The sequence below is a fragment of the Strix aluco genome, chromosome 10, assembly GCF_031877795.1.
Source record: "Strix aluco isolate bStrAlu1 chromosome 10, bStrAlu1.hap1, whole genome shotgun sequence".
In the NCBI taxonomy this organism is placed as follows: domain Eukaryota; kingdom Metazoa; phylum Chordata; class Aves; order Strigiformes; family Strigidae; genus Strix; species Strix aluco.
The window spans coordinates 15,932,076-16,004,164 of record NC_133940.1 but is presented as its reverse complement, the minus strand read 5'-3'; the positions used below and the strand labels follow the sequence as shown (position 1 = coordinate 16,004,164).

Below are 72,089 nucleotides of genomic sequence, written 5' to 3'. Positions count from 1 at the left end.
TAAAGGGATTTTAAACGTCAAAAATGTATCTAAGATAAACAATTCTGCATTCCTAGGCACAAATCCACTACCTCTTTCCACAACCTTGGAAGAGGCAGAAATTAACCCAGAAACTAACGAGGGGCTCAGCTCACACCTTCTTCCATCCTGTAAAGCAGACCTGGGTCTGACATCCCCTCTCCACTCAACTCCCCTCTCCATCACCCCACAGCTCCAGGGCTCAGCCACACAACGGCAGCTTCACCTCCCCAGGGCTACCTCTCTGCTAACACAGTGGGTCATTCATGAAGTTCAGCAAGACCAAGTGCAAGGTCCTGCACATGGGTCGGGGCAATCCCAAGCACAAATCCAGGCTGGGCGAGGAGTGGATTGAGACCAGCCTTGCAGAGAAGGACCTGGGGGTATTAATGGATGGAAAACTGACTGTGAGCCAGCAATGTGCGCTCACAGCCCAGAAAGCCAACCGTGTCCTGGGCTGCATCAAGAGAAGTGTGGCCAGCAGGTCAAGGGAGGGGATTCTCCCCCTCTACTCAGCTCTCATAAGACCCCCCCTGCAGTGCTGTGTCCAGCTCTGGGGGCCCCAACATAAGAAGGACATGGACCTGCTTGAGTGAGTCCAGAGAAGGGCCACAAAAATTATCAAAGGGATGGAACACCTCTCCTATGATGAAAGGCTGAGAGAGTTGGGGATGTTCAGCCTGGAGAAGAGAAGGCTCTGGGGAGACCTTAGAGTGGCCTTCCAGTACTTAAAGGGGGCCTACAGGAAAGACAGGGAGGGACTTTTTATCAGGGAGTGTTGTTATAGGACAAAGGCTAATGGTTTTAAACCAAACAAGGGTAGAATTAGATTAGATGTAGGGAACAAGTTCTTTCCTGTAAGGGTGGTGAGGTACTGGAACAGGTTGCCCAGAGAAGTGGTGGCTCCCCTCTCCTTGGAATTGTTCAAGGCCAGGTTGGATGAGGCTTTAAGCAACCTAGATTTAGAATACCCTTGCAAAATGTGCCACCTCATATTTTAAAAAGTGCAAGTGATCACTATCTTGATTGCCAGCATTATCTGAGCAACACAGTTCCTCCCACTACAGACATAAGACTGGAATAAAGGTTGCTACCAAGTCTATCATCACCAGTGCTGCTCCTTCAAGTCAACACTCAATGGTCTGGTACGAACTGGGTATGACCCAGTCTGTTTTTCTAAACTAGTCATAAATATTGTACTACCTGTAATGTTGTGGCAGCGATCCTCTCTTTCTCTGGCCATTGTCCTATACAGTTCTGTTCTTGCCTGTTGGATTATCTGAAAAGCCCAGCCAAACTGGATGAACTTTTATATCTTAAATTTGGCTCCTGGATAAAATGCTGTTTGACACTTGACAGCCTTAGATCTTGCAACTTCTAGAGTAAAAGTATGTGAGCATAAGTCTCCTGGTAGAACAAAAACCGAGCCTGACACTAAAGGGCTTTCTTGGGGGATAAACAACTCCCCAACTGCTCAGCTGCTGCACCTCATGTCAGTTGACTGTAATAAATGCATGACATACATAGAATAGGGAGGAGAAGGCTGGCTGATTTCTTCAGTCTAGTCCACAAACAGATACAGATGCAATCACACCAAAAATAGGAAGTATACTCAAAGAAATATGAGAAATTAAAAACACAGAGGTATATACAGTGTTCAGGAATAGTGAAGGGTATGCAGGTAATGATATAGCCATACATAAAGCCACCCCACATTATGGCACACCACAAGATTAAAAAAACAAATGGGTAGGTGACATTTCATGCACTGTATTTGAACCCCACCTCTGCACTGTCATCAAACCAATAGCTGGAGGTTTTTTAAAGCCAGAAAGCCTCTATTAAACCCAAGCAGCAGGCAAACAAGTGACTAACAGCATGCCCATTGCCAGTGACAGCCAATATTGGAGGGGGTCTGTGGGAATAAGAGATGAGTGCTCTTTTTCCATTCTAAATACTCCTGAAAGCTCAATAAATTCGTAACGTTATCCATGGCAGCAGCAAGGTGTCACACGTTCGTGGTGACCGGTATAGGCAGGTAAAAGTGTGTCCAGTGGCTGGTCTGACAGAGCACACGAGGAGAGATGACTGCTACTGCCTTTGCTGTTTCAGCTGATGCCCCACCTTCTTCTGCCTTACCCTTGGCTTTTGCTCTTTCTGAATATATTTCTGCATTGTTGCTGCTTCTGGCTCACCGTCTGCCTTCTGCTAATGCTGCTACTTCGGTGATTACACAGCCTTCGTATCTACACCTGTGGCTCCACGGTCTCCCCACCTGTCCCTGGCTCTACACGAGCAGCCACCCACAACGCTGCAAGTGAGGAATGTGTGTCTTGGCGTGACAAGTCCTACAAGGTGGGCGAAGTGCAAGAGGAGGCAAAACTTTCAGGGGATCTGTCCCTGGAGGGTTTGATTTGTGCAAGACAGAACATGAAAAAGAGCATGTAAATCTAGCATGTTTTGCATTTGGTTTGAAAATGCTAAAACCTGTCATGGCCCCCACACTTGCTTACCCACAAGCTGCTTAGCTCATAGGCCCAGCAGGCTATGGCTGCCTGCATAGTTACAAGGCAGGCTGAGCCTAAGGAGCTCCTTTTCTCCTCAATCCACTGTTGTGCCCCTCCCAAAAGACTCAAACCCTTGGGCCCAGCCTGGGCTATGTGGAAATGCCACGAGGGCAGGCGCAACCCATCACGCTCACCCAAGTGCTCAGCCTGGCCCATCCGCACTGGGAGGAGGTCCCAGCTTTAAACATGTCAGTCAACAGAACGCACTCAAAGGCTCTGCACTCCCCAAAGTTTACCAAAAGCTGTGGTTGAGTGTAGGTTTGAGTGCAAACACTGTGGTACAAGGGGACTTTGGACTCAAGCAGTGATGCAAGCTCACACCCAAAATATCACATAGATTTACCTGTTGTCTCTGATGTGAACCCAAGCCTAAATATGTGAAAATATTATTTTTCCTTTATGGTGAATATACATAAATCTGTGTCTTCCTGTGCAAAAAGTCACATCATGGACATGTAATCATGAAAAATACCATATAACTTTACTGTAGACCTACAGAAATCTCACATGATGAATCAGTTTTTCTGAAATTTATGTAGCACATATTGAAGAAACCTGACAGACGTCTCATTTGAGTTACCAGCTGGCACTGTCCTGTATACCTGCTGCACTGCTGAGCCAATGTCAGGTTCATAATATGCATCCTACTTCTATTTCTATTTCTATTCAATGGGAGTTACAGATTATTATTTCAAGGAAGGTTCATGGTTCTTCCTGAATATATTGTATTTTTACTGGTGCACAAGCAAAAGTGCACCTCATAGGAATGAGGCTGTGAAAAGAAAATATCATGAAAGGCTCCATTAGGGAATGCAGGAGCCATTCAAGGTCTTCTCAAGATTAACAGCATTTTTATGGAGATTTAGTTGCCCGCCTTTCTGCTGATGCTTTCAGCACGAAGCTGCAGTAACTTGACTTAAAATTAAATGAAGCTACTTATACGCATAAAGTTAACCAACCACTTAATTAGTTTCCTAGTCAGTCTCTTTTTGTAAAATGAAAGAGGGGGAGGAACTCGTGTTCATTTGTCTCACAAAAACCTTTTTTTTTTTTAAAGGAAGGATTGATACTTTGCTGTCTATTCACAGGGAAGAGATCTGGTGTCTCTGTATGGAAGCATGCTGTCCTCTAAAAGAAATTTAATGTTCATCAAAATCACACCGTATTTTAAAATGCCTCTGTGAGCATCTCATTTCTTAGCTAACAGCTGCTTGCACTGTGGGTAGACAGAGTATAATCTTGCACCTCAGCACATTCCTTCCAGTGATGAAGTGACAAAATAACAGGAAGACAGACATCAAGGGGAAAATGGAGGAAGACAACCCCTGTGCAGGGTCTTGCTCAAATGAAAATGAGTTGTCTCATATGCTTTGTTAAGAGATGGCATCCCTACCATTTTACACCTTTTCGTTTCCTGAGTTACCTTGTCCCTTATCACACTTCACAGCTAAAACCAGTACTTCCCCTTTCCCAAGCACACCATCCCAAGGCTGGTCACCCAGGGCATTGATACACGCTTACATTCCTCAGACTTGTAAAGTCTCTCAGGCTGGCTTTGCTCTTTGCTGATTTACTAGACTGTATCATCTTGAGAAATAATGATACCTGGGAGTTGTTGTCTGGGCATGGTTTTGGCTTTTGAAGGAGGGCGGGCAAAGTCCTGAAAAGCAAGGTTTGCCAAGTAGCCTTCCATTGGAGCACAACTAGATTTGGGTTGCTTAAAGGCTGGTTCAGACCCGTTATAGCTTTGTGCAATGCTTTCTGTATCAGATTACAAGCATTCTGCTAATCATGCCACAATCTTCTCTCATGAAATATCATGTTACCGGACAGTCTTGGCTGGGCAGATGAGTGAACGCCAGCCCTGTGATTGTTCAAGGATGAAGCACCTCATTGTAGGGACCTGTCCTAATGCTTTGTCGGGGTTCATCGGCTATTGAGAAGCAAATATCTCAAGGGGCTGAAAGGCTGCAGTAGTGATTCTCGACAAGGAGAAGACGACAAACGTGAGGCACTGCTTTGAGCTCATTTCTCTCCTGAGGTCTCAGCTGTAGCTCTGGCAGGATGACAGTGGAGAGACACGTGCAGTGTGTGCAGACATTTCAATAGCTATGTCTGCTGCCTTAGATCAGGATGGTATGTTGAGGTATGGTTATGTTATTTCTGTTCTCAGAGGTAGAAGAATCAGGGTTTTTTAGAACCTCTGTAACTGTTCATCTTCAATGCTTTCATTATACATTTTAGGGCAAAGTGAAAAACCACTGATTTTCTTTGCTTTTTTCCCCCTAGAAATATCCATAGTCATATCAGGGAACTGCATGAAAATCAATTGTTTTTCCACGGACTATAAGGACAGTGTGAACCAGGCTTCCTTGCTTCATAAGAAAGTACCAGCAATTCATTACATGCTTTACAAGCCCCACTCTGCACAAATTCTGACTTTACTATTTTTATCTGCCTTCTGATTAAACTTTATCTTTAAGCTATTCATGATTATCATTAATTACCAGATTCCCCTGCAAATATCTGGGAATGTACCTCAGGTCTGAGAGATTGCCCTAATATGAGCAGACGGAAACATTCTTTTAAGATTTTTAAAGAGAAGCCTGGGGCAGCCTGGGAGCATGGAAGTCTCCCATAATGTTCCACTAAGCAGGAAGAGGAATGAGCAATCTAAGAGGTCCTTGCCCACACATTCTTAACCTTTCTTCTTATATCTTTATCTTCGTTCATCATCCTGCTGCATTCTTGTATTGCCACTGGATCATGAAGACTTCCAAACCCATGGATGGGAGGTAAGAAGCAAGAGACATCTCATCTTGTAGGCAAAGTGATGGGTAACCGGACTCTTACACCCAGATCCTAATGCTGAAAGCTTTTACCACATCAAAATTAAGATCAGTGGTCTTAGATCAGTTTGAAGAGAAGCAGATTTTTTAAAAAAGCACAGAAGCAGAGGCTTAGGCTTAGAGCCCATTACTTGCCTCAACTGGACAAGCCTGATCCTTCCGCTGAGCTTAATGGAAGTACCCCTTACAGTGTAGCAAGAAGAGAATAATCAGACACTAGTTAGGTTGAAATCTGGGTTACAGGTATGGCTATATGGTGAAATGAGGATAAGACTAGATAGTAACATTTACTCTGTAATTAAGATAAATGCTAACAGCGTTCTCATGTGCATTGTGACTGCAGACAAGCAGTACTCAGTCCATGTCAGGCTATAGCAGACTGCAATGGAGCAGCAGGTGCACTTTACATCAATGGCTGCCTGAAAGAGGAAACCTTTAATTGCAAATAAAATCAAAAGTCGCCTCTCCTCTTTCTACTATTTTAGAGCACTGTGTAAATTCTGAAAGAAGTATGTATGGGAAAAGTTTAACACATCTTTTGTGTCATGACTTGTGCTAGCTAAAGATAATAGAGAGATGCCACATCCTTCTGTTCCCATGTTTCCGTGTGGTGGCAGACGTGGTCAGGCAGAGGGCTGATGCAGACATCTGTGTCGCTTTTCTGATAAGATCTGACAATATTAACGAGATTCAGGAATCACTCGTCATGGTGAAAGGTCAGTAATGGCTTCATTTTACTCTTGAATCCTGACAGGAAAAACTGTAAGTAGTGAGAGTGGTATCTCAGAATGGGAAGAGAAAAGAGGGGGAAAAAAAGGCAGTGGGAAAAGCTAATTACAATCTGCAGCCAATTTGAAACACTTCTCTTGCATGGACTCATTATCAACACTGCGATCAGGCATTTCACCTATCATGTAGTGCCTGATAAACACCGATATTCTGTTATTAACATATTGCCATCTATTATCTATTAATGCTCATTAACACTCCTATAGAGGCTAGAAGAACCCTCCCCGTGGTAGTATTTCCTCCTCTGCATGTTCTTTTCTTCCTTTTCTTTGCTTCTGTGGTCAGACAGGAATCAAACAGTGAGAGTTTCTGGCTAACTCCTTTCGACATCTCTGATAAGGTTATCTGGGATCCTAATGGTACATCCTAAACTTAGATTCAAAAGCAGAAAATCACTAATGGGCTCCTGTGAGCAGTAGAGATTCTGCTCTTTTTCAGGCTTTAAAGCTCCCTGCCGTGGATTGAGCCAGTTTGGTCTTCTGACATGGAAAAGCTGTCAGTCATCTCAGTCAGTGCCCTCACTAAGCAAGGCATTTCACAAGCCACATGACCCAACCAGCCAAGAAACTGAGCAGGGGAAGGCAACAAGTGTCTTAGATCTGTACGGCATTATTAGGGATAGAGATGGGAGCCTACGTGCTCTCAGACATCGGCTGGTTTTTTTCCCCTACTCTTCACCTTTGCCTGAAAGGGAATGTATCGACAAAGGGAAGCTTCAGCAAGAGTTTAATCAAAGCTTCAGACAAAAAGGCTGGAAGTCTGTCCGTGTCTGTTAAAAGGCTGAGAAAACTTTAAGGTCTGTTGTCTGACAGTGGTAAAACTCATTATACTATATTCCAGACTCATCATTAGGCTAAAATGAAGGGCCCATTTCTACAAAGTGCAGAGCTGAGAAGAGAAGAGAATGAGTCTCAGTGACTCTTCCATAAATCAGATGTCCTTGCTTGCCACTTGCTTTGTTACTCCACACATAGCCTTTCCTAGCACATACACATGTTGCTCTATTTGTGTTTGGCTCTTTGCACAGCAAGGACACAATCCCTTTCTCTTTTTTGTCTGCAGAGATGATTGTCAAATGAAAGGCAAAGTTGCTTCTGACAGAGTATCTGTAACGATCAGAGGGAGATGGTTGTTTTTCTCAAGCTGGTGTTGAAGCGCAGAAAAAGAAGACAGTCCTCAGAAGCAAAGTTACTTTGACTTCTATTCCTATCCTTCAGCTGGGAGCAGTACTGGCCAAGAGCACCGAAGGGTGAGATGAGGCTTCTGTTGCCGTGAGGGCTACTGCCCTGAACAGTGGCTGTTTTCTACTTCGACTTCGGACGAGTATATATGGTATAAGAAGTACCACAGAATTGCAGCTATTTTGAAGGACTTACTGGACCTAATAGTGGCAAAAGGAAGTATGTGACCAGTCTCAGACCAGCGTGTAGTGAACAAAGTTCTCAACCACATCTCATGCTGTGTGGGTACTGTCCAGGACTGCCCTGCTCACATACTCATCAGAGTAGCATGAGCGATTTCTGACAAGGAGGATTTTTATAAAGGGTATTTTTAAAAGCCTGTTGTTCTTGTTAGTTCTGATGGGGAGGGATGCAAGAGAGGAAAGTGGAAAATGAAGAGGCAGCTAACTTGAGAAATACTAAAATTGCAAGCAAATAACTGTGAGGAAATAAAAGCTGTAAAAAAAAATGTATCTTTCGGGGTTTGATGAATTCATGCCTGTCAATCTGATTTAATTTGATTTAAAGGATCAAATTTCATCCTCGTATATGGATTTCTAAAGTTTGTTGGAGCTACTTCAGCTTACACCATTTGTAAATACAACTCTCTGTGTCTGAAAGACTGGAAATGCCCAGCACAGAAGCAATTGCACAGCAACTTTCCTTATTATAAGCAAAGCTGGTTAACTGAGGAGACCAATATCTCTGACCTCACCCACATGATGCAACCTTGCTAGGAAGTAAAAGAAAGTCATACCTCTTCTGCTAGACTTGTGGAAATCTGTAAGAAAGGTTGCCTTCTATGTTATGCACTGCAATATCCCCTGCAGCTGCCTTCTGTAAGAGCAGTTCACCGTAACAGAAAAAAAGAGTGGAAAGCGATTGCCACATTCAGTTTGCGTGCTCTATTAAAAAAGTAAACTAATGATACATAAATCTGGCAACAATAACTAACCTCAAGACAGCAGTCCTCTGGAAAAAGATGTGATCATGTAATTAAGGAGTATATCATAATGTAAATGGGCAAAGGGGCTAATTAAATTAATAAAATCAACCACCATTCTGCTATTTTCTGATTGCAGAGTTCTTCCATTCGCAGCCTTTATAAAATTAGTTTAATATAACTTTTTGGGTACAATAAAGAGCTTTCTTATTAGCTGTGGCTTGTCTATTTTCTCACTTGCATGTCTGCCTGGATTGAGTCACAGCACAATGAGTCTCTTGCCTCCTGAAGTCATGTAATTATCTCACGATCTTAAATTAAAAAATGGGACTCTCGCAAACCTCTGTTCTGAAGAAAAGTGTGAGTAGGCGAATCCAGTGCAACCAGTGTGTTTATGTCTGTGGAGAGCCTGAAACAATAGTTTTGAGAGATATCAAATGTTGTGTGTATCCTAATAGAAAACTAATTATTCTGGCAACTCTTTCAACACCATCCCATTAGGGAACTCTGTCACCCCAGTGGATATTTATGGGAGTAAGTGTTGGAGGAATCTTGCTGATGACTCTAGCTGTTATTACTTCTGTTTGTTCTAAAGATAAATCTCCTTGATCTTTCTGGAAGAATAAATGAACCCAATGCTCCGAAGCACTGAGGTCCCTGCCTTAATCCCCAGGCTTGCTCTTCTGAGTCCGGATTTCCAGATGCCATCTGCCGATCTATGCCCTGTCTCTTTTGTCTTTGCCTCATGCTCTGGTTATACGAAGGGGCTGAGAAACTACTTGAACTCCTGCATTTGAAGGATGCGTATTTGCAAACAAGGACACAACTAATCACAGTGTGCTTTGGTAACTCCTACCTCCAGGATAGCCCCTGGGAATATCAGAGTATACAGCAGCACCAAGAGCAAAGAACCACAGAGAGACAGGCTGCAGTTATTTTTAAGACATCTCTCACATACAGGCAGTTCATGTTTATGGAATATGGCGCAGGAGATATCTTAAAACCAAAGCATCTCCCCAGCTATGCATATCGAGGGCAAATCCGAGGTGAACGATACCCTCTAACTTCCTTCCAGAACCATTTTAGTGGCAATCAGAGGAAATATTTCCTAGAGAAAGAGTTCATATCAAATTTATAAGCCTTCCCTTGGGGAAGAAACATCCATTTCCCCTTCTACCTGTCATTCTTCTTCGTTTATTGAATCAATATGGCATGAAATTCGGCAGGCTTTAAGTAAAAAATGACCTGTTCATATCAAAGAGAGCCTGGATGGATTAAAAAAATCAAACTGTTAGAATTGAGATTCAGTTAATAAGAATAAAAATAAATAGAAACAGAATCTAAATGTAAATGAACATTACATCACCACTGGCATTCAAGCTCATTTTCAAATACAGAATTAGAAACAGATTTAACTTGCTGAAACTTGTTGTGTTCATACAGATATAGCTGCTTTTGGGGACACAGGGCTGAACGTTTTCTCTGTAGCTTCTGCTCCCCAAACAAGCCACAGCTGGAGATTCTTACAGGACCAGAAAGGAGCAAGAGGGATCATGCAGAGGGCGAAAATCCCTACTTTCTAGTCAGAAGGATAACTAAGAGGTTAGGAGGAATATGACTATGTTCCTGCTTCCCTGTTCTTTGCAAACTGTTGCAATACAACAGCCAGTATGCCTGAGTTACCTTCACCTTTCTGGATGGTGTCTGAATTTACCTACAGGGTTGCAGATCCTACGCTTCCAGTCTTCAACACAGGTCTTCCATCAGCTCAGATGAGAGACCCATTACTGCTACGCATTTAAATCATGAAGTCCCATCTGTCCACAGATCTGTCAAGTGTAATTTCCCCAAAACTGTTATTGGGAGGGCACTGCTCTGCCTATGAGACAATCCTTGTTTGATCAAAGGCAGCCACAAGGCTGAGTGAAAAAATTCCAAATAGGTGCTGAGATACTCTTCTGTCTGAGGATGCAGCTGAGTATCACACCACTGTGCCCTGCCTTCAGGGCTCACAACCCATTTCTTGCTTGGTCTGCCTCTCTACAGCCTGAAAGTTCTTCCTCTCTCACCTCTGGAGATCATTGTTCACATACCTACGTTTTCCTCTTCACCTAAGGGAAGAAATTGCTGGCAGTTAGTCTAAGCTAATATTATCGGTAGGTCACAGCAGCTTTTCTGGGTGGATTCAAGCTTCAAGGGCATTTTTCAAAGCTACCTGTCCCTATTCTGTGCTCTACCTTCCAACCTGATGAGTATAATTTTCCTCTAATCAAAGGTGAGCTATTCTGCTCAACTACAAGCATGAGGTACATCATTTAGATAAAGATGCAGTGATTATACTTGAGTCTGGTTCTTTTGAGCGTCACTGTGTCCCACACTGCCTATTAAAGAGCAAAGTTTAACGCTACTCGCACTCCCACTAATCCTTTTGTGTAATGTCACATTACGCATTCGCTTCTACATCTATTTTCATAGCTCAGGGTCTTAACTTGCATCTTCCAGCTTCAACTGCCTTTGAAACTGCATTACATTCAACAGTGAAGCTTTGGTCTTCTTTCCTAACTGACACACACACATATGCACAGAATTAATTTTTTATCTCACTGAAATTACAGCACTTACACATTTCTTTTCTTGGGGACACAATGTTGCTTGAGGATTTTTCAAGTTTAGGCAGACATGGCATGAGAAGGGGAAGAATTTCTCCCTCCAGTCACCGCTACTGTAATAAGCCTGGAGACCAGCCCCACACAGATCCTACAAATCTCTCAAATCCTTTTACTAGCCTTTATTCTGCCTAGATGGTTTTATTAGCATATTAGCACAGAGCCATGCTGTGATTGGCAGGAAGGTCTTGTTTATTGCTAGCTTGTTTGCAGACAAGCAGAGCATATAGTCCCAATGAGGTGAGATCTAATTACTAAGGTTTTAATGAAAAAATACGATGATGAGAAGTTGTGTAAAGTATGAAAACCACATGTGAGAAATCAAGACCTTGCTGGCTGCAATGTTATTCTTATAGAAACTTATTTTGTTGAAATACAAGACTAATTTTAATCAATCTCATATTCTGATCAATTATGTTTGAAATTGTACAGCTCATTGTGATGACTGGGGAATACCTATGTATAAGTTGTTGATCTCTACTGATACAGAGACTTGTTCCTAGCATCCACAGGTGGTAATACCAGTCTTCAAGCTCATTCCTGAACAGTAGGAGATGTATTCAATTGCAGGATTCACCCCAAATGGCAGATACACGTCAAGAGGTTTCCTACATTTACTGTTCTGTAATCCTCTGGAGAAGTAATCTGGTTTGTGTTTGCTAGCTTCAGTTGAATTCACTCAACATCAAGCAGATTAAAGGTGAAAGCATATAATTTAATTCTAGCACAGAAAAAGGTTAGGCTCTTAATTATTAAGTGAGAAAGAAGATTACAAAAAGAGGAAAATAAACCAAAATGTGATTTTAGCATCAAATTTCTTTCACAGCTGTCATCTCAAATCCTTGAGGTACACATTAGGTGTACAAACTCAAGGCACAATTTATAGACTGAAAATACACCTTGAGTACTCTCTCTTAGAGTAAGACCTTAAAGCTGGTGCACCTGGATACCTCCATCCACCACACCTACACACAGTAGCAACCTGCTCAATTCCCTCTCTCTTCTCTTGTTCAACATGGCATTACCGCCCATTTATATTGTTAATCTTGCTCATCTTTCTGTCTGTTGGGGCAGCATGGCCCTTCCTGTTCAGGACAGTTGGGGTGAAACTTCTCTGAGCTTACGATTCAGTGTCACTCTTCACATTAGTGGATTTCTTCTGGCTTAAATGGTCTTTTGGCAGACCACAACATTTTGAGGACTGTCATGATATAAATCATAAAGAGCACAACTCTGATAACATTATTCAGCAATTCCACTAATCTTATATGACAATTTTGCCAGTATTGTAGCCCAGCAAGACCTTGTTTTTTCAGGGACACTGGAGGTTAAAACATTATTAAGGCAGATGACAAAGCAGTCTTTTAGAGATGCTTTGTCCAACCCTTTTCTCCCTCCTTTGGTCACTTTTAGGAGCTCACATCATCACATTAATCTTTCATAGACTTAGATCCCATGGGTCAAAACCCTTTGCTTATGAAAGACTTCTACCTGGAAAACATCATCTTCATCTTGGGGAAAGCGAGTATCTAACAGAAGAAAGTTATAGGAAGTGATTCACTAGATGATCTGACAGCTCATCTTGTCCAGATGACTGCCTCAAGCATCTTGTCTCCAGCAATGGAGTAGTGACAAATGCTTCAGAAGTCAAAAAAAATTTTAATGATCTTCTTATTATGATGAATAACATCTAAGCCCTAACCAGCAATAATCACCACGTGTTATCCTCAGGAAGAGGCTGTTCTGCTGTCTCCTTCTGTGATCATCATTGTCCTTCACCACATCTTCTGATTTTGCTGCCTGATTTAACAGTTATGTCTCTTTATCTCTCCATGGAATAATAGTCAAGTCATTGAATTTTTTTGACTCTCTGTATCACAGAGAGGAACAAAATGATCACTACATGTCCCTGAATTCAGACCAACCTCTTTGGATATTGAGAGCTATACCATGACTGCAGATGAACAGCAGAAATGGTTAATAGGCTGGATTTATGGGCAGCTAATAGCTATGTAACCTAACAGTGAGGCAAGGACTCATTGGTAATATACATCATGGAACTAACAAATTATTTTTATGAAGGCAAGCAATAACATTGATTTCCATATGCAATTTTTTCTTACTTCGATATTCCTAATGTCACTATCCTGAATCACTCTGAGCTGGAGAGTCAAATTTTACAGATTTGGAAATATCCACAGAACAATTTCTGATAGCATAAAGGGAATCACTGCCTGTTTAAAGATCCTTCAGCATGTTTGGGTATAATTTAGTTTGTAACACAGTGATATTAATACAAAATTATTGAATCTCTAAAGATCTTAAAGAAAAACTACTTATTCCTAAATCCTTACTGTGAAGAGAGGAATAAACCATTTCTTTTCAAGAAAAACTCCTGGCAGATGAAGAAAAGCAAGTTCATGCAAAGCAGACTCGGAAAAATTTGAAAAAGCCAATAGTGCTTCTTCCCTTTTGATGAAGAAAATTTGGAGCAACTATATTTAGATTTATAACCAGAAAACAACATTCTGTTTTCTGAAAAAGAATGTGTCCATGAAGACTTACCTTAGATCTCATCTAATACAGGGTCAATGTTGTTATTGGTTGTCTCTGATCTCCACCTCTCTGAATAGATCTTTTCTGACCAAGAATTCTATTAAAAGATAGTCGAATGTTGCTTTCAGCCTGAAATCATTATCTTGTTGCAAAAGACCCGAGACCTCAAAACTGAAGATTTTTCCTTTCTTATACACCCACACCCACACACATGCACACACAAATGCCTAAGTTCTGATATCGTAGGAAGCTTTTATCACTGGTGGGCTTCTCACTTCATTTGAGATCATTCAGTCTTCCCTTCCGTTTGTTTCCCTAAGAATTGTCATTTCACTGTGAAAGTGTGTCATCTTTGCAAAGGAAAGCCATATGAGGTGTGAGATGGGAGGGAGTGAGCAGGGAAAAAGGTAAAACCTCACTATGGTAAACAGCAACATCTGTATTCAGATTTAAGTGAACAGTGACATGAAGCAATTTAAATCTCAACTGTTGAGCCTGCATAAGGCATATTTAGCAACACAACAGGCACAGACCACCCCGGTCGCTGCTGCAAACAGAGCCAACATCACAACAAGCGGGACTGCGCAGATGGGAGTGCACATTTCTGCAGGCACTTTGGCCGACAGAATAAAGGCAGGCCCAGCAGTCTGGAAAGCAGGCAAAAGCGCTGGGGACCTCTGCAAACACAAGTCATAATTTCACACAGACACTTAAGAAAGGCTTTGCCAGCTCCTTCAGACACTGAGTCTTGGTGTTTGTCTCCATTGCTTCTATATTAAGGCACGAAGAAATGTTTTTCCATCCCCTACTGTAAATTCAGTAAATTACTAAGCAGCTTATCTGGCAGTTGCGGTGCTATGTTCCAGCTGACTGCCGAGGAGGGGTCCGTGCAGCAGGCCACCCAGCTCCAGGGAGAGCCCTGCAGGCAAATGTATAATGACACGCCTGGTGATGAGAGGCCCTGTGTCTCCTGAGTGCTACGTGCCTGTTTGCTTTTAATGATGAATAATTTGTTCAGGGAAGAAAAAGAAAGTTGAGAAGCCTCATTTTGTAGGAGCTCTCTGCAGCACTTGGTAACGTGTGAAATGCCTTGTTTTTGCAAACCCGGCTTCTACAAGCACAGAAGATGATCTGTCAGATGCAGTTATCCCTTTGTGAAATGCCTGATGTGCTCAGGTCGTGGAGAGTTCTAGGGAAGACAGGGAGAATTATGGAACCTTAAACATGGTGCCTCTTATACTCTAGGTATTTTGTGTCATTTTAGGTAATAAAGAGTTAAAGTTCAGTAAACACAAAGACTCCATGGGCAGCTAAAGAAGATTTGAGATGATTGTCCCTTATTCTTACATACCTTAGACATTCAGATTATTTTGTCGGGGCTGGGGCTGGTATCTTAAGCTGCTACGTTTGAAACAAAATTCTTAAATGTGGGAAGAAGACGGAAGAGGGGTCCTTGCCTCTCATTTGCAAGGAGCAAGAATGACAGAGGAAAGGATGTTAATTTAGCATCTTACCAAAGGAAAGATGGCACACTGAAATTTAATCGCGCCTGATATGGCAGATAGAATTATGGGGTTTTCTAACAGGAAAAGCTTAAACATTTCACAAAATATGCATTCTTTATGATTATTTGTAAAGAATCATAGATGTGCTTGGCACTTTACTGACAGAAACATTGGCAGGTCTCTGCCTCAAGGAATCTATAATTAGAGTATAGCAAGGGAAGATGATGGATAAGAGTGTATGGGAGGACAGGGATACAACAGTGAAAGATCATGAAGAACTTTAGATATTCTTTTCTAGATATTTTTTGGTTCTTTTCATTTAAATGTGATATATTTTAAATCTAGGACTAAGAACTGATTGAACTTCATATTTTTTGCTCCGCAAACTTTCTTCTGTACCAAACTGAAACTGAAAACTGAAGTTTTCAAATTCCTCATGAAATAAATACATGTGATAAGAGTGATCTGGAAACAGCCTCATACAACTGCCTTACTTTCCTAGGTGGAAGCATTTCTTTCCACCTTTATCATTCTGAAAAAAATTACACTCTGACACAAAGTGAAAAAACAGTCTAACACTGCCAGTGTGAAACACTCATGCCCACAGCACAGGGAGGTCTTCAACGTCTGAAAGCTTTTCTGTTGAAAGTTTTGTATAAGTAGATGTACCTGTGAAGTGGCTTGGTGTGGCTAAATAGTTTCTAATAGAAAACAGCTTTAGCAGAAATCTTTCAACCAAATCCAACACAAAACCATGGAAGAGTAAGGAGGTAGAATCAAAGAGAAAATACTGGACATAGGATAGTGGTTTTCATTAGAGGAAAAAATGAAGGAAAAAAGATTACTCCAGAGGAAGTACTCCTTGAGAGAGGCCAAGGGAACCAGGAGAGCTTTGCTTTTTTCCAGTATTTGAAGAAAAGTCATAACCAAAGCAACTTCCTTAGCAGATGAGAAAGCAAGGACCTGGCGGGTGGGATAGGAGATGGCGAAGGCAGTGCCATGAGAGTACTAAGCCCTCAAATCCCCTCTGTGTGCAATAGCTGCAAGGGCTGGCCACTCTGCACACACACTGCCATAGCACTGAAGGGAGGCCAGATGCGAAGCAGGGGGGTTGGCAGTTCATGGGCCTCTTTAAAATACCAGAGAAGCAGAAATTCACTGGTTTTGCTGTCAGAGGAGCGTCCAGAGCAGAAATGCCAAACAGATGCTGCAGTGCAGTGCTGCATCTGGGGACAAGTGGGCCCATCAGCTCATCCCCTGCTAAGAAGAATCTGACACAAAATTCAAGGAGTCCCAGAATACCTAAATCCAAGGGTTGCACACAGGATACTTGGATCTAATCTTTCATTAAACTCTCTGATTTTTAAAACAAGCTATGGGATTTCACTGAATGCTGCTACCCTCCCCAGCCTCTATTTGCCCCCATTCATTTTTTCAAATGAGCTGTCCTTCAGAGTCCGAAGTGATGGGCACGTGTCATTTCCTCTAAACTGGTCATATGAAGTGACATCTAAAACCTTATGCAGTCAGTCCTGAAAGGGAATTGAAAAATGAGCAGGGAGACACATTTCTTCAAGATTATGACCCTTTCTTGGATGTAAAGAGTACAGTTGTGATGAATCCACACATCCTTTCGGAGCTGAACAGAGATCAGCAACTGACTTCCTAGAGGATACCACTGGCCTGGAGACATTAACAACAACTGATTCCCAGCAGCATGCAGGAAGACTGAGCAGGCAACAAATTTCCAGATTATTTCAAGTCTATTAATACAGTTCTGAAGCACACAGCTTTCCCTCAAACCCATAATTGTGATTTGAGAGTCTCTGGCTGTGTTTTGCACATCAGTGAGTCACTCTGTATTTTCTTTCTGCCTAAGAAGCAATCTGACTATGCAGGAATGAGAAAAGCAAAACAACTTCTGATCTTGCACCTAGATGCTCAGTACAAAATAACCTGGGTTAAGCACTTACTTGATTTGCACTCACAGGAATAAGCCCTTGGGTGGTCCAATGTCACTACTGGGGAAGGGGAAACGTGCCCGGTTCCAGGCAGTGAAGACAAATATAGTCACACAAACACATCAGGTAGATCAGTAAATTAAATCCTTCCTAAGTGAGATGAAAAGAACCTCACCTTGGAGAATACATACAGAATGGCTGTGAGGTACTAATGGGAGAGAATTGCAGTTGTACAGCAAATGCAAGAAATCATTTGAGAGAATATATAGAGAAAGCTGAAGCAAGGGTGTGGAGAAAGGGAAGGAGTGTTTGGGCAATCATAATGAACCCAGTCTTTTTATAGAACTGTGCTCATTCTCTTTCTCTCAGCATGTTAGATCTCTTAAATCTCCACATTTTCCCTCCTATCCTCCTGCCCTGTGATCATCACTGTGGAAGTTCTGGCTGCAATGGGAAAGGGTTGTTAACAAGAGAACAGGAGAATGACCTGGGAAAATATTTAGCTCCCTGGCTCTGGATAAAGCTAACAAAGACCTTCTAAAACACATAAAAAACCAGCTCTGAATGAAATATGTTTGGCTACCTTTCATCCAGTGATCTCAAACCACTTTTTATGTGTATATAAAAATACAGTCAATACATTCAGCCTCATGACACCTCTGTAAAGGTAGGCAGTCAAGCTAGGAACAAAGCAGCAGACAGCAGTAACAAGCCCTGACACACCCTGTGCTGTAATCAGCAAGAGTGCCCCTTTCCCCAGCCTCAGGAACACTCATGGAGTATCCGGAAACCTGGAAAGTGGCAATGAATTACTCTCAGCAGGGTAAACTGCATGTCTGCGGAGAAAGAATTGTGTTCTGTGCCATTCATAATACAAACAGCTTTGAGTCAAAGGTTGGCAGGCGGCTGTTTCCCTTGGAGCTGTAATTAATATTATCTGAACAATGCAAAGAGACCCAGAGAGTGCCAGGTGTCTCCTCTCGGCAACCATCTGTGAACGAGCACGATATTGGTGCTGGTATTAGGAGCTTTTCCCACGAACCAGGAAATAGCAAAGTTAAGAGGAAGAGCAAACCAGATAATCTTAACGAGCATCAGTTAATAGTCTGATACTATAGTGTGTCTCTAAGCATGGAAGGTGTCAGTAACACTGACCAACAACCAAATTTGACCTTGCCACATGTGCTACCATTTAACATTGTTTCTGTACAGGGCAGATAGCTGCTGTTTGTAAAGCCAAGAGGATGTAGTGAATGGTCCTCATGCCACCAAAGCAATATAATCAGCAGAAAATCTCCCACTGGGAAGTTGGGGTGTACCGCCACTGGCAAAATTTCCAGTAGGATTTCTCATCAGGCCAAGGGCTCCTTCCTCAGCTGTTCTTACAGCTGCATAGGAAGACACCTGTTGCCTTGGACACTTTCATTATTTTTCCTCTCTCCTGCCCTAAACACACCAGAGCACCCTTTCATATCTGGTGCACTGAGGATCATATCTCCTGGAAATAGCTCAGTCTCTGCTAAAAGTTTTACTGCCATTAAGCTGAATTCAAACCACCTATCTGCAGACTTAAGTGGCCCCTACATTAAAAGAGAACAAAACTGCTTCAGACTATGTAACAAAGAAGAGAGGTAGCAGATCTTTTTGGATTGCTTATTATAACTGCCTTCCTTGGGTGTGCTTTCTGCCTTTCTCTGTTGATTGTAAGGAAACAAGGTCTGGTACTACGGAACAACTAGAGATCTGGACCTGTCAGTGCAGCAGTAGGACTAAGTCGCAGGCTTCACTGCACCAGCAGAAAGCCCTCTTTAATGCAGTGACTGCAAAATTGCTTTGCAGAGATTGGAAGAACCAGAGAATACGATGTTAATGTCTCAGATAAAAGCAAACAGATCAAAAATGACAATGTTCTGCACATCTTATGCTATCAAGCTGGGTTCCTGGTTTGTGCTGCTTGAGTAAACAAGCTCTGTATAAAAGGCACATTTTGATACCACACTTGTTTCCCCTACAACAAAGTGCCTGAAGATGAACCAAAAGACTTTTAACTTACCTCTCAATGTGTCTGCATTGTTTGTGTCTTGCTGTTGCTAACATCTAAAGCAGTTCAGGGAGTGATTCTCCTTCGTCTGAAACTGTTGCTTTCAGTTCTACTTATTTGCTCTGTGGATATAAAGATGTAATCCTGCTAATGGCAGTTTGCAATGAGACTCACTGGAATTACTTACTTTTCTTAGGACTTTTGGAACACCTTTCACAAGCTTAAACTACTCTCCTCTTTCCACTGAGCAATAATTTGCTAATGCATGACTAAAGAAAAATGCTTTCCATATGGGATCAGACTTAAAGGCCCTGGAGAGCAAAAGTATCGATCTTGTGAACTATCAGCATTCAGAATTTCTACCAGCTACAGCAAGCAGTGCTCAGCACCTCTTGAGACCAAACTCCAAGATTAATTGGCAACAGCAACAACAAAACTCTTTACAAAAATGAGAATATTGTGCTCAGCTATCTTGAGGACGGAAGACACAAGTTCTGCAAATTCCATAACTTGACCTTGAACATAAGTAACCTATTCCTCTCCATTCGCTGCATTTTCCCCTTCCCTTAGGTCTTCTGAGTCATGACTCATTGAGCTTTGGCCTAAACCCCAAATCAATAAAGCTTCTTCTACTATTTCTCTGTGGTTTAGTAAAGTTCAGATGTAGCAAAATAAAGTCAAATTTCTAGGACTGTTATTTTCTTCTGTTTAAAGAAGAAAAAAAATATTTTAAACATGTCTGATTTCCCTTTCTCTGTGAAGAGCTAGTACTTGGCAGGACCTGTGATACAAGGAAGCATCAAGTGAACAAAAAATTTGACCTCATACAGCTTCCCATCCTCTTTCTTCTTCTGTTACTTCCATTAATCAGAAGTGAGTGGAAAATGTAAATATTGGTTTAGCTACTGTTTCTACACTTCCCTGCAACCTTCTATAGGTTTTCCAGAGTGCAAGCTGTGCATCAGTAGACCTGACCTGCTTATTTTGGATGTGATCCTAAACTTTCCCAGAGCCCTAGAATATTCATCTCTCATCTCAGTGAGCAATGAAAATATTTTTCAAGGAATCAGTGAATAAAGGGACACAGTAAGTGTTCTCTTTTCTAGATGAGACTGATTGGTTTATGGATCCACTGGCTGCCATCATACTGGTTTACTCGCAGCTTCCAGTTAAGAATTGCAGTTATACTGGTTCAGGCTTATTCTTTCTACATGCTCCTAGCATCCTTCAGCTGCAATAAGGGAACCAGGATACACCTTTTCTCACAGGTGGCATCACCAAGACAGCAAGTGCCATTCTCCCCAACTTTGGATGCACCACAACGCCAGCTTCAACTCCTTGCCCAGCGCCATCCTCTTCTGAGATGGATGAGCACGTCCTGACATAGTGAGTGCCACGCCCAAGCCACAAAGCCCTCCACCAGTTGTTGAAGCAGGTTTGATCCCACTAAGATCTTCTTTACATAAGGTGGTCAAGCTGCCCATTGTTTAGCACTGATGCTACACTGTATATGGTTTATAACAGATGGGTCTTATTAGAGAGCCAGAAGCTCTGCAGTGCGCATTGCTAATATCCCTGCCTTGATACTTGTTAAAATCATTAATTCTAACTTTATGCAACAACAAATTATGCAGGACAGCTGTGCTGGCAGCACAGTAATTTGTGTCAACCCCCTATGGTCACATTGAAAAAAGTGATCTAGGAACGCATATGCCAAAAAAAGACAGTGATTTTCTATTGGCACGTTTTAATGAAGGTGTCATTAACATGGCCAGTGATTGGTATCATTTGGGTGGAACAAAAGGAGCAGCATTTCTGCTGCCTTTCATTCCTGTTGCCAGGATTCTGCAATCATATCTTAATAATGTCAATTTGCTGGCAGCATTAACGTTGTTGAAAATGGCCCCCCTGAACTCTTAAAGCACCTTGTATTCAGCCATGTTCTTCAAGGGTGCAGCAATGAGAGGAAAATATGTATTAGTGCTGATCAGATAATGAGACATTCCTGGATTACAACTGTCATTCCATACTTCAGGCTTCAGCAGGTGCCATTTCACCATGTGCTTCTTTTTGTAAGCCAGCTGTTAGGAAGCAGAGAGGTCACTGACTATTATCGGCAAAATGCTAGTTGTTTCACTTCAAGCACAAAACTACGCATGCTGCACAATCAGGCCTGTAATAGACATTGTCCTCAGTGCAATCTGGACTGTCTGCTTTTCCAGAACAGGCTCCCAGATGCCCAAAATATCATACATTCACTCTATTGGTAAAAGAGTTTCATTGGAAAGGCAAATGGTGTCTTCAGCAATGTCACACAATTTACACATGCTACAGAATTTCAGTGCCCAAATATACTGGGGTAGTTTTACATCTACATAACTAGTCAGGTAATTTCAGCACATAGATATGAAAAGTTTGGTTTTCCTCTCATTTTAGCTGCATACATTAGAAGGAACTCTGTTGGATATGCGCTGTTGTAAAAACCTTGTGAAAGGAGAATGAAGCCCTGGAATTTTTCTTTATGCCTTTGCTGACATCGAAGAAATTCATAGCAGCTTGTACCCAGCTGCCCTCTTTCCTGAGCTCCTCAGGCCTGGATATAGAAGGGGCTGTGGACCACTGGTGGTGTTTGAGTAAGCTGTGACAGGAGAAGGTTTCTAGCACCATCTGGCCTTCAGCAATGTGTTCAGTCTTCAGCTTACCCTAGAGACACCCCAAAAACCAGTGTCACCAGGAGTGGGCTGCATTATCTGACACAGGTAATTAGGAATCAAGTCTCCCTACAGATCACCATATCCAGTCCTCTTACTCACAGGGTACTCATGCAATACAGTCCTTAAGGAGTTAACAGAGTATCTGCTTTCGTCTTCTTCACAGATAACATGGCATAAAACACTTTCCTTGCCCTGTAGCAACTCCATTTCTACACTAAAAATCCCAAAGCAACACCTCCAGCATACCACACGAAGACAGACATAAGCGGATGTTGCAAGTTTATTTGGGTGCCATATGCTATATGGTAATATTTTGGGCTTTTCGAAAAAGCGTTGGTTTTCTACTTTTTTAATGTGTGTGAGGAAGTGTCTACCACCAAGTAACATCACTCCATTGAGCTGGAAGCAACAGGTCCAAATATTTCTGGAGAATGAACGTTTTGGTCTAGGTGGGGTATTCTATCACTTGCTCTACTCCCCTGCGATGCAACAGGCACCCAGGTCTGCAACAGACTGATAATACAACTGAAAGATGTGCTGAAAGAAACCTGATGAGTTAAATCCCACTGTAACCACGTCATTTTTCATTACGTTGGGTCCGATTCCAGACAGCACGATCACATGTAAGACAAAAGTGACAAGCTGCGCTGCACTGTAGCCTAATGCAGAGTGACAAAAATACGAAACTCTCTGAAACAGATTTCAGGAAGTTGCTTGTTGGAAGGGTGAGTGGAGGAAGGTGGTAATTAGCAGATCTGCGGCTCACCATGGACTCGGTGTTCAGCTGTCACTCACCCACTCACGCACTCCTGGGAACTTGTGGAAGACATTCCTGTGTCTTGGAGATAGCATCCCTCCATGTAATGTGCAAATGGGCATCTGTGAAGGAAACTCTTCCGCTTCACTGTTCCTGCAAAAGCAGAGGACTCCTTGTCTCTAGCCAACCAACTCCACATCTGCCCAGCATCAGCTGCAGGGCTGGGGGCGGCGGGGGCAGAATTTCTCCTCATCATTATAAATCTGAATCCCAACCAAAGATCATGTCAGGTTTCAACATCAGGGTGCTGAATGGTCCACAGAGAGTTAATAGCATGTAATCTGACAGTTTTCTGTTGGACTGATTTTCAAATTGTTGTAGTATGACTATCTCCTTTATTTTTTTTACTAAATTTATTACTAGTGAGGAAACTGTGTATTTAATCTAACTCACCCACCTCTATTGTACCAGTTATTCATAGAAAACATGCACGTTACAGTAATTCAGGCCCTCTTCTTTGCCTTGCTAATCTTACATAGTTTAAATAACAAATGGATCATTCCTCAAGCTAAAGTGGGAAGTCCAGTTTTGCTCTTATTTAGCTGTGGTCTTCTTTCCTAACATAAGAAATGTCAGTTCATCTTCAGTGATGAGGGAAGACTGTGTGTGGCTTTTAAGAGGGCTGTTTGAAACCTTCCGAACTTATTCGTTAAATACCAACAAGTAATTCCAAAACTTGAAAGACTAGTCTCTACAGTCTAGATCTGGATTCCTAGTTAAAAAGGGAGGCTTCAAAGTATTTTCTCATCTTTGAAATACGTATGTGCACATACAAGTACACAGATACTCTCACGTAAATGGAATATATATGAAAGTAACACACAGTTTTAGTGCACATTGAACAGTTAGATTCTTTACAGAGTTCTTACTGAAACTTATGTGGTGCAAAGAGAAGTCCCCATTTTTAATTACACATTCTCTCTGCAGCAGTGATCCAGTGATACACACATCTCCTGTCCCCTTTCATGCTTTCTGATTTTCAACTAATAAGCAGGACAGTACATCTCATGGCTAAGAAAGATTTGTAGCCATAGTAAATCTAAGAGTCAAAAGTGAACTAGCACAATACCTAGGTGCAATGGATGGTGTTGCGGTGTTACCAAAACTTGTGGCTCTAATCCTGAGTGTCATACTCCACATTATTCCTAAATTCCCAGCTCCCTGAATTAGAAAGAAATTTTAAGGGTTGTAAAAGAAATCCCAAACCCATAAACTCAGAATGAATTAAAGGCTTGGAAATCATCAAAAAGATACAGGTGTTTTTTTTTAAATCTCATGAATTTTAAGTTGGCCTCAAGGTTTCTGAAAGGCTGGTGCTAGCGTGCTGCTATGGCAATATAAGGCGATGAGGTAAGGTTGCAGAGACACAGCAGAGACCCTTTGAAGGGTATGACAGGTGGGCTGATGTCATTCCCACATTATGCGAAATGCAGGGAAAACAAACCCAATAGTTTCATAATCTCCCTGCCTAGAGCAGGAGAGCAAGACAGCACCTACCTGGGAACACTAGAGGGAGCAAAGACAAGGAAGCAGATGGAGAGGAACGAAGGCAGGAAAGGAAAAGTCACACCAGTTTCTGAGACAACTTTGAAGAGGAAGGGGAGGGAAAGGAAGGTTTTGCATTTCTTGTGCTTTGAGCATTGTATCAAATTTACTGAGCATGGAAACAAAAGGATGGTCCTTTCTAAATGTGTACGACAGAAAGGGACCAGCTGGATTCTCATTTTGCACATGTTAGGATGCAGGTTCTTCAGGTCAAATGGAGTCCTCACTTGCAGCCAGGTAAGCACGGTGTTCGGGATGGCTTTGCCCAGGTTCAACTGCTCTTCTGGAAAGGGCTGGATTCCCACTCACTCCCCTGGTGCTGCATCTCAAGGGCAAGCAGGAGTGGAAGAAAGCAGTAACACATTTTGCTGTCTCCTAGTGAGCTATGCAGATACAACTCATGCCCAGACAACAGATCCATCCTATCTGGTTCTTCTCTCATTTTTGGACAGGAACTTCCTTAAATCACCCAAGCTAGTTTGAGGCTTTCTCACTAGTTTCCTCCAGTCAAAATACAAACAGGTATACATCCCAACCATGATTCTCTTTAAATAATCAGAATATGACAGAGCTGCTCTTTCCACAATTTAATTCTCTCCCTTTAAAAATTATCAGAAGTTATTAGCACGTTTGTGCTTTGATCCTCTGCTTCCACAAGTCAGTTCCCACTGAGCTGCTTCATAACTTGTTTAATAGTTAATTTGTTTGGACATCATTAAAAGGCTCCAGGCAATGAGGACATGCCAATTACTGTGCCAAGTGATTTAATTTTGAGGGGGACAGTAGGAAGCAGTAGTTTAAATCACTTAAAAGCTTGTACCTCTTGCTGCTGAGAAATATGAAGCAAAACCGACCTGCTCAGAAAGCCTGCTGATTCAGGTTCAAAGAGGTGTACTTCTAGATCATTTATTTTGGGTGTTCAGCAGATGTTGAGACATGAACTGTGCATGTGAAATACCAGCTCTTAAGCTTTGTCATGATGAAGCCTGCCTTAGTTTCTAATAAAACTTAAAACCAGTACAACAGAAGGTTGGAAAAACAGCCTTCGGAGAAGTGGCATTTTGACAGGATTCTTTTAAACCATGAACTTTTGTTTGCTGGAGCTTTCCTTGTGAAGCACTGGATCTGCATCCCAACACACTGCAGTTTTATATAAAATTTCTCAGTGTCACTTATTATTTCAAAAATATTCAGAAAAAGTAGGTATCCAGACTTGTCTGCTCCAGATGCATTCTCCTGACATTTAATAGATAAAGCCTTTGGAAAGGCTTTACCCCAGTCTTAGCTACAGCTTATTACATTATTTTTGAATTATTATTATCAGTAGAAGTAATAATTAATAATACTGTAATATACTACATATCAACAGCTATCTATTAGTTATACCCCACACCCTTTCAGGGAGGTGACACTTATACCAGCCAATTGTGTCCTCTTGTAGTAATCTTAACCCAATTTCCCAGCCATCCAAAGGCTCCTTTTGCTGGTACTAATTCTACTTTTAGTACGACTGCGCAGCTTGGTGATATTAAAGTTAGCAAAATTCTCAAGTATAGATTCATTTTTCAGCTTTAAAAATGCATACACTAGGGAATCCTCATAAGGTCAGCCCTGTACTAGCACCACTTTGCTGAGATAGGATTACAGTCTCCCTTGCTGGCAAAGAGCTCCAAGACAAATGAAACTGCACCAGTAAAGCTGCATTTGTACAAATATAATAAAACTATCTGCTTGAGGAAAACACGCACCACAAAAAGACAAGATCTGCTGACACACGGGCTTTGGCATTGTACATCATTTCCTGTTCTTGAATGACACAGTTATCAAAAATCTACTGTGCAGACCTGACTTTAGCTACATCAGCAAAACCACTATTTTTTCAGCACAAATTCAACTGTGTAGAGTTTCTACTGGCAAAATTAAAAGAATAAAAAAAATCCTACCATGGAGTGACACAGTACACAAATACCACTTTCAAGTTAGCTACACGAAATAGCTATACAAAAGACATTGACAGGTTTTGAGTGGAGAGTTCGGGCATCCAGAAAATACAGTAGCATCTGGTGTGTGGATCAGTAGGAACAAAGCTTTTCAGAATAAAACTGAAAGGGGGAGAAATGCTAGGGTCTGTGAAATGTAACAAGTGATAGATGCACAAATGAGCCAACAAAACTTTTCACAAGTTAACACCACTAGTACAGCGTGAAGTTACTTTTTTCACCCCAAGAATGAGGAAACAGAATAGTGAATACACAGACTGAGACACAGGCAACCACATAAAGGCTTATGCAGATATAAGATACATTCATCTAGCACATGGGAAAAAAAAATCCATTAAAGCTCCATATCTAAACAGCAACACAGAAGTTTTAGACCAACTGTTGGGGGAAAAACAAAACAAAACAAAAACCAAACCAGAAATGGATCAAAAACTTGTCACACTTGCTATGTTTCCTAGGGTGATAGGTACTGCTGTGGAAGGAAAACTGGAAATTTACTGCTGCAGATCACTACACACCATGTAGCAGACCTGAAGGCAACTGGCCAGAAATTCTACTTTAACTGTGTTCATTTATCACACAGCAGAAAGAGCATGTAGATTCAGAGTGGAGCTCAAACTGGAATGCAGGATTTAGATGTCCTCCCGTCACTCTCTTACGAATACCCAAACTTAGTCCAAACATTTTGTATTTGTAGTTCTGTTTCCTTAGGTGGTCATCTGTGTATGTCCATCTAGAATGTCCTGCTGATAATAACTTCTGAGGCCATTGGCCAATTCAAATCCAATTTCAGAAAGGCTCAGAGAAAATGTTTCACGAAAAAAAGAGGCTGGATAGAGCAAAGAAACAGTAACAGTCTCCTTACAGCAACCTCCTCTTACAGCAAAGAGTTTTTTGACTAAGAGAACTAAATCAGCGTAAGCTCATTTGCAATATACCTGATGACTCACATGAGTAGGGGATGAAAATGCACACCTTGTCTTAAAAACTACCCACAGAAATGTGGAGTAAGATTATATTGTGGCTTACATGACCTTGAGTACAAATACAGCACTGCTAACAGAACCTGATAAAACAGCAGGATAATCTCATTGTGTTCTTGAAATCTGTTTCTAAAGTCCCATTTGGAGCCCTAAGCCAATACCTCTTCTACGGTGGTCAAAATCAGCATTAAATCTACTTGTGCCTAGAAATAAGGCAAAACAGGGAAAAATTATTTTTTGATATATATGTGCATATATCATAGCAAGGTAGCACAAGCAATTTGTGAGTTTCCAAAACTCATCTCTCTGGCTATATTTTCTCTTCCTTCCTGCTACAATTCCTGTCCCAGCGTATGAACAGAGTACTGAGTCTTCTGCAAAAATCAAGTATTGACTTCGAGAATCCCAGTTCCAAGGGCAAACATCCTACACTGCTCAAAGAACACCTTAGATAGCATATGTTCATAGTATTTGTTACACATAACGGACCAAGTTGTGTAATGATCACTCAGTTCTCATCCCGTTCTACCAGAGGTTGTCTCAATATCACCATAATCCTGACCACTCTAAAGCTGGTTATGTTTCCGGGATATGTTATCATGGATGATAGAAACCATACTAGAGGAAGATAAACCTTCAACCCAACAAATTTAGCCAGGTAGACAGTGCTGTGTACTGGGCAAAACATTCCTCCTAGCTCTTCCCACTCCTGATCAACTTGTATTACACTGCCAGGAGCAACCCTGGGTGAGCTCTTTGACCACTGATCACCCATCATTAAATGGGAGATTCATAAAAAAACCTAAACTTTTAGTCATTTAGTTTTATGCCTTACTACAGTGTTATATCTACTCGTCTTTCTCAAGGAGTTAAACATTGCCCTTTCTTTTGTGACAAGATTATGCAATTAAGAAAAACTGATCAGTTTTCATTTACGCTCTATGTAACTATGAATAAGCGGAACAGAATTACTGTCAGATTACAATTTTCTTAACTAAAGAGATGTCTCAAAATTTCATTTGCTTCAGAGGAAATAAGTAAAACCCACAAGCTCCTATTTACTAGACCTGTTCCCTGTAGTCAAACATGCACCTGCTCACTTTAATGATTATCACCCATTTTTGGTATTTTGTCTTTATTTAGCATGGCAGAGCCTACACAGCTATCAGAGTGGGAGCTGGATTCTGTTCTGGCCCAAACATGATGAACAGATTAGTTAACCAAATTCTGATCACAGCATCTCTCCCGCTGGTAACGTTTGAGCCAGCAGAGCTCAGGTTTGACCCTCAGATCCCACGCTGAGCTTGCAGCTGGCAATTATGAAGAACCTCAACTTTCTATTTATGAAGTGAGAATACCAGATAGAGAAGCCACTGAGAAACCACAACCATGGAACCCCATGAAGTCACTGTTAGGATCACTCACAGCCTAGAGCCACAAAACACCTCAAAGCAAATGTTTACACTTTGCTCCACAAAATACAGTGGTGAAAACAGTGGGAGGAATCTAGCAGGCCAAAAAAGATGACATTTGTGTAAATATCTGCCTCCAACCACTCAGTTCCTAACCTTGCAGGATTTCAAAGTCCATAACTTCTTTTAGCACACCAGCTGCTTCTCCTTCAGAAACGGTGACAGCAGGCAGTGTGAAAATGACATGACTTGGAGACAAACCAGTTTTATTTAAAAACAACATTTATATATATTACACACAATATTCTAAGTTAAAAGAACATTATCGAAAATGCTAAGTCAAATATTCAAAAGTTAAGCAATTCCAAAATTAAGATCACCTGTGCAATCTTAAATTGAATCTCTTGTGTTATGCAGGATGCTACTGCTTTAAATTATACAATCACATATAATTTTTTCTGCAGGACCCTTGCCTCATTCAGTGTAGAGGGTGGATGATTCTCAGTTAATGAGCAGCTATTCAATATTTGTTTTCTTCTTGTTATTTAGTGTGCAGCCCATTTCTGATGGCTTGCCTCCACAGGGGGTTACTCAGAAACAGTTGAACAACTCCCTGATTGAATGCTTTATTACAGAACAAGATCATTTCAACTCTGCTTAGTTTAACCCACTTCACCAAACGCATACTCTACTCTAAGTGCATATGATTAATTTATTCATGGGATTTATTTCTAGGGTTCACATTACTAACACATTTTTGATGAACTTACTGTCCCAACACTTCCATTTTACCTAGACTGACTGCTGAAAAAATTATTAGAAAGTTTCTGTGTTGTAAAAGCATTCATTAATTTGGGGTATCTAATTTAAAAAATGAGAGCATGCTTTTTGTAGAGTGCTTAGCATTATATGGTGCTTTAAATGCTGAAAACTCAGGTCCAGCAGCAGCACTAAGTATATGGTGCTGTTGCAGATCAGTTATCGCCTCAAATTGAGTATCCAGAAAATGAGGAACATTCTGTTAATGAACACTTCAAAAAAGGTTTCATTTGCAGCAACTTGGCATTAGAATCTCAGTAGTAAAGGCAGAAATTAAATCAAGTTTTCCAAGGCTGAATTAACAGTGAGACCTAGTGATGTGGTTATACACAGAATAAGCAGTGCAAGTGCACCCAGATCCACGGACCCAAAAGACTCAGGTGCCAGACCAGAAAGACAGGGGGAAGAGAGGGAGAAGCACCTACAGTTACCTGAATAAGGGGACTCACTACTCTCCTTCCATCAAAACCAATGACAGACATATTCTTGCATGTCAACTACCCTGCAGAGACTACCGCCTTTATTTCCTGCACTTTAAGTCATTGTTCAGAATATATTTCCAAACTTCTGCAACCACTGAAGCTGTGTAGAAGAGTCAAAGACTTTTTCGCAACATTGCGTGCCAGGGCTTCCAGTTTATTACTAATCTGGTAAGCTTTATGTGGACAAGTGCAAGAAGGGATAAGACTCTTTGTCAGTGGGCATCACTTGTTTTAGTTGGGAGTTGTTTTAGCAAGGAGTCGCTGGTTCCATGCCAGGTTGTGGAGGGGCATGTGTTCAGAGCCCATTGTCTATTTCCTTCAGGTCCCCTTCTTTACCATCATTGCCAAACTGTCTCTGTTCCAGTCCTGTCTTCACATCTGATTCTTCATCCTATTTTCCCATTTTCCTCTCACCAGACACTATCAGTGTCCACGTTCCTGTTCCAGTCTCTGCAGTCGCTCCCACATCAGCTCCTGGACCCAGCTGCTTTCCTCCTAGATCTTCCCCAACCAGTTCCTCTCCCATCTTGGAGAAGCATATTCCCTAAACGATGTGTTCCCCTGATAAAGCACATCTTTTCCACTTTCCCTGTATGTACTGGCTCTCCACCCTAAACACCCTTTACAAAATCCTTAACTGAACACAGTGTTTCTTCCCTCCCACTCCCAGTGTCCTTGCTGATCAGTCCTGGGCTACCTTCACTTTACCTCCAAGTACAACTCAGCCTGCCAAAATCCAGAGTTACAATTCCTAAAAGACCTCTTCTGATCCAGGTCACCACATGGTCTGTGGAGATGAAATCTGTAGGTGCTTAGGCTTAAGGGTAGGCTGTCCACATCGCTATAGAAAACCTAGTTTCCTGACCTTCCTCATACTGCCCAGAGGTAAGATCTCTCAATACCAAAATTCAGGCTCTTCCTTCAACTGCTCTCTGAAGGAGTCTCTGTTTGCCATGATTATGGCAAGCATAGATTATGGCATGCAGACTAGCATGTTTATCCTCACAGGCTAATGTTAACTTCTCTGAGCAACTCATAATCTGTACTACACTTATAACTTGGCCAAACTTGGGTGAATTTTAATAGAGAGGGAAAAAAGCCTACTAATGGTGACAAATTTCATCACTCCATCAGCATTTAGTTCCACACTTCAGGACTAAAAGCACTAATACCTTTGAGGGAAAGACTAAAAAACCCCCAGATGTACACGGCTGACAGTATTACATGTTTGGCAAATTGTCGCCAAACAATTCCAACTGAAAAGCAGAGCTTAAGCAAAAAGCTTGAGGAAATCTAAGGAACACAAGAGCTAAGGGATGATAATCAGTCAAGTGATATGAGGTTTTGCACTCAAACGGATGATGCTTTCCTGTTTGTATGTCTGCCTTCAAGCATAAATGTACAGAACCATATCGCCTCTGGCAGAAATCAGGAAAGTGGCAGGGTACAGTGCAGGGCACTCAGAAGCCCACCACAGAAGAGTAAGGGACACTGACTTAGTAGGAATGAGAGTTAAGGGAGAAGAGGAAGTATACAGATCTCTTGGCATGGGAAGAGAAAACAGAGACAGATGCACAGGAAAGCAAAAAACACAGGGTTTGTGGCTGCAGACTGTCTCTGAAGTATAGGGAGAAAGAATGGGTTGGGAAGGTGGTGCACAGATTACCGTGGGCAGGAGTGGCTAGCAGGAACAGCTAGTTCAGGATTCAAAAGAAATGATGCAAGCGACTAGAAAACAAGAAACCTAAGAGAATTCAGGTGGTTTCAGCCCTCTTTGCACCTTCTGAAATCTGGACTCCTGTCAGGCCAGTGCAATCAGCACACAGCACCTTACACTGGAGACTGGCTGTGATTTAACAAGCTGCTTCTGTCTAAAATAAGCCAAAACGTTAACCCTGTTCTGTGTCCTAACGTATTGATGCAATCGTAGAAGCAAGATAAAAAGATGGAAAAGTGGAATTTGTAGTGACCAGTTTACTCCCTTTTCCTGTAGTCCCATCCCAGGAAACAGCTCTCTGCAGGAGAGCCCAGCTCCAAGGCCTCCTCGCTGGCCCTCCAGGCAATCTCTGCAGGAAGAGAGACAGCTCCTGCAGTTTCCCTATTGAAAGAAATGAGAGACACTGTTAACTTTAGGTCTGGCAACTGTTAAAAAGGGCCTTCTTATGCTCCGAAAGCTGCTGTATTTCCATTTTAAAAGAAAATCAGAGGTGGGAAGAAAGAACCTCAGACACAAAACACAGGAGGGTACGTATAGCATGTGGAAGTCCACTTACAAGAGTACGCATCTATTTCATGAATGGGAGATATTGTCCAGAGACACGATTAGTGTTTAAATTTAACTAGCGCTCTACGTGAGGCAAGAGAGGCAACAAAAGAAAATCCAAGAAATTACAAGGTTGGTGCTGGCAGAGAGCTATTCTGGGATTACTTGGGGTCATTTCAAAGAATGTATCAGCTTCTTTAACAGTTCCGACTTTTGCAATTCAGCAGTGTAAGACAAGATGTACTTATCCTACATGCATTAGAATGCTCTTACTATATTTCACATTTCCAGAATGTTCATTATTTGATTCAAGCTGTTTTGAGTCAATTTTTGATCTGGTAAAAGAAACACATTGGCTCTCTAGCCACTAGTGCTAGGACTAGAAATTCATGTAGATATACACAGAAGGAGTTGGCTTCAGTGGAAAAATCTGGATTTATATTGCTGTTGCTGAACCAGAATTTATTCCTCACCTAGTAGACATGAAACCAGAACTGTCTCATGGTAAGAAAAAAAAAAGTTGCTAAGATCAAACATGTAGCCCAGGATTCTGACACTGCTCGGTTCCACGTGCTTTTAAAAATGCTTTTACACCTACAGAGAAAAATTAATACAGAAAATCTGCCCAAAAGGGAATTTACCCTTTATGTGTGCTAAGCAGTGTGTGTCTTAGAACTGCAGGCCACAATAGAAACATACTGCTTATAATTAAGGATGCTCTCATTCCCACGTGAACGTCAACAGACACCTTTACTGAAATCCTTCAAAGCTTTCAACCTCAGTGCACACTTGCTGAAATGAATTCTACAGGAGAATACTGTGCTATGTACAGAAGCATTCCCTTCTATTATTATCTGTAATGTCTTTCAATTTCACTGAACCTCTTACTCTCAAAAAATAGCAGAGATTAATCAGGAATTTCGGACTTACTTCCTCAGTTTTATGTATTTTATATACTCCTACCATACCCTTCTCTTGCCTGCCTTCTTTCTGGAATAAAGAATTCAGGGACTGTCAGCCTTCTTCAGAGCCATTTCATTGATACCCATGTACAATGCTAGTGGAACAGTCTGATAATTCCCACCAACAATGCCTCTGAAATCTCAAAACTCATTCCACGTTTCATGATCGGGCTGCATTCAACTAAAATTAGTGATACTGATAGATGTAGCAGCAGTACTAGGGTAAGCCATTTTTACATTATGTGCTCATTCAGGAATAGACTGTTAACTGATTTTTTTATTAAGTAAATTTTCTCTCTCCTAATAAAATCAAACCTTCTGGTTAGGATTGAAGAGAAGAACAACACACAAGCACTGAAACTTTTTGCATAATGGAGCTTCATTACATTATGTTTGGCTATGAATTTTGCTCTTCCCCTGAAGTCAATATTTATAACTTTATCAAACGAAGAGGAATTTGATGGTCTGGCTTTGATGAGAAACTTTGCTTTTAATAATTCTTTTTTTAATGCATGCCTGCTCAGTTCTAAATCAGGAAAGTCATATTCCTTTCTCACTGCGCCAAGGTGAAATGGTGACCCATTACATGTAATGGACTTGTTTCAATCTCTATGTAATCACCTTGACAAGAATATAGGCACTGAAGGTAGAAGAGGACAAAACATTACCTTGGGAGTAATCTCCTTGTGTCACATACCTACATTACAGTGGTATCTGATGTGCTTTAATTTGTCACTGTTTGTAGTTTAAATTTCTAAGAGAAAGGACAATCTGGAAGCGTGAAAAATTACTAATTATAACATTTAAAATAGAAGCAGCAATGGAAATGTCAACAAGCTGACTGGGACATCAGAGATTTTTGCAATGATGAATAAGGAACATTTCACTGCAGACTAGGAGAGAAGCTTTGGGCCATTTTTCAAAGCTTGAAGAACTTCTCAAGGAGTTACAAATGCTCATTTTTCTTCTAGCCCTTCAATTACTGTCAGAACATACTGTGGTCTTTCTAATGGCTCCCATGAACTTTGAACAGCATTCATTGTCAAGAGATCACAAAGCACAAAGATACTTCGGTCTAAGTCCTATTGAAATCAACAGGAGTTGGGCATTTTGTATGGCTTTGCTGATTTGGATCTGTGGGCTTAACCATGATATCAAGTATTTACTGAACCACTGATTTTCTGTGAAGTGTAAGTTTTCCTGGAGGAGATAGGCCTATACCATATAAACACTGTTCCTGTAGGTGGTCAACAGTCCTCTGACACAGCCATAATTTTCAAACTCACTGATATAGCTTCTGACCAGTTACGAGCCTTGAAATAGAGAAGATTCAGGAAGTAGCAGATTTAAGAGCACAAGAAATTTTAGTGTATTAGTCATATTGGATTAAGAACAAGTATTTGAAAAAAAGATTCAATGCAGCATAAAAATACATTAGAACATCTTCAGACATTCCTTATTGGCTTACTTATGAGTTCACAGGCAAAACCTTGGAAGAGTTAAATATAAATAAAAATGGAGGAAAAACTACCCATGTACTAATACAAACTGGTAGAAATTTGTATTCCCAGATCTTTGCATATGTATATATATGCATATACATAAATATGCATGTATACATGCACATTATATATAGCTTTTTCAGTTGACATAAGATACTTCAGTAAGAAGCTGTATATAAAAAGAAATATAAAAGGAAGTTTTATGAAATGCATAACAGAAAACTTCAGTCAGTAAGAAAAACAGAACTTGGGGAGGAAAATATAAATAAGGGCTAACCAGACCTGTAACAGCCTTTGTTAGGCTTGTTATCTTCCATTGCTAGCTGGCAATACAGAGAAATTATTAAAAAATAAAACCAATTAAAATATCTCAAACTATACCTACAGAGGAATGGATGGCATCTCCGTTGAAGATCAGGCCTCTGCGCACTTGAAATGGAAGTTATACATAAAGGTCAGTCTCCAGGTAATAAAACCCAGGTTCTCTTCAAGACTAGCTGAAAAATGCACCATTTTCAAGTTTGAAGCACAGGGACAGGTTCTAGCTGTGTTTTCAGCATGCCCGTATTGTAGTAAAGATGTAAAGTGCTTTTTCTCCACTCCATTGATTTGCCCTATAAAAGAACCAATTGCAGTGTAAGCAGCTGCACTCCCTGATTCCTTTAAGAGACCCGCAGGAAGCAGGAAGCCTGGAATAGGCACGGGTTACTCCTTTGCACCCCAGGCTGGGGACATGAAAGCAAGGAGTGTAAAATCATACTCCACAGTGTAACACAGCAGAGAACTGTATTGCACACTGAAGAATTCTGTTACATATTTTGATCTACACTAATGTGAAGGTTGCTTTTCTTGATGTGATATCCTGATTGATATCATCTCTAATCCAGAGGCACTTCATTAAGAAGTTGCCAAGAATCAACATTTTGACTGTTTCAGCCTTTAACTGCCAAAGCTGGTTAATTTTTCTGCAAACTGAAGGAAGGATAGTCACTCTGTAGGCAGGTGCAACTTGCTCGATGACTGTTTGAGTCATTTTTGGGTACACAGCAGATAAGCTCTCCTGTAGTTTTATACTTACTGGACACATCATCAGGCCTCTTGGCTTTGTTGTGGCAATCCACCTGGTTACCAATTTCCCCTTCATCTAGTATCATGTTTTAGGATGGAGCTTCTTTTGGGCAGAATGCTTCTGTAAGCAAAGGAACTAGATAGCCTACTTTTCAAAGCTAATTTCTTTTTAAAAGTGTGGACATGAGGAAGGTGGAAGAGGGTGGGATGTGACTTAAAAGCAGATGGAAATGCAGAAGAACAGTTGCTTAGCACCTATAAAAGTCAGGCCCACTTCTTCACAAGATACGTATGTATTTAGGTACTCATATTTAGGCATCCACATTTGAGTTTTGGCCTCTAAATAACCTAAGTCCATCACAGGTTTTTTGGAATGTGCAGTTGATTAAATAAACAAAGATATTAACAGTCGTAAGAATCACGCTGCGGTCCTGGCAGCAATCAGCTCTTAGGCACTCGGGGACAGATTTTGTATTACCTGTGCTCCTGTGGGGAGCTTTCTCATCTATTAATGCATGAAAAAGATCAGAAAAAGGAGCTGTAGAAACTTAATTCCACAATGATTTCTCAGTCAGTGGGACAATAAGGGATCAGACAGCAGCCTTCTTGCCTTTGTCTGAGCAAGAGATGCAAATTAAAGATTGGAGTCAGAGGCAATTATTCAACCTAGACTATTTTATGTGGGCATGTGTGTGTTTTGGAATGGGTCTGCAGCATCTGTTTCTCTGGGACTGAATCGATACAACATGGGAGGACAGAGACAGACAGCATTTCAGGAATGTTAAAAAAAAAAAAGTCTGTAGAAATGCTAGATTGACAGCCAAGAAGAATATGCTCAAAAGCACTTGGAAGCTGAAAACATTTCTTTTACATTCTACTCCATTTCTTAGTTAGGAAAACTCACCTGATAAAAGGAGCAAGAAATTACCCTGCTTAATGACACACATAAAGGAAGAAAACAGAAGCATTTAATTCCCATAAGCATCTCCAGTCTTTGTTTCAGCCTGCTTTTTATGCCTGGCTTATGCTAACACTATTAATCTTTGTGTCTGTGACTAACTCCTGGGTTTTTATGTTAGTGACCTGATTCTGCACTAACATGCTCCTCCCAGTTTGGTGAAGCTCCCCATGTGATCTATTCTTCCCCCTAAATAAAGTTGAAAATTTGGCTGGGATCAGTGAGTGCTGCTGAGGTAGCGGGCGTGTGGAGCTATTCTACCCTCCCTGCATCTGCAGCACAAGTAACACGCCTGTTCAGCGTTATCTGCCTCTCAGTTTTAAAGACCAAGGGGGGACGAGACTGGCCAGTGAGCAAGGTCTCAGGCTACCTCCATGGTCAGGCTTCAGCACGGGCTCCCAGCCTTGCCACCCCCGATCACTCTCCCCTTTTGAAAGTAGCTCAGCAAGCCGCGGAAGATGTGGCCGGAGAAGGTGAGTACTGCATGGCTATGATGAATCCTTTGTGCGGAACCGGAGGCTCATTAGAAAGTAGAGGAGGGAGGGGGCAGCGGTTGCATTTTTTAAATTAACACAATCAAAAGCCTCCTTTCCTTCCCTGTTACGCGAAGGGCATTTGTGCCCCTTTCAGAAGGAACCTACCTAATGAGCTGATTTCCCGACAAAGCTCATTTTCCTGGCGCGGGGCACAGAGCACAGCAGCAAAAAGCCCAAGCCTCAGAAACCGCCTGCTGCAGACGTGTCATTCGTCCGGCAGGGCAGGCGGGTGCCTCGCCGGGCTGCTCCCGCTGCATCCCGCTCCAGCCCTCCGCAGCCAACCAGCCAGGGGCACGGCACGGTGCGGTACCCGGCAAGCGGGGCTGGCACGGCACTGGGCATCGCAGCTCCTGGTTTGCAGGGCTGGCACGGCACGGCACGGCGATCCCCGGCGTGCAGGGTTGGCACGACACGGCACCGCGATACCCACCCGGTGTGAGGAGCTGGCACCCGGCGTGCAGGGTTGGCACGGCACGGCACCGTGATCCCCGGTGTGAGGAGCTGGCACCCGGCGTGCGAGGCTGGCACGGCACAGCACAGCACTGCACAGCGCGGTACCAGCACGCAGGCTGGCACGGCACAGCACCGCACCGGGCAGCGCGGTACCGGTGTGTGGGACTGGCACGGCACAGAGCAGCATCCAGGGCTGCACTGCTCACCCCGCTGACCCCCAGCCCAGCCCAGGGTCGTGGCCCCCACTGGGGCTACCCAGCTCTAGTCAGAGGCGCGACCGTCCTCCCCTGGGTACCAGCAGCTTTCCACACATACACCCACCGCACACCCACCTTTCACAAAGACGTATGTAACATCCTCCCTCATAGCACAAAGGTGCGCAAACACCTCTATAAACACACTCTCCTCCTCCTCTCACACAATGTGCATCTTCCTCCCCGTCCCCACCGGGGCCCCAGGAACCCCTCACCCTTCCCCATTTATCATGCACCCGCTTCTCCACGTGCATGTAAGCCTCCCCCTCAGTCACCCATGTTACTCGTCCCCTTTGTTCACCCACAGAAGTAGCACACCCCTTCCTCCCCCTCCATACCTGGTCAGTATGCCTTGCCACCTATGCATGAAGGCTGAGCCCCCTGACCCACAAAGGGGGGAAGGTGACATGCCCTCCTCATCCCCTTCCACCCACGGCTAAAGCAGCACACAGGCGCCTGCCATGTAATTCACTGATCTCAAATGCATTTCACATAACTTTTCCTGTTTGGAATGTGATTTGGAGCTAACAGGAAAGTCAACACTGACCAGTAAGCACTGAATGCTTAGAGTCTTTATTCCCTTCTCCCGCTTAATCCTTTAGCCTCAGTGCTGGGACCAGCTTACTGCACACCAATTCTACCCACCACAGAGACAAGCCACCTGGGCTTTAAGACTGGGAGAAGGGCAGTGAGAAAGAAGGAAGGGTGCTTTCTGCTTACCTAGAACTCTCAAATGACACAGACACTGTCCCCAGTCCATGCTGTGGGAAAATAAATGTGATCTTATTCCAGAAATGTATAGACACAAAGTAGCTGCATCTAAAATGACATTCATCACTCCTCCTCTCAGCCCCCTGCTCCCTCCCACCCTTTAACTTACTATTTTTCTTGCACAATTTTAAAGGTGAAATTTCCTGAGCATTGAATATATTGTAGTCCTAGACTGTAACTATTCATCAAGAACAGGCACACTGACTGGAAGGAGAAGAGTTTTCTTTTTAAATTAGTTGGATGAATACTTGAATGTTCAAACAATCTTTTACTCTTTGCCACATTTAAAAAAAATGTTATCCCTGTGGGAGTTTCAATCTTGGCAGATTTTAGATCCAAGAGAAAGGCTGCAAAGCATCCCATCTGTAATTACTTTCCTTGCTAGCAGTAGGGAAGGAGAAAAAAGGAGGGGAGAGATTAAAAAAGGGAGTAGGATACAAAAGCAGATCTCATTTGTTGATCTCCCTTTCACAATCAATTATCCCAGACTCAGAACCCCCCTTCACCTGCAAAGAAAATGAGAATTTAATGAAAAGGCCTCTGATTGTCTTAAGATCTTATCTTATGAAGGTTCTTAGGTTTTGGTTTTGTTCATTTGAATTCAGCTTTCAGTTTTCGTTTATCCTATAACTCAAGACAACAATTAAACATCCACTTGTACCTGGACTGGTAAGTACTTGTTCTGACTCCAAAAACATGTAATGCAGATCATTAGGATAAACTGATCCTAGAAACAGACAAACGGAAAAAATCGCTGAGCAAGTTTAAGCATCAGTGTAGGCTAGGGAATTGTTTGCACTCCAGGAGTTGCATTTTCACAGAATAACATTTAAAATATAGACTAATGGAAAAATTCACAGGCTGCCTCTGTAATCACAGGATGTAATTGCCCCTGATTTTGAAAGGTGTGTGGGAAGAACAGCAGAGAATCTTGTGCAAAAGAAATGAACTAAATTAGCAAAAAGTTAACCATGAAAGACAATTTCAAAAGGAAAAAAGAATCCACATTTTAAGGGGTACATTTTTTAGATGATGATATAAGACTGTTCCTTTAGTAGGAAAAACAAAGAATGGCTTACAGGAAAATCTGCCCTCCAAAAAGAGGCGTAGTGTGTGCTGTTTTGAGAAAAACAATCTCAACATAGTTTTTAAAATGCAGCGAAGCCTATTTTGAAGTGAACTTCATGAAGGAACAGATCTGTTCCAACTGTTCAGAGAACAGCACTTCCATACAGCACTGTTTTCCAAGTTTAAAAGAAAAGGGAAAAAACCCAAAACCTTCCCCAAATATGAGCACGTGAAAGGAATAAGACTCAGTGTCTTTTCCTAACAGGTTTTATTACTGCATGCTTAAGCCTCAGTCAGCACACCTATGGGGAGCATTTAATATAGATTTTCAAAGCTACTCTAAAAATGTCATACAAGGATTTCATTGATCAGGATGATAAACTTTCCTCACACCACTACACAGACAAGAAGGCTAAAATACGTATCACTGGTACATTTTAGTAACACATTGGTTTAAGGAGGGAATTTGTCAAGCTTTCAGTCTATAATATAACTTACACGTAGTTTGTACCTGGTAACAGGCACCAGCAACTTCCATAAGGATTTGGACTTTGTACAGACAAAACACTCAGGTACAAGAAGGCTGTAATCACACCTAAAAAGCTGCTGGTGCAAACCACAGTTATACTAAATTAACATGTCATACTATCATGAGAAGTCACCAATAGAATCAGTGGGATGAATATCAATTTCAGAGAGTCTAAATCTACAACACAACGGGTCTGTTGCTTCAATTGCCCTACACTTCAGGGATTACTTAATTAAAAGTAAAACCTTAAAAAACAGAGTTAGTTCCATATGAGTTCTCTATAAACTAAATGCCCAGGAAAAGAGTTATGTGACATTTATGGTCCACACTAAGCATATACACCTGCCCACATGAGTTCTTCTGGAACTTAAAAGCAGATGTCCTGAGCAGTCGCACAGCCTACAACTTCCACCTGAATCAACGAAAACTGTTTTGTTCAGCATCTCTCAATGCAGAGGTAAGATGGTATCAGGTTCTTCTCTAAACTGACTTGCTTTTGTCATACCGACTGTCCCTGAAAGTTATCCAAGCCCACTGCAGCTTTAAGGAGAGCCAGGATCCCACTAAATATTGTTGCTTTTATAGGAACAAGATTGAACTTTCTGTTGGCTTATGGATCTGGCCAATGCTGGAATGAGTTATTACAAGTGCTTCCAAAACTTGCCATCTTTTCCCCTTCTCACATAAGGGAGGAGAAAACCTCAGGTATAATGAAGACAGAACAGGCTGAACAACTACTAAAAGCAGAGTTTTCTTGCTCACTGGGATAAAAATAGTGTAAAGCATTCCGAGAGACTAGGGCTAGAATTTTATATACTTAATTGAGAGATCAGCTTGCTTAAATCTTTAAGTTGTCAGTTCTATCACTGGACGTAATTGCAAGGGGTTTATGCAAATTAAGTTTCTAAGGATGACTACATGTAAAAGTCTAATACAGATAATTTTTTTCTATTTTGTTTAGAGGTTAACAATACAGAACACAAAGGCATAAAGAAGTTGTTTGATTTTAGGACTTCTCAGATAAATCTATGGTGTTTAACACCTACAAACCCAGTGACACTACACACATACCTAAAGTGTCATTCTGTAACAACCCGATGTTTATTATTTAAGCCCACACCCCCAAAGTACACAGAACCTTCCGGGAAGTATGAAGCCTAGCTGGCTTTCAGCTGAAAGCTGATCAGCACTTTGTAGACTTGAAACCTTAAGATTTCCAAAAGTATTTCAAGCATCCAAAGATAGAGACAGATGGGTACTAGTATGCACATGGATTTTGAAAATGGCAAAGGTGGTCTTATGTACATATTTAAAATACTCTTAAAACCTGGCCCTTTGTTCTTACACATGAATTTATAGAAGATGCAGTGAAAAATAAGTAGCAAGGCTAAAACATCTCACTCCATGCTTTTTGAAGCCTTTCCTGCCTTCTCTCCTTCTCCTATTCCTTCCTCTTTTCTCTCTCTCCTCCTTGTCCCCACGTTCATTTGCTCTCACTCCCACCCTGGCTTTCATCTGCAATTTTGTGCACAAGTGCATTAGTAGATGTCTTGCTACACTAGCTCTGGAGGAGGAGAAAAGAATCATTTACATATTAGGTTTACAGCATGATGGATACATTTCATACAAATGTTTTTATATCAAAAAGACCTAGATTTAGAGAAGGCACATTCTTCCGTAATGCAATAAAAATAGAAGAGAGAATTTGAAAGGCAGCAGGGAAATTTATAAGCAAGCTGAAGGCAGAAAGCAAGCAAGCAAGCAAGCTTGAAACTATATTGAAAAGCCAATATATATTTAAGATTATATAAATGCTAGAAGTAATTCAACATTTGGAAATGCACAGCGTATATATGGATGAGTACATGAGAGACACACACGAAGACAGAAACCAGAGATTTCTCCTACTGTTGAAATCAAACAGATTTTTTATATCACTTCACAAGGGGCAGGTTTATAGTTTCAGGTCAGTTTGCTTTGGAAAGATGTTTTCGTGTTCATTGTTCATTTGAGAACAGTATTACACATTTCTCTCTCTTGCTGTTGGTTTATATGTCCCTATCAACATTCCTACTCAATCAATATCATCAGGAAGTCAAAGGAAGTTCGAGTTACCCTAAGGGTCAGGTATGTACAATTAGCTTCCTATTAAAACAACAAAACTGCAGTAGCTCACGTATAATTTCTGGCCTTCATCCTTCCAATGAAGCTGAAGATTTCAGACATTCACTAAACTCAGTCCTTCCTTTAACTGAAACACAGAATTAGAAAACAGGGTTATCCTAACAATAAAAAAAACCCCAAACCATAGCCAATTAAAACTTCATACAAGTCTGGTTTCCCATCCAGCATTTTGACTTTTTTTTTTAAGGATTCAATGCAAATCTTCATTACTCTTTTTAATGTAACACTGATAACATCATTATTACTAACTAGCAAACAGAGGCAAGTTTTGCCCTTATGAGAAGGAAGGAGTCTCAGTGAAATCAAAAAGCTGTTGATAACATTCTTACCTCTTTTCAGTAATTCTGTATTTGACCAATGCCAGCAACCTGAATTAATATCTCAGATGCTGATTTTTGTTACTGTCATTTCCTTTGTTCCTCTCGTATAAATTACATCCAACCTACTCTTACTTTCCACCCTCAAAAACTACACAAAACCTCAGAAATATATTTGTCTCTACTTTGTTAGGAGTACTTTACTTAGAGGCACAGAGATCAACCTTGAAGAACAAAAGGAAAGACAATGCCTGTCATAGAATCATAGAATGGCTTGGGTTGGACAGGACCTTAAAGACCACCTAGTTCCACCCCCCCCGCCATGGGCAGGGACACCTTCCACCAGACCAGGTTGCTCCAAGCCCCGTCCAACCTGGCCTTGAACACTGCCAGGGAGGGGGCAGCCACAGCTTCTCTGAGCGACCTAAGGATACTGCAAAACAAGGAGCAGGTTTTGTCCTTCCCATTCTGGGCTGTACTTTACTTGAAACATGAGCTTGCTAAAACAGAAAGGTATGAAAACATAAGTCACAGTAGCAAAGTCTATCTTTAGGCAAGGACATGTACTACATCAATAGCCTATGCTTATGTAAGTATCAAAGTAAAACATTACTATTTCATTAAAAGGTTTAGAAATGTATTCAGCTTACAGATATTCTAGTATGTTTTCATGAAAAGTTTCTTTCAACAAATGAGTATTTCCAGACCAAAAAATGACTCAAATTATTTTTGTAAATACCTGAACCTTTCTATTTTATTAAATGTTAATGGAAATTAAATATGTAGTCCTGAGATACAAGTTTGCATGCTCATAATGCTCAGACAAAATACACTGAAGACTTATGACTCACACAAAACAACAAAACAATGTAAGAATAATTTATTCTCTACTGTTTGAATTAAATTAGAGCATGGACAATGAAGAATGTTTTGGGTTTTTTTTAATAGAAAGTTTCCTCATGAGAATGTGGTGACATTGAAACTTCAGTAGCTGGAACCTGACTCAACTTGAAATGTGTGCATGTGTACTTAATACAATGATTACAAATAACATGAACAGTCTTCTCAAAATTTAAGCAGAGTACTAGAGGTCCAACTCTTTCTCAAAACTGACATCTCAGTAGGACACTGCAATACAAGCTGATGCCAAGACATTTACCTCTGCTACTACTGCGGTCTCACCAGTGCTGAGTAGAGGTGAATAATGAAGGGATTCCCTCAACTTGCTGACAGCACTGTAATGCAGGTGAGGATGCCGGCTCATGTTCAGCTTGGTGTGCACCAGGACCCTCAGGTCCTTTTCTGCAAAGCTACTTTTCAGCCAGTTGGCCCCCAGCATGTACTTGTGCACGAGGCTGTTCCTCTCCAGGGGCAGGGTTTTGCATTTCCCCTTGGTCTTCATGAGGTTCCTCTCTGTCCACTTCTCCAGCCTGTTAAGGCCTCTGAATGGCAGCACAACTATCTGGTTTATCAGCCACTCCTCCTAGTTTTGTATCATTTGCAAACCTGCTGAGTGTGCGCTCTATCTCATCATCTAAGTCATCAGTGACAGTATTGAACAGCACTGATCCCCATATCAAACCCTACTCCACTACTGACTTGCCTCCAAGTGATCTTTGTGCTGCTGATCTCAACCCTTTGAGACCAGCAACTCAGCCAGTTTTAAATCCACCTCACTGTCCATTTATCCAGTCCATATTTCATCAGTTTGTCTCTGAAATGGTCTGGGAGACAGTATAAAAAGCCTCTCCAAAATCAAGATAAACAATATTTACTGCTCTCCTTCATCCACTGGGCTAATCATTTCATTGTAGAAGGCTACCACGTTGGTCAAGGTTATTTTCCCTCTCATATATCTGACTACACCCAATTACCTTCTTGTCCTTAATATGTTTAGAAAGGCCCTCCAAGAAGATCTTCTGTGTTACCTTCCCAAGGAACTGAAGTGAGGCTGACCAGCCTGTACTTCCCCAGATCCTCCTCCTTGCCCTTCTTGAAGATAGGAATGAAATTTATTTGCTTCCAGTCCTCTTAAAGTTCCCACAGGTCACTCTGATCTTTAAAAACTTACTGAGAATTGCCTTGCAATGACACCATCCAGCTTCCTCAGCACTTCATGGGTCTATCCCAAAACTCCCATGGGTTTGTGAATGTTCAGTAGTTTCTTTAAGCATTCCTTAACTCAATACTCTCATATCAAGGGGAAGTCCTCACTGTGCCACACTTCTCCACTGGTTTTAGGGGGCTGGGATTGCTGAGAGCAAATCTGACCAGTAAAGACTGAAGCAAAGAAGGTATTCAGTGCTTTGGCCTCTTCCATGTTCGTGGTCATCATGTCCCCTGCCCCTTTCAGGTCCACATTTGCCCTAGCCTTTCTTTTGCTGCAGATATACCTATAGAAGCTCTTCCTGTTGCATTTACGTTCCTAGCAAGACTCATCTCCCAATGGGCTCTGGCTTTCCAAACCCCATCCCTGCATGAACAGACAGTGTTACACTATTCCTCCTGGGTCACCTGTCCCTGCTTCTACCTTCTGTATGCTTCCATTTTATGTTTGATGAGCTCCTCGTTCATCCATGTGGACCTCCTGCCACCATCACTTGATTTCCTGCACATTGGGATAGACTGTTCCTGAATTTGGAAGAGGCGATCCTTGGAAATCAACCAGATCTCCTGGACCCCTCTTCTCTCTAAGTGTCCTACATGAGAGTCTTTCAAGCAGGTCCCTGAAGAGGCCAAGGTCTGGTCTCCTGAACTTCCATGGCAGCACACTGGTTGTGTGAGCCATGTCTGTAATTCCAGTGAAATCATCACTTTGCAACTTCATGAAGACCTCTAATTCCTCCTCTTGTTTCTTCTCCACACTCTGTGCATTAGTGTACAGGCACTTCAGGTCGACATCCAGTCATGTTGATTGCCAGGAAAAACCAAGAGCTTCTGCCATAAAGCTTTCTTCTTGTCACTTGCTTATTTCTGTGCAGACACTTGAGGTGGACTCCCTTCAGCCATGTTTTGCAATTTTTGAGGTTTCTCTCATCCACATCACCCTGCACCCTTTGCTTGCCAACCTGGTTCACCAATACATCCACAAGCAACATGAAGACACATTCTTTGTCCCCAAGAAGCTTAAAAGAGAGGCAGACTAGAAAGTGGTGGTAGTACTGCCGTATCACCCACAGACACCAAGTGGCCACAGTCACTCAGAAGTCTGCAGCAGAGCCACAAACAGAAGGCTCAGATATTGTTTTGAAGGGGAGGGATTTGTCCATAAAAGCAGCCACCTTCTCCCAAAATGCAGCTGAAGCACAAGCAGTACTTTGCAGACTTAAGATTTTAAAAGCATTCCTGTTTTGGTTTTGAAAATACACATACCTGAACTGATGGTGAAGTGGAGTTACAAATAACATCCACTCACCTTCTTGGAACAGTACCATACAGTACCAGATGCCTAACGATTTTATATCTTTGATATTTTATATTCCCCATAGGAATCTGATAGCTGTGGATACAGATGAGATGAAATACAGGTTCAGGCAAGTATAACAAGATCTGATTTTCACTAGTGCCGAGACATTCCACCTGCCTGGACTTTCATGTGGGTGGTGGACACTTAGCTACTCCATAAATCAGAAAGGCATTTCTCAATTTCTTAAGTTCTTTTACTGCAGTTTCTTTTTTTAGGCTACTTGAGAAAGATGTTGACTACACAGCCAAGTAGCACTAAAACATTCTATTGTCATAACCTCCTGATATACGACTTGCCAGTAGTGCAACATGTAGACATTCATCAAAGATGTGGTATGTTGCACTTGTTCCCTTACGTGAAATGAACTTTCAATCAGTTTTACAAACACTTTTTTTTTTTTTGTCTTAAACTATAGTAAAATCTGGCTTTTAAACTTTCTTTAAAAATCAACATTTATTTCTGACTATGTGAACATATTGTTCCAAACTGGCAAGAACTGCTCATTTACATCTTTTAACATCAACAGAATGCTAATCTATAGTAAACAGTCTTTATTACAAACAAGAACGTGCTGTTAATTAGTAAGAGAGACCCTCGGTTCTTTGCTAGCCTGAGTGGGATGAACCACAGATTTCTATAAAGAGGATGAATTGGAATTGCATCCTATCAAACAGAGCATCTCCAAACAGTTATGCTGTAAGATCTCTGAAACCTAATTTTGGCCTCAAAGCATTTGGGAGTAGGGTGGAGGGGGTTCAGAGCAATCTGTTATTTGAAATAAATAGCTCTGAAAGTGCTTACAGCTCCTCAGAGTAAAATATCCTGGGGCCAAATCCTAGTGTCCTGAGTGGAAGCAGAAATCAGCCTTGTTCCTCATCAGATTTAACTCTAAAATGAGATTTGGAACAGGGGAGGGAAGAGGGAGGGCAGACCAGCTCTTCATCTTCTCCAGACCTGCTCTTAACTTCAGAACTGATCAGATGAGTAAATTTTTTAGGATTTGTCACACACAGCATGTATCAAAGCCAAATGACTTAAATGTATTTTAAATTCTATCAGAATTATGAAAGAGTAAGGTTTTGAAATTCTAGATTACAGCTCACTGCCTTTAGGGGAGATCACCTCTTAAATAATCCTGTGTCATTTTTCACCCAGGTCATTTTTCCAGATTCCAGATTTGCAATCAGTGAGGACATCTCCTAAACTCCAGTATAAAGAGGACAAAAACCCCAAATCAAAATCCTCTCCAGACAAGCCAAGTCTGAGAGAAAATATCAAAGAAGAGGGGAAAATAAAAACCCTTCATTAACATGAGAGCTCCTGCTTGGTAGCTGATTTTGTTAATGCCTACGATGTTAGCAAAACTAAGCCTGCCCCTCAGTAAAAAAATATGCCTTTGATTTCACTCTCTTTTGGGAATATTTGGGGGAAGAAAAACTGTCACTGAAAAAATTCATAAGATATAAACTACACTTGTTGCAGTGCTTGTTTTTCTTTTAAGCCTGAGGATAAGCCCTGCCACCACAATGTTACTGGAAAATTGATTCGATTTTCTTCAATTATCTCTTCAAGAAAACAAAGAATCACAAACTGGCAGTCAGCTAAAGCAGCTTTCCCCTGCCCCTTGATAAAGAAGACAACAGTGCACACACGTTTCTGACTTACACAACTTCGGATATAGATGACCTGTGCTGTAAACTTTGTGACACACACTGTTATTCCTACGCTCCCTGGCTTCATAAACAAGCAAAGCTTCTGAGCCCCATCTATGCCCGGAGAACCCGAGGAGAAAACTGTCTTATGAATGACACAGGTGACAAGGGAATCATAGTTCTTGCTTCTTCAGAAATTTTGACCGAGTGAGAACAACTACTGAATCCCAAATGAGGCCCAAGTTCAAAGAAGTTCCTGTACCTGCACTTTTGGCCTCAACAGACTATGAAAACTTTGCTAAACTAAACACAACAAGAGACACTGAAACTAAGCAGCTAGAGGGGTCCCTCTCATCCACTATTGCACTGATAATAGTGCTGATTATTATTTTCTCTTTGATAATGACATCCCTAGTAACCTACTGTTTTCACAAGTGGAAACTGAGAGGTAAAAAACTGCAGAAAGCACAAGAGGAGTATCAGAAAGACCACGAAAAGAGCATTTTTCAAAGCACGCCTGGACTTGTTTCATAAAAAAAAAAAAAAAAAGGATCCACCATGAAATACTCTTGCATTACCTGAAAATGAAAAGAATAGCAACTGTGAAATTTCCAAGCAAATATATCCTTGTTTTATCTCATTTATAAGAGTTAGCAGTTTGGAGATTTCCTACAGCTTTATTATACATATATATATTTATATATTTAGTCTCATTTGTGCAAAGTAAAACCAACGCAATCATGTATTTTTAATCTCTATTGTATTACTAAACAGTAAAATTTAGATCTGTTGCTTGCACTCTTTCAAATAACCACTGGCCTGTGGAAGGCAAAAGGTCAGATTTTGGTTACTGCAAAGCAACACAGCTCATAAAAATCAGTGGAGTTGTGTTGTCTTGCACTGATCTAATCATCTGGCTGAAGACTTTGCAATCCAATTGGAGTCATCAGAGTAAATCAGATTCACAGCTACTCAGCAGTAGCAGCCTGGTCCTGAAAGCCTGTGGCTGAAGAACTCTTCATGTCTTCAGCAACAGTTCCATGCAGAGAGCAGGCAGGACCAAGCCCTAAATTCATTAGCATGTGGTAAGTCAGTATTTCTTTCACATAAGGTTCAGTGCCGAGAGGTGCTAGTGGCATTCCAACCATAAGTGGATTAAGGACATCCAACGTTAGTGGAACCTAACTTACCAAGGAAAGAGCAAGCCTAATGCACTTTTTTAACTAGGCTTGTAATTATTTTTAAACCAACCATACAATGGTGTGTTTCTATTTTCATAGCCTGTAATATTATGTCACAGAAAAATGACAGATCTATTGTGAGTAGTATATATAAGTAATATTTTCTAACAAAGTGATGGATGTAATATTAATATACGTAATTGTTTTAAAAAGTACAAAATATGTAAAATTACAAACAAAAACCCTGCTCAAGTATATAGCTTGCTTGCAATTACCATTAATGCTGTATGTATTTTTAAACAAGCTATAATACTGTGATGATGCTGTAAACTTACTTCTGTAGGCAAAAAAATGTTCTATTTAAAAATGTCAAGACGAAGGATGTAAATGTTCTTAAAGCGCTATCAACTAAAAATATGAATTTTCACAGAATATTCTAAAGGATTCTGTTACATGTTACAGATATATTTTACAAACGTATTTATGGATTATACACACTAGTCTATGTGAGAACAAACAGTACTATTTTATTACAAAATAAATGAATAAATAAGCAGTGAATATCCATGCCCAGAAGCTGGAAACTGTTTTTTTAAGGTACCCCGATCAATTCTATAGGTAATTTGAAGAGATAAAAGGACCTAGTACCTTAGTAACAAAAGGTATACACTGCCCATCCTTTCCCAGAATACCCCCATATAGATCATGCTGCTGTCAGTGAAGAAAAAGGAACAGTTAGCTAGTTGCATAAAAACAATGCAAATGTAGTATTCATAAGATTAACATATGTATTCACAAAATTAAAAGACATTTTTTAAACACAGTGGCATTTAGAATACCAACTCTGTTGCAGGCAGTAACAATTTGCACATAGTATCTAGGTTAGCTCTTATTGAGTGGAGACAATAAAGAGTCATTCTCTGAAAATCATATTGAATGGTAATAAAATTACAATTTGAAGAATGCAAGTATATTTTAAATGCTTTAAAAATACATAGCTGGAAGCACTCCATCTCTTGCTGGACTATGTATGTATAATTTGAAATCACTGCACTAAAAGCCACAATTCAGGTTTTTACTGAAGAAGAATCTGGGCGCTGTGTCAGCTAACAATTTCACAGGGAAACACGATCCCTTCCAGCAGCAAAACCTTGTCCTCAGTGCCACCAGTTTAAAATTTTTGTCAATCTCCCAATACAAATAAATGGGTTCAGCTCCTCTTCTTGGAAGCTGATCAAACTGGCTATATGGTTAAAAAAAAAAAAAGGGGGGGGGGGGGGGGATAACTGAATAACTGACTCTTGCCACATAACAAAACCATGACTGGGAGATGGATTTATGAAAAGGCAGTGGCCCCAAGGGGGCCTGAAGCATATCAGTTTTTAGTATAGCTTCAGAGAAAAGATTCAAGATTAATGTAAGGACTAGTGGACCAGTAGGACCTTGCTCAAGCAGGGGGTTGGACTAGATGACCTGCAGAGGTGCCTTCCAACCTCCACCATTCCGTGACTACATATTTCACAAGTAGTGGACATCAGTATTTAAATGTGTTTATCTTTGTTCCCAGTTCATATCCAGGCAAGTTTATTGCACTAAGACTTCATTCCCATTCAAACACATGCTAGTAGCCTATTGTGAATTAGATGGAAGTTTATCCTAGAGGAGAAATGAATATAAAGTCCCATGGCCCAACAGATGGTTAGAAACAAGACTAAGGAATGACTAAGCCTGGAAGTCAGGTTAATTTTTTGGTTTTTTTTAAAGAGAGAAAGCTAGGGCAAATGAAAGTGGAAATTACATTGCTGCAGTGCACAAGAAAGTGATCTTAATGATAATTTGAGGAATGTAATTTTATCCAAAGGGTCAGTTAAAGTATAACATCACAAAACCAGTTATATCAACATACACAGAATATAAAACAATGTATATATGAAAAACCCTTCTGTATTTGTACAAAGTTCAGAGCAATAAACTCTACTACATCACAAATCATTCAGAAGATCAAATAATGCAACTATGTGTAGCATGAAAGTGAGAAAGCAAAAGCTCCAAAGTACTTTTAATAGGCAGATTGATTTGTTTCAGTACTACAGCTGCTTACCACACGAATCACCCTTGATCCAACTCGCTCCTTTTATGCCCCAGCAAGCACAAACAAGGGAGCAGATGAATAAATATTTCTTGATCATAGTTTTAGAGTGTTTCTTTGGATCAAAAGAAAAAAAATCTACTGCTGAGGATGGGGTGCGGAGTGGGGGTGGGGGGGGGTGTCCTGTGAGGGTGGTGTTCTGTGAGGGGGAAAAAGGAAGAGACATTATCTACTTTTTTTTTTCCCAACATCCTCCATGTCAGAATTTTTGGATCTCTAGTACCAAACACTGCAGGATTATTAAATAAATTATTTAAAGACTCAGATCATTCATTCCATTGTACATCCCTAATAGCTGCTACAAGAAAGCAGAAGACAAACACTCAGATCTCAGAGTCATTCTTGATAAAAAAAATGAAAGAACTGGAGTAAACAGTAGGAACACACATGCAACAAACATAAGTAAAATATGCTTTTAGAGGCTCTATCTGAATTGTCTTTATAACATTTATGCAAATAAACAAGAACTGTATAGCCACTGTGCTGTGCAAGTATGAATACTATTTTACAGACAAATATTGTCAGATGCCTAACCCAAATAGCTTATAGTTCAATGTATTTACATAAAGGCTTGACAAGAGTTGCAAAGAAATATTCCACTATTTCTAGAAAGCATCTATGCACTGAAAGCAAAAAATATCAAAATGTCTTCTTTTGCTCATAAAAATAATCAATCTATATTTAGAGTCCTGGAACTCACTTTCTGTGTTTTTTGTAAGGGCTGAAAGCTGTGTTCATTGGCAATAACAACAAAATTACATTTTCAAAGGATTCAATTCCTGATCACCACTTCTATATCTGACAGCCTTTATGAGACTTCACATGGAGTAACAGGCATCCTTTGCCTAGTGTTAGGTAGATTGCTAGAGACTTCGAAAGACTCGAGAGAAACAGTGAGTGTAGTCCAAAGCAAGTAATGAATAGAGATAGAGTATCCATAAAGAAAAGGTCTGTAAGATTGGAAGGTAGGAGATTTAAGGGATTTAAACATTTCTAAGGATTACAGAGTAATGGGAAGCTACATAACCTGCAGTGACAACTCAAAAGTTAAAGCCAAGTTTAGGGGAATATTTTCGATGGACTTTTAAACCTGCTGTTTACAAGAAACAAGAATAAACTGCCAATGAAGCAGTGAGAACAGCCAGCTTTGAACAACTTAGGGCTGCATTATCTTTTCACTTGGGGCTTGACCTACTCAGGGTCAACTCCCAGTGAAATCATTCAAGGTCGGTTTTAAGCATCAAAAAGCAGATATTCGCTAACATAGGTGAGCCTATCTACCTGTATATCCTAGCATTTCTTTTCAGGTTTTCCACTGATTTGTGGGAAGTGAAAACAAGAGGCTAAACAGCCCTCAAGCACTCTTATAAACAATATATAGCTTACAAAAGAAAATAATGACATGGATGTAAAATACAAAACCAACTTCAACAATACATATTCTTGTCTCAAAATCGGAAAATAAAATGCAACACTAAGATTTAATCATATTTGCTTTGTAACAAAAACTCAGTAAGAGTTCATAGATAATGTTATTCCTTCAAGATTTCCACAGCCTTTAGAGATCTAAATGCACAGAGGTCAGGAAACTGGATCCTGATGAGAGTCAGTAACTTTATGACTCACACAAGTCCAACGGCCACAAGATCGCTGCAGGAGCAATGCAGTGAGCTCTTGCTGTCAGCAATAATCAGAAAGGTGGGCTGTATTTGTGCCCACAGATCAGCATACATCTTTTGAGACCACAATGAGGATGATTTCACTGCCTAACTCACTGAGATCCCCAGCCATTTTATTTGGCTGTGTACTGAATACCAATCTTTCACCCAGATATATTCCCTGAAAGATAGTGACTTTGTCATCTTGAAAAATCAAAGAAAATTACAACAAATTCCAAAATATATTCAAAAAATGGTCAAAAATATTATTTGGCATCTTATTCCAATTTTAATCTATGTTATTTTTTCTCTTGCTAGACACCTATCCCATACAGGTTCTGTTTAATTTATTATCATTTCTTGTCCTGTTGGCATCCTCAGTTTTGCTGATTAATTTCTGTTATAGTCTCACTATTTCAGTTCTATAAATACCCCATTTCATTTTACTCCTTTCTATAGTTACTCTGCAACCTTCTTTTCCTCCTCCACCTGGGGTTCTCACTTTCAATTTAACATGAGACAGTGGGCAAAGATTGAGCTGAAATCCAGTAATTATACCTCCCTGCCCAAAAAATGGAATCATTTATTTTTCTTATGGATGGAAGCATCTGTGAGCTGCTCTGAAATCCCACAAGCAATCCCACAAAAAACAATACTTATTACTTGTCAGATTAATAATAGAAAGTGTTGGCTTCCATAATTTGAAAAATATATATAGTTGGATTACAATATATTGCAACACTTGCATTTAGGAAGAATAAAGGGTTGACTCATAACCCAGACGCCAGCATGCTGGGCGTATCTGGTTCCACCTGCAAGAATATTAAACCACCACCCAATTCATCACTGACAAAACAAGTTATATCCACAATCGCTGGCATTCAGTATGTGACTGCCTGCAGAAGACTCTCCCAGTTCTTTATGTCCTTGAGTTATGTTTACTACTTTCAGACTTTACATTTTCTGACCTTTCAGCCTTTGCCATAAGTTCATGGGATTCTCTGAAGGTTTGGGAAAGCTTCTGAGTGCTTCTCCTATATGTGTAAGCACATCCTGAAATAAAAAGGAAACATGGAAATTACTCATCCTGCCATTTTTCATGTCCTGTATCACAGGTCTACCATGGACAGCTACATCCAGTCCCTCAAAAGCAACTAGGTAGGCAGCAGTCATCAGCAAACTTTGCTGGATTTTTAAAGCATCCTGTTAAAAAACTTTGTTGAACAGTGTGGCTAATGATCTGCCCCATAAAGCAGCTTGCTTTCTTAAGGAGGTGAAGGAAAAAGCAGCTGGCCTTTTCAGGGAAGCTGGGAGAAAAACAAGAAGAAAAAGTGAAGCCTCACTTGAGACTGAAGTTCACAAATCTTGGGTATTGAGTGAATGAGAGTCAAAAATCTGGAGACTGGCATTATCAGGTAAAAAAAGAACATGTGGTACAGAGCAGAAATTCCCACCCTGCTCACAAACACAGAAAGCTAGATCTTGGGGCTTTAGGAAGCATTACTTATTCATTGCTCAGAAACAATCAGCTTTCAATCCGACTCCCTTTCAAAGAGTGAGAGAAGAGTTCTTCCTTCAGGAGGAAAATCATCCTGAGGAACAGTCACAGAAGACCCAAGGAATTCTGCAAGTTTCAGCTTACACTGCCTACCATCCGTTCCAGAGGTATTTCTTAACAATAAAGCTCGAATCTTTGTGATAACAGACACAGACAGAAGACAGTTCTTCCAAGAAGAAATCTCAATGTATCTAAAAAGCCTTATACTCCATAACATGTTGCAGTGTCCTATTCCAAGACTCCTACACCAGTGGATGAGTAAGGAAGACTAGTATGGGCATAGTTACTTGCTATCACATCATTCTGTTATTTACCATTTTGTCTTGGACAGCCCATCAGAAACCAAACTGTGCAGAAGTCCCGGGAAAGACCTTCAGCTTATATAAATCAGGCAAGCTCAAGTGACTTGATGGGTATGTTAGTTCCAAGCATTTTATTAATGATATGGAGCCAAATTCTATTTTGACTTGCATTCAGGTCAATCTGATCTCATTGTCATAAATCAGGGGGAAATCTGGCTTACAGATTCTTCAGTTACACTATGTATAAAATGTACCACAACTTTTTTTTTTAACAACATTTGCTTACTCTGGAGTAAATCTGTTCTTCCAATTTCTCTTGGATTAAAGCACTTTCCATTAGAATCTTCTTTTGTCTGAGAAAGGTAATCTTGGCTAGCTCTGCTTTCTTATTCTGACAGTCAGGGCATACTGAAGATTCATGGACTTGAGCTTCTTTCACCTGAAAAATGAGACTTTGATGTAATGAGCAATGTCTGTCCTATCAAGATGGCCACTCCATTAAGAACAATCAATAAAAATACAGATATAGATACTGCCTAAAGACAAAAATTTGCTTTTGTAGGCAGTTGTAAATTCTTTTATAATCTTTGTCACAGTATCATCTTGATGAGCCTGTCTGAATGCTTTCACACTAAATATATTTGTTCTTCCCCAGGTATTACCCCTTCCAGCACTGATAATTTAAAAAACCCCTAAGTTATCTACTTGTATCTCAGAGCCATAGCACTGTTCTGTAATATACTATTTCTTCTTCTAACAGGCAGTTTCCCTGATGTTTGAGGTTGCATGGACATTAATGACTTCTTCCACAGAAACTATAACGGTCAAAAAAACTGAAGTCATGTGACTGCCAAGCAACACATCGGTGACCAGCCAAAACCAACTGTTATAATGTTATAATGTTACAGTTATAATGGCAAAAAAATTGTTTTAATTAGCATAACTCATTTGACCCTGGGTGGATGCTCAGTACAATTTTGCCGATGTAAATCTATATGCGTTTTGCTAGTGTTACATATGTTCAGAGCATCACCAGCCATTAGTTACTCTTGCTTAATGAGTACCTGATGTTTCAGGAAGCCAGCCTGTGCATGCTAACCAGTCTTCCACAATAGCAAATACACTAATTCTTGAAGGCTCGATTAAGTTAAATTAACGTGTTTTACTTCACATTTCAAATACTTGATCATCACAACTCAGTAACAGCAATTCATTAATCAGCAATAATTCCACCATGCTTGTCTGTAATGAAGCTATAGGAACAGCAGTGTTCCTATGCTAACAGTATATGTAAGGCCTTAAATATCAACCATAGATGTTATGATTACCTTACAAATTTTAAGATGTAAATAAACTCTGAAGCAATTAGCTCAAATATCTATACATAGCTCTGAGTCAGAATACAAACAAAATTCTAGTTTTCTTTGTAAGATAAACAGCACTACTCATTAATTCCTATGTTAGTTTATCCACCCTGAAATCTTAAGTGTATTTAATAGCATTATACAAATCCTACTATTTGTGCATTTATGAAATATCAATAATTTTATCTGATTTAATTTATACACATTCCATCTGGTTACATAAATGCAGTAAGTTGCTACAAAAGCAGTGGAATCAATCCTAGGCAGTTATGTCTCAAGCCTCCCTGTCTTCTTTCTTGATTTCTTTGCCTCTGCACAAAAATGGTACTACATGGAGGTAAAGATAGAAGCAAATAGACATAGCAAAGTTACTTTTCTTAGAAAATGTATTTGCCTTACAACATGGTAATAAAGAGGCAGTAAAAATTCTACAAAATTTGGATGGTGGGTTGGTTAAGATTAATACAATGAAAGAATGCAGACTGCTGAAATTTCAAAACAATTTAAACAGGAAGCCTCAAATAATCATCATGCCGGAACTGACTTTAAAAGTGTTACCCCCTGCTCACCTGGCACAGGGTCTGCAGAGGAATACTTTATCAGTTATTATGCTATACAGCAATAAATTAAAGCCAGCAAATGTGATAGAGATAAAACAAAATCGATGACTGGAATTACTATTCAAAGCTCATTTTTTGTTTTATCAAGATATACTTTCCCAGGTGCAGACATTTTGTACCAATCTCAAACAAATTATAGACATTTGCCAAGGCCCAGATTTATGGGTAAAAGCATCTATAGGTAATGGTCACTACTCAAATCCACATAACCACATATTCAAATCCATCTGCAAGCACAAAGCCAGAATTCAAGTATCATTGCCTCAAAAATACACCAATCTTGAGACTCTCAGATGCAGAGCCGAAAGGAGGAGCTGCGTCAGAACACCTGTTCTGTGGTGCGAAGAAAACCACTGGGCTGGTGAAAAAGAAGAGCACTTCCAATTGTGCAAAGATGATACAGATGCTTCTTAATAAAGTCACCAAGATTCTATTGGACATGCTTTAATTCTTAATATTACCTAATCTCTGAGAAAGCTGGGGAGGTTTTGCCTTTGGAATACTTTTAATACTGGACTCACAAAGACTCCACAATCAAATAATACACAGAATACTTCTATAAATAACAGGTGCAAACACAACCAGAAAACAAGGGTTTTTTCTTCAGTTGATCTAGGGCTTATTGTGAACTGCAATAACTGACTAACCCAGCCTCACAATTACACAAATCATTACTTCATCACCAGACAATATTTTACAATGATTTGATTATTTACTAGCAACAGTTCTGCAGTAGTGTCTAACAAAAAGATGAGAAGTTAAATCTTGAGATATCAAGCAAAAATCTCTTTCAGAGGCCTGAGCATGGCATCAATAAGGTCTGGCTGATTTGATCCTTATATTACAGCTTTTTTTTCCCCAGTGGTTCTCCCAAAAGCACAGGCAAAAATCTTTTTTTTTTTTTTTTTTCCTTCCTTGCAGTACCTGTTTAACAGTCTCTCTGATGTTTTTCAGGTGGATTGTGTTCACTAGCCGATCAGGAACAATGCAGTTCAAGTCACTTGTCTTCGCTTTCTTTGCTGTGAATCCATGCTGCAGCCTTCTTGACTTGCAACCATTTGCCTGCTTAGAGATCAGCTGCTGACGCATCTTGCTTATCTTAATGGTGCAAAAAGACCGGAGAGCATCCAGTTCTCCATCTAATAATTCAGTAATTTCTGTGAGGCATAAATCAACAAAACAAAAGTGTCAATTACCGTATCAGGGAAAGAGAAGAATTACTGGTCTTATATCTGTGTGATTTTGTATTATCTATTTAAGAAAAAAACAAACCCAATGTCAAGCCTAGAGGCAATGACTGTAATAAGAGCAGTGCAGAATTTAAATAAAAATCCGGATGATAACTGCAGGAACTTGCACAATAAATGTCTCCATGAATAGTCTCCAAAGAGGGGAGGGGATAAGAACCCTAAAGAATTAGACTATTTGATGATACAGCACAAATATATTAGTAAAGCAAGTACTTAAATACTATGACATTAAATAAACTGAGTTTCAATAACTGCCTAATACAGATTTAGCTTCTTCCTATCTGAAACTGCAACTTGCTAAACCAAAATGAATTAACACTTAAGGAGAGCTACTCATCTAGAAACTAAGGAGTAATTCCTAAGACACTGAAAAATTAGAGGCAGTGTCTATTTCTAACTCTGGAAAACAAATATATTTTACAGCCTATAATTAGGCTTTTTTTTTTTTTTTTTAGAAAATGCAATTATATTAGAAAATACCTTCCTCTGAAATTTCAATGACCATTTCCTAAATTCTTTATATGATGTTTAAACAGTATCTTTCACTCTTTTATCTGTTCTTATCCTTCCCAGTGGCATGTAATAATAAATAAAAACTGAGAGATTAGACTTCAGATGGGCAGGTAAAGATGGATTTACAACTTCATTCAGTTGCTTTGTGGGACATTTTCCACAGGCTTAAACATAGTCAATCAATACAGTATTTCAAGAGCATCAGCATGTAATGATGCTGTGTAATACTACATGGCCTGAAGAGCTACCACTGTTTTCAACTATTTAAACAGGGAAGAGTACCTCTCTACCTTTATTACACAGATTTTGCTTTTACGCAACTACTGAAGCCCAACTAAACACTAATGTTTAAACACTAAACTAAATGTGTGTAATTAAAGGAGAAATGAGGAGAAAATGAAACATTACAGTAAGCATTACTAGAAGTCTTGTGAACACCTTTGCACATAGCTAGTGCTAACACAAAAAAAAGTCAAGACAACTGATAATGACTACAGAGGTAAGGTAGGGTCAGTTTGTTTTAACTCAGAGTATTCAGAAACAAATTATAATGCCCATTTAGCTGGAAAGTATGATTATATCATTTAAACAATCATCCATATTGCCTGATTCAGTAATTTTCAGTGATTAAATTCAGTTTTACTTTTTCTAGACAGGCACTGCGTATTTCACTGCATAGCTCAGGGTGCTTGTCTGACTACTAGTGGATTGACATTCCAGTCCTATGGGGTACCTTGGCATTACCACAACACAAATTCTTAAAACACTGAACAATATGAACGTAAAACTTCACCTAAATATCCTGCGATTAATTTAATCTCAAATACACAAGATAGAGCTGTGGAATTTTGCAAGAAAACTCAATATCTCTTCAGAAATGCAATCTGTGTAAAAAATAAGTGGATCTATAGTTAAGACTAAGCAAAGCAGTAATCAGTGAGCTTTGCTTTAGACAGCAAGGAAGAGATGTGATTTAAGTGCAACTACCACAGTTCAGAATCAAGCATCATAAAGCAACTTATGCCTCCTTAGAAGATGAGGTATCAAACTGACTTAGGACAAAGACATAGTGATAGTTTACAGACAGATGAGTAAGAATTAACAAAACTTTAAAATATAATGAAAAGCTTTTCTTGGGTAGGATCATAAACATCTCAGTGGAAACTACCATTTCAGTCATCAGGTTATTTTCCTTACAATTGCAATGTAGAATTCCCGTAAAACAGTGTAAATCATGGGCCACACTGGGTTTGATTGCACTAATAAAACAGTGGCATATTCATTATGTTGCCCATAGAATGAATAAAAAGATTTAAAAGTTATTACTGTGGGGGGAAAAAAAAACCCTAGAAGCATTTACATATACTAAGTTGAGTACCCAAATGCATAAGTAAAACACATGGGGTCTGCTAAATATTTTGTGACAATTTAATACCAGCCTAATTAATTCACTTAAGTTTCTCCTGACATATAGAAACGCATTTTAATTAAGAATTGGTTTCTAATAGTGCATGAATGTGTGCTGCCCTACACCCACCCATTTGCTCATTTACACCTACAGACATTAGAAGAAACACTAGCAAAGAGAACAGCAATTTTTAAACTTGACTGCACAACCAATTTCAAAAAGTTACTTGTTTGATATTCATCCACGTTCAACAGTAAATAAGCTAAGAATAAAAATTATCAAAGATCAAGGACTATAATTTTACTGAAACAAGAACAAAAAAAAGGATGAGAAACATCAGCACACAGGTAAATTCTGAAAAGTTAGTCTTTTAACTGCACAATGACACTTTCAGACTTTCTTCCAGGTATACGAGGTTCACCTGTCATTCAGCTCAAAGAAAAGAGATGCATACAAGAGGATCTATGCACCTGCTTTGGTGGATGGTTTTATTTCTTGTGTCTTTCACATATTCCCTCCATTCCATCTTTGAACTAGACATGCTCGAACGCTCAATCTCCATTTGTGGTGGCAGACTTAAATGTCACTGCACGTCTGTCTACAGAGAATCCCTGCCAGTGCCAATTACTGTTCCAGAAGTACATTTTGCTGATGCTTGGTTGCCCCGAATCCTGTATTCCCACATCCTCTTCACTGGAGAGGAATAAGGCAGGAACAGGTGACAAGAGCCACAAAGCCAGACACTAGAACAGACATCAAGTCAGAGTCATGTATCGCACAGCAGTAAGGTCACGAAGCACATAATATTTAGAAAGTAAAACACAACAAACTGGACCACGAAGCTGCTCTCATTACAGAAGCACTCAGCATGTACCAATGGAGATAAGCTAATCTCCATGTCTACACTCTAAGCTCTGCTATGTGGCTTATAACTAAGCGACCTGCATAGATTTTGCTTTCTGTGTGCAACTACATCTTTAAGAATGACATTTTAAATCCATAGGAGTGAAGGGACAGAAATAAAGAAAATCTTTATTGAGTTTCCTTTTCCTTTGATGTCTAACTTTGATTTAATAGGAAAATAGGCAGGCATTTTGTTGTTGTTATACTCTACTAATACTCTATTTTAAGAAGAAAAATATGTAAAACATTTAAAGGGGAGATAACTGTGAAAGGCAGTAACTGATAACTACTCTTCAGAAAGATTTTAACTCCACATCTCAAGATAACATTTTCATAATTATCTAAATTGCATTTGTACAATTGAGTGCAGCAGCTCAGATTAACATGCTGACAGTCCAATCAGCAAACATAGTTTGAAAGATTTGTCAGATAACACAGAACTGATATAAACAGTCTGAATTCTCTTGCAGAATCCATGTTTTTCGGAAGAAACTCATTCTTTCCCAGTTCCATAAAGGCATTAATGAACTCGATGAACTTTCTTTACAAGCAGGTGTTTCCATTTAGATGTTTCTGGTTGGAATTTCCCCATCTAGCCTACATTCATACTATTTTACTACAGAATCAGAAGAAAAGTCTGGAATCTCAGGGCCTAACTAGGTCTGCAGGAATCCCACAACCTGCACGTGTTATCAAGCAGTAAGCTTTGGTGCTGAAAAGCTCAGGAATAAGAAAGCGACAGTATAGACTGGATACCTGCTCCCTTCTCCAAACACAGCAGTAGGATGTTTTCTAAATTCTCATAAATAAGACTACTACTGTGTTTAATAAATACTCTTAATAAACTACTGTGACTATTTGGTAAGTCAATAATTAGACGCTTGGACATATGAAAATTTGTTCACAAAGTGAATATAATAAACTAGATCTACTCAGAAATACTCTGGGCAAGCTGGAAAAAATCTGATGCAGAAAAAGAAACTCATACTTCCCTCAGTGCACACATGTCTACACGCACATGGCAGCACCTTTCACCTTAGCAACACAAACCACAGGTATTTATTTGCCTGTATCTACACTGGCCTTTTTTACTTTTAGATTTCCCATCGTTGACACCACTGTCATAATAACAATAATGGTTAAATTGGTAATATTGACTGAACTGTATTTCAGCCACAAAAACTGATGCTGCTCAAACATTGCTATGCTCCTAAATAACATACATTAACAACTAAAGCTCTCTCACTTTTGCCAGCAATAGTGCAGTGGTAACACTGCAGAAAAATAGAGGAGCAAAACGTTTAATGTAGACACATTACAAAGGTGAGAACAAATTTCTGAATACAGTACAAATCAGAGCATTAAAAAACCCCACTTGAACTTTCAGATACATCTAAGTTGAAGAATGGCAGTTTCCTGTAGTAAATTTTAAAGATGGCTAACAGTAGAATAATCTATACAGAATTGGGAACTTACAGTCATTTTATGATGCATTTGTCTAATAACAGCTAGTTGCTACAACACTGGGTAAGTAGCCAGAGAAAAGGAAGACAGAAAGACAGCTATGACAAAAATTTTTCCCTTCTCTTGTGGCCAGCATCTAGGTTTTTCTTCTTTCAGTCCACAAAGACAACTATGAAAAATAACATTTCAGAGCATTCCCATATGCAAACCTCGATTTTTTCCCCCCACATTTAACCCTATCAGTAGTAATATAATAAAAAGAATTTTTGTTTTATTACCTGAAGATAAATTCAAAAGTACCACAGATGCTCAGTGCATATATCATTCATTTTGCTGAATTTCCAGAGGGGAGTAACTGTGTAGCAACCTAGTTCTAGGTGAGCTCAGCTTCTATTATATTTTAAAAAATAAATCTCCAAGTTGATAAAATAATAAGAGGCTCGGGGGCTACTGAGTACTGAATTAATAAGTCAAAGCGAAGAAGGCATTTATAGATGTCAGTATACAAAAGTTGCTGTGCTTATTTCGTTTGTATGTTAATACTCTGCAATAAAAAAAAATGTAGTACATGGCTAAGTATAATTGATGCTGATGAATTTGGGGATAACTTGTCACTCACAAGACAGCATACTGTGTTTGCATGGAAGAAGCATAAGCATGAACCTTATGTTGTGCTCTTCATATTGACAGTGGTTGGAAGCACTGTTAACGATGTACCTGTAAAGTACTTAGCTGCTGACAAGCGACAGGACAGGCAGACAGAAGACAATGCTTCACTTCATACATCAGCGCAAGCTAATAAAACAGAACTTGCTACTCAAGACTGAGTGACCACTCTGACTCTCCTTGTCCATCAAAGTCCATAAACCAAAGGCAAAAGCCCCTTGTGCAGAACTACAAAAATTTGAAATTGATTAAGAGGATAAAATCTTCCCGAGTGTAACTTTCAGGGGAAAGCTCTCCAGAGATGGGAAGCTTCCTCAATGTTATACTGTTGTTTATCATTCATTCAGTGAATCTGAACTCATCAGGTCTTTTTCAATTTCTCTGTGAATCAAATTGTCACAAGATTCTGATGTATTTTAGGAAGACTATCTCAGAGCAGCTCACCAGGAGAAGCCTCTCTACTACAGATGAGATGATCTACATTAACTGTCTTCTCACTTGACTACGTGGCAGTCTTGGAAAACCAGTTATAGAAAGATAAATGCTGAGATGAGTCAGGAATTCATAACACTGACTCACCAGTTGTGAATGAGCTACGAAATTAGGAATAGCCTAAAAATTATCTTAGGTCATGTTTCCCTATGATGTACGGGCAGTTTGAGGACGCTTGCATGCAAATGCAATGCCACGAAGCATCTAGGCAAGAAGATCAACCTGGTCAGTCTTACAGGTGACCTACAGAACTTCTGAGTTTGTCCACTCTTCATATACATACAGACTGAGGAAGATTCCCCTTCTGCTTCAACTATTTTTTGCTCAACTACAGCTTTCTTGCTCTTTTTTTAATTAAAAATAGTATCTCTGACCCACTTTTTAGAAAGACTTAAGCAGGACTTGCATCCCACCATCTGCTCTCACAGTTGCTTGCATAACCAGTACATGCAAACAGCATCCTTCCTTCCTCCCTTCCCCTCTCCTCCTCCATACACCACATCATTGTGTTGGTTAAGGCTGCTCCATTGTTCTTGCCAAAACTGGTGCCCTGCTGCCTCCCTCAGCTTGGGAAAGGAACTAAAACATGGCAAACAAGTAATTCAGTAATTAACACAGCTGATCAAGAGGGGGAAAAACATTTCACACAACAAATTCGGAAGTCGTGTTTATTTTGGAAGGGAAAAAACCTCACTCCTGGGACCTGTGCAGCTGGAGAGAAAGAGGGAAAAACTAAGAGTCCAGTAAAATTTTGAGGATTGCAGATAAATTTAAAATGTGGATACTTTTTTTTTAATGTATTTATCCAGATCTTGTGGTAATGCATCGCTAGGATAACGTCACTATGTCAGGAGCATCAAAGCCATGTGTGTTATGGGAGACAAACTGTTTTCCTAGAAAGCATAAAAGAGAAACTTCATACTTAATGACCTGGCTAATTAAGCCAGGCTAATTACCTGGCCTAACTTTAATAGCTTGTATATAAAATTTAAGTTTAGTTAAAAGTTTACATCCCCTTTCAAAAGAAACAAGAATTATAACCTCTATTAAAGTTACTGAACTCACCAGCATGAGTTTTGATGACAGATTTGTCTTGCTTAATGCCAGCTACTTTATTTTTTAGATCAATCCATTTTCCTACGACATCTCTTCCTATAGCCGCAGAATCTGCTACTTCAGACTGCTCATCTATAATGAAAAAGGTAGCTTTGAACATACATTGTAAAGAAAGCAGGACTGCAGAAAAACAAAGTGGAAGGCAAATAATCCTCCAGCTGAACATGAGTTTTCCCTGTTGAGGAAAAAGAAACCCCAAGCCACAGGACTACACAGATGATATCAGCGATTTCAGGAGGAAATGCTGAGCAAGCTTCTGTCTCACAAAGCGTCTCATACTGCTCATTGCTAATCACCCCACTCAATGACAATATAGGATACACTGAGAAAAACTGAGACTACTGCTTAGAGCATGTTGACACATTCAATTTTATCTGTAATGTTAACTTAACGTCAATCTACTTTCTCCCTCATTCAGCCCCATCACTTAATTTCAGCCCTGCATAGGCTCTTCATTTGTGGCAGTACAAGTACTCTTGGGAGCTCAGGTGAACTGTCTCAAGGTATTGATCCAAGTGAAAAATAATGTGGGACAGGGGAAATAAAAAAAAAATCTGTATCAGCTCCCTGTTCTCCAGCTTGTTCCAATACAACTTCAGTTCTGCAGAAACTGAGGAAACAGCAAAGATATGAAAGCGAATAGCTGGGAAAAAGACAAAAGACTTGAGAGGTCTGAAAAGTCACTGCCGCTGACAGCAAGATGCAGATGGCATGATCCCAGTTCAAAACACTGAGCATACTCGAGAAGCACCCGACTTCTCTATTTTTCAGGGTACTAACAGCAAGTTCAGTGCGCTTATACAAGGAAATAGTATGTCCCTATGGGGACACCAGCATGACAGGTTTTCTATAGTTTTTATTATTTATATATGCTGTTCTTGGTAAGATATATACCATGGAAAGTGATCAATTTCCCACAACATTTTCCTAAGAATTATTCCCTAGCTTCTCATTTAACTGGTAGTATTCAGAAGACTCCATAATTTTATGAAACATTAACCTTGTAAAGATAAAAAATGGTAACACTTATTAAAAAAAACCTCTACACACACAGCAAGGATACCTCCTACCTTGTACTCTTTGATGACAGAAGGATTTCAACAGTTAGACATGGAATAATTTTTAAAAAACCTGTTATACCTCCAGAAAAAAAAAGGTCTATTAAAACCTATCACTTGTAAAAAAAAAAAAAAAAAAAAAAAAGCAAAACTTTGAAATCTATTAGACGCTGTTTAAATATACCAATGTAGCATGAACTGACTCCAAGGCAATGGTCATCTCGTCATTCAGATATTTGAAGCACTGATACGTAATGCTATATTCTGTGCTATGATAAACAGGGTTTACAATCATGTACATTTACATATCTGACAGCAAATTTTATCCTGCACTGTTGGGATTTCATGCTTAAACTGTATTTTAAAAGGATTCCTAATGATAATGGTGCTTGTTATTACTGCAGAGTGAAAAAAAAAAAAAAAACAACACACAGGAAGTGCTGGATGGATGAGGGACAGGAGAAACATCTCTACTAGACTTGTCTGTAGTAGGAAAAGAAACATATTGCCAATTTTAAAGTATAGACAAGGTTAATTATATGGTATATGCCAGCTGATCAAGTTGAGCTGAGTAGAATCGGTTTAAAAGAGTAACAGCTAAATAGATGGTAAAATGTATCTTAAATCTACACTACTTTTAAAAATGTATTAAAAGTGTGGTAGCTAATCTTTAAAACTATTATATTTATATATGTTGACAAGCTCCAAAACTAAAAAGAAATTTAAAAAAATAGTAATCTCTTCAAGTACTCACACTACTTACCAGACCAAACTTGCAGAAAAGGAGAATGTAGAAAAATGACAAAGAACCCCACAGAGACAGAAGAAAACCTAACAAGACATTAAGGCAGTTTGTCCTGCTGCCTGCTGCTCTATCACTCATCTGATGCAGCTTTAAGGTACTAGCTAGCCCTCTTCAGTATTTCAAGTCCTGAAACTTTCCCTGTGCCCCTCAGAAAAATTATTTTACAGCCCAACTACTTTTCATACATGGTAACTCAGTCAAGATACCCTAAAGATTTTTTTTCAATGTGCCAACAGAATTTCAACATCACATGGTTACTAAGGAAGGGTTTTCATGGCCAAATCACACCCTTCTGCATGTAGCTGTCAGCAAATCCTAAGAGTGCAAAACACAGATCTAGTCACCATACTGAGGTTCTGTTGCTTTGCACAGAAAGAACACTGTACACAATTCCTACATTTTTATTTTTGCTGATTCAAGTCTCCACTGCACTGATTCAAAGCTGTGAAAGTCGGGTCTCAAGCATGGTAAGCTCTGCATACCTACATGATTTTGGCCTGCCAACCATAGCATGTTTTCCAACCTATCTGACACAGCACACCCTTCGAAATCCTCTGTGGAACAATACAATTTAGATGGTTCACTCTCTTACTGCCAGAAATCTTCTTCCTCCTCACTGAAGGACTCAAAGGTATTTTTTGCAGAGTCCAAACCAGAGCTACCATAACTCTGGCTCAATTCCATCCACCACTTTTCATAGTTACCAGAGCTATCTGCTGAGGCAGTCGTCATGGTGAAGCACTGCAAATAAAAACAAAAGCATATAACAGATTCAATTATACAGGAAGAATGACTGGATTACTTATAGCAATGGGGGACATATGGAGGACTATTACAGCTCAGCTCAGACCCAATTTAGCTACCACAACAGGTGGATGAAATAAGTACTTAATCAGCACATTGGATCAAGGCAACACCCTTCAAAGCACTAGTGCTGATCAAAGGAGCTCACATTAAGATCTGCTGGTAAACCCTCAGTAACAATTATCACTGAACATTTGCAATGAATTCTGCGCAGCCTTCCTTTCAAAGTTGTAGTGAATTACAGTAACACTTGTATAAAACCATTCATGAAAACAAAAAAATAATTTAAAACTGGTATTTTTTTGCCTTCAGATTATGAAGCCTCTTCACCACTCAGAATGCAAAACTTCCTTGTTCTGCTTAGATTTTGTCTAGAAAATAAAAAACAAAATAAGCATCAGCCAGCTGATGCTCTCAAATGAGGAGTCACGCTCCTAATGTGAAAAAGAGAAATAACGTTTTCCAGATTCAAGCTCTAGGAACAAAACAGACCTCAGATAGTTACCCATCATGTAACAGATTTATTTTAAAGCTTGGTTCTTACTTATTTTACCCTTTTTTATTGGAATGATGCAATACCCCTTCTTCCTTTGAATTTAACGACCCAAACAATTTTGTCCTGAAAAATTTTGCTCCAATTTCTTCCCTACTCTATAAAGTAAGGAGAGTAGATGTATGAGCAACATCCCTCTGGAAAGATGCTTGCAGCAGTCATGGCTCCTTCATCAGAAAGATAGGAACCCCAATGTGATAACAGTAGGTAGACAAAGGCACTTTCTGTCATGCCTGAAATTCAGGTATGCCACTGCACTTGGTGTTTGTTACTGGGGTTTAGGTAACTTCGTTTTAAAGGTGCTGACTTTAGCATATTCTGTAGGGAAATGGCCATGCTGCCTGTTTGACATGCCACATTACTGCCAAAGTCTTTCTGTGCACTGTGTAAAGACCCTGTGCCCCTAAACCAAATTCAGGACTTCTTTCCTGAGGCTAGACTTCTAAAACTAATCTGTAGTGCCAAATTTCTAGGTCCAAACATTTTCTTTTTGTTTTAACATGGTCCCCAAAATTAAAGAATTGTTCTGATCTAAACTTTAGGTTTTAATAAACACCAAGTAACTCTTTTGTTCATTACACCACCACCGATTCAGGCTGGAGACTGGTTATTAAGATCTGATCTACTTATCAGAAAAACAATAGGAATTGCAAACAGAGAATCAATTAGTTCTTCAGCCCACAGCTGACCTAAGAAGTTGCAGCTGCACAAGCAGCACATGGATGGTTAAGGAGAAGATGAATTTCATCAAATAACATGACTGGCTGAACTAGAAATGCTTCATAGTATCAGATATGACTGATAGTAGCCAATTTTCACAGTGAAAAATATGTATTTGTTACAAATCGGCAGATAAATAACTTAGAAGCCATCAGTTATTTATAAACAGCAATTAAAACGTTTACAGACAACTTTAAAGTTGCATCTGCTATCATACGGCTTTTATTCCTCACAAGGCTGAGGTAATATCTACCTTAACAGATGGGCAGAAGGCAAGTTTTGTGCTTCAGAAAGGTTTCTGAAAAAGAAGTCACAGAACTGTTTGAGTTTCTTTCCTAAGAATCACTTTGTCTTACAGACATGGTGACAAAACCTTCCCTCACCACCGAGAAGAGCCTGCTGTGATATGTCACTGAAAATGGGAAATGCATTAGAAGAAAACCTGAGGGAAGGAAGCCCTGTCTGCTCAGCAGGTAAAAATGTGATTGCAACACACCACACTCGTCAAAAACCTACATTCCACCAAGTAACAGTCAAGAAACTCTTCACTGTGCCCTTTCTAGCTAAAAGCCAAAGGCCACAGAGGTGGGTGCTGGTTTGTGGTTTGCTAGGGGTTTTTTTTCAGTTTCACAATCCTGCATTTCCAGGCCGAAACCATGAATTTTTCAGAACTATTTAACATATATTTTAATTGACAAATTCCCTGTTAGAAAACCCTAAGGTGACCCAGGCGCTTAGGCTATCTTTTACCACTCCACTAGCACCGACATCAGGCCCTCCTCGATCCCAGGGACGAGCCCCCCCGGCCCATTCACTCGCTCCGCTGTGGCCGAAGCAGGGAACTTGTCGCACCGAAGGGACCCACACCCGCGTCGGGCCTCCCTCTGAGGCCCCGCTGGCAGCCGGCACCTTCCCCTGCAGGCCAGCCTTCCCTCCAGGCACAAGCGGGCTCTCAGACGGCCGCCGCCTCTCCACACGCCGCCGCCAGAGCCGGGGCTCCTCGCCGAGGCCCCTCGGCAGCCCGCCGCACCCCCCGCCCCAGCACTGGAAGGGGCCCCGGGGCGTTGGGGTACGAGCGCCGAGCGGCGCTGAGGGGGCCGAGGCCCCGCTGCCCACCCTCACGCTCCCCGCGACTCACCCCAGGCCCAGGCCCCGGCGCCCTCACAGTTCCCTTCGCGCGCGGCTCCGCCCCGTCTCCCCGCGGGGGGCGGCAGCCGCTGAGGGGCCGCGGGCAGTGTGAGGGCCTTCCCGCCATCTTCCGCACGTCTTACCCGCCCCTCAGGCAGCCGAGGACAGAGATAACCTTTCTTTAAACTACTTCTTGCTTTCCAGTAGTTGTTCGTTTTCTATGAAAAACGCGGGATCGGGGTGCCGGCCGCGGCAGGCAGCGCGTCGTGGCGGGACGCACGCCCTGGCGCGGGCGAGGGTGATGGCAAGGCCGGGCCCTCGGCTCGGGGTGCCAGGGGCTTGGTGGGCAGCCTGGTGCCTACCTGTTTCTGCTAGGGGTAGTGTAGCTACAGCCTTGGAGGCGACACTGTCATGGGAATAAGGTGCAAGAAGTTTGTATTGCAGGCGATGAAATCTACCTGTAGCTCGAGGTCCAATTTCAATAGGTACGTCATGATAAAAGCAGCTCTTCTGTATACTGGGATCTTGGTTTAATATTGCTATTTCAGGTTAGCTAATAACGCTTTTTTCTTTTCAGGGATGTAATTTTTTTTATCAAGAAAGCTTATTCTTCAGTTCTGGGATGCATAGCGCCTTGTCTGTCACATGTAAGTCACTGAGCTATTTTATGCCTAAGCACCTCATGCTGTATTTGGACTGATTTGCCAAGGCCTCAGCTTGGCTGAGATCTTTAGGACAGAGATACTGTCTTCCATGTGTGATTAAGTGCTGCACATGATGTTAGCAGCTCAAGTGATCTTGTTTCTCTTGAAAGAGAGACCTCTGTGCTACAACTATACCTGTAAATTATAGTTGTGTATATATATACACACATGTATAACTATACCTATAACATAAAGAAAGTTTGGCCAGCTTAATGAGATAGATCCACAGTGTTGCAGAAGAGTAAATGCATTGATGAAGTGGAGTGTAAAGCAAAGTGGAATAAACAGGTCTGCCTACATATTGTGCAAATATTTCAAGATTCAGTCATTCAGTGCTTTCTGTAGAGAGTGGACTGCTTGGTGCTGGCCATTTCCATTTTCATCTAGTTTGCTACAAGAAATTAAAATAATTTATACATGATAAACATTTCTTTTACCCACCATACAAATTATAGTAGTGATCAGAGAGGTGTGCAACTGCGAATCGAAGGGGCAGTTATCCATACGACAGGAAGGGGGAGTCAGCTGAATGCCAATGAGACTTGGGCTGTCAACACTATGGAGGGAATAAAATGTAATTAAGAAAGTATATGCCATTTAGATCAGCAAAATGCATTGTGTACTAACCCTCTCCAACCCAAAGATTCACCTTTCATTGATGGCTCTATGTTGTATTTTCCTTCTCAAGAAAGTAATGTTGCAGACAAGCTAGCAAGCACCCAATCTGAACAAGATCAGTATCTGGAAGAATCCAAGAGGTAGGCTGACAGTTTTCATGCTCAGGGTTATAAACGATGGTGAAATAGGGTTCGGAGAAACATTAGCTTTTCTTTAAAATTCAAATCAAGATACACAGAGAATAACATGGAACAACTGAGAATAACACAGATCCTCACAGTTCCCACTAAATACCTCCCTGGCAGCTTGATACTTCATTATTTATCATCATCCACTTCTTTTATGGTAACAGTTGACATTAGATTATTACTGACCTGGTATTTGAATTTATTCCGTAGAGGTTAAAGACCTTGTAGTTTCATGTTCTTGGTCCTTTTTAAAATTCATAATTTTAGAGCATGGAAAATATATTGTTCTATCAAGTTTATTTCTCTGACATTTGTTCAGTGGAAAGTGTGATCCTAATGTTAAAGGCTTTTGGTTTGAAGCCCAGGATACAGATAATTCTTTTCACTGGTCTTCCCTAAAACACGTCATTTTATCACTGTGGTTCCCTTTGTTGGTGTCTAGGAAGTTAATATGTTGAATGGCATAATTATTTAAACCAGTATTTGTTTTTGAAGGATTTGTGGGTGATAATAGATGGCTCAACCCAGTTGTGTCAGAAGGTATTAAGATTTCCATCTGCTAATGTCATGGAGTTGGTCCTATATGGAGCCATAAATACTATTGTGTGAGAAGCAGTGACAGGTTTTACTCCAGCTCATCTCTTTATCATATGTTATATTAAATTTAAACACAAATGTTGAATTCCTTTGTGTGGGTAACTGCTTTTTGATGTTTCCTTCTATTAAAGTTCTAATAGCCCTTTTAACCAGAGGGCTGCATAAGAATTCATACTTGCTAGGTATGTTTCTCAAATAATCATAATCTCATTAATGTTGCCAGCAGAACTAATTGGGCTGTCACAATGAGGTTCAGTACCCAGTTGGAGAATTATGGTGTGAGGTCAAGGGAATTAAGTGTATTCTGATGGTGGAGCATCCTGGTTTCGGTTAGGATAGAGTTAATTTTTCTCCTAGTAGCTGGTGTAGTGTTGTGTTTTGGATTTATTATGAGAATAAT

The 72,089-nt window shown here is 40.4% G+C and overlaps 1 protein-coding gene across 2 annotated transcripts; it reads right to left on the bottom strand.

Moving 5' to 3' along the window:
- Positions 1-28,974: 28,974 nt before the first annotated feature.
- On the bottom strand, positions 28,975-69,640 carry C10H8orf48 (chromosome 10 C8orf48 homolog). Of its 2 annotated transcripts, XM_074835396.1 has the most exons (9): positions 69,593-69,640; positions 68,708-68,752; positions 67,082-67,118; positions 64,464-64,586; positions 57,627-57,859; positions 55,005-55,157; positions 53,827-53,911; positions 35,000-35,228; positions 28,975-31,985 (listed from the first exon to the last, which is right to left on the bottom strand). In XM_074835396.1, exons 3-8 carry the CDS (start codon positions 67,107-67,109, stop codon positions 35,029-35,031), a joined length of 822 nt encoding a protein of 273 aa, XP_074691497.1. In that variant the 5' UTR covers positions 67,110-67,118; positions 68,708-68,752; positions 69,593-69,640; the 3' UTR covers positions 28,975-31,985; positions 35,000-35,028. The 2 variants fall into 2 exon arrangements, with proteins under 2 accessions (XP_074691497.1, XP_074691496.1); XM_074835395.1 differs by lacking the exons at positions 67,082-67,118; positions 68,708-68,752; positions 69,593-69,640 and having other exon boundaries at positions 64,464-64,719.
- Between the last annotated feature and the right edge of the window lie 2,449 nt (positions 69,641-72,089).

Coding starts and splice junctions, on each gene's coding strand:
- C10H8orf48 (XM_074835395.1), bottom strand. CDS start 64,680: ATGTTCAGCTGGAGGATTATTTGCCTTCCACTTTGTTTTTCTGCAGTC. Junction 53,912..55,004: donor AAGAACAGATTTACTCCAGA/GTAAGCAAATGT, acceptor TTTTTATTTCAG/GATGTGCTTACACATATAGG. Junction 35,229..53,826: donor CTTATGGCAAAGGCTGAAAG/GTCAGAAAATGT, acceptor GTTCTTTTATAG/GGCAAATCAATGGAGTGGAG.